This window comes from Coffea eugenioides, chromosome 3 (assembly GCF_003713205.1).
Source record: "Coffea eugenioides isolate CCC68of chromosome 3, Ceug_1.0, whole genome shotgun sequence".
Classification (NCBI taxonomy): domain Eukaryota; kingdom Viridiplantae; phylum Streptophyta; class Magnoliopsida; order Gentianales; family Rubiaceae; genus Coffea; species Coffea eugenioides.
In genome coordinates this window covers 21,392,099-21,464,187 of record NC_040037.1, presented here as the reverse complement: position 1 = coordinate 21,464,187, position 72,089 = coordinate 21,392,099, and the positions used below count along the sequence as shown (strand labels likewise).

Below are 72,089 nucleotides of genomic sequence, written 5' to 3'. Positions count from 1 at the left end.
AACAGTTTTTCTCTGTCTTCTTCCGCCATCAGAATCTGATGATACCCAGCGAAACAATCACCAAAAGATTTGATTTCATGTCCAGAAGAATGTGACTGTTTGGCAGAGGAATATCATCCTTTGAACTGGCTTTATTGAGATCCCTATAGTCGACACAAACCTGCACTTCCCCACTCTTCTTTGAAACAGGTACAGGATTTGAAAGCCAAATAGAATAATGAGACACCATGATAATTCCGGCATTAAGCTGCTTCATGATTTGTTCCTTGATTTTAAGACTTATATCTGACTTAAATTTGCACGATTTTTGCTTTATTGGTGAAAAATTTGGATTCGTTGGCAGTTTGTAAACCACTATATCTATTGAAATTCCGGGCATATCATCATATGACCATACAAATACATCTTGAAACATGGTTAGGAATTCAATCATCTTTTTTTCTCTGCTTCTTATTCAAGTCCACACTGATTTTGATTTTTTTTAATATCCATCTTAGTGCTAATGTTAATAATTTCTATCTCTTCTAAATTGGATTTGGGTTTCTCTTCATATTGTTCAAAAATTTTTGAAATAGACTCAGGTTCTTTCTCGTTATCACTATCATTTTGAATTTCAGATTCCATAATTTTAAATTCATGAGAGATATCGAGTTTGTAATCATTGAATTCTAGAATGGTGATATCCGAATAGCCAAATAATTTTATTTCTGGACATCTGAAATAAAACAAACATGTATAATAAATAAGTAGCAAAAGAATATAGAGATGAACAAAGATCATTCATTTCATTGAATTTTGATAAAGCAAATAAATATTTGAATTAGGACAAGTTCTTTGCAAAATGAAATGTCAATTAAAACAAACGCATTCCCATTGAAACTATGCAGTGGGAACGGGACTTTCATTTAAATAAAACACATATTAACATAACGCCAAAAAGTAACAAAAAATAGATAATTTTTGTCATGGATTCCAACCAAGGACAATCCCCTAAATTTATCGAAATTTTCTTCGAGAGGGAAGGTAATCAATAGTCCAATTCTATATGGCTCCTTCAGGGATGGTTGAAAACTCCACGTCTTCTAGCGGCTCGTCCTCATAAGTGACTCCAATGAATAGTTGGGACAGACTTTCCCTGATCTCTTTAATATGGTGTTCTTTATCTAATTCAGACAGGATTATCCTAGATGGACGAGGAAATGTGTAGCACAATGGTGGAATATTCATGGCAATTTGTTTTCCCTCCTTTTCCATTTTTTTACGAGCTTGCATCTCATTTTTGTCTTTAGCGGTCGGTTGAAATCCCATTCCAAATGTATCTTTCTTCTCCAAAAGCTCTATAGGCTCTAAAATGCCTTCCAGATTTCGTCCCAAATCCTCACCTATTTCATAAACCTCCTCGAATCAATTTCTTAGCCATCATGACACTGGTTTCAAGTGCATCTATTCTTTCTTTGGAAGGTCATTCGACTGACACGATATCAGCCACACGATGAGGAGAATTGAGACCTTTTTTACTACTTTCTCCACTCGAACGAGAGTTGACAATCATAGTGTAGTCATCTTAGGTGAACACAGTGATAAATTGGTCATTCACAATGAATTTCACCTTTTGATGGAGAGAAGATAGAACGACATTAAAAGTATGGATCCAAAATCGTCCAAGTAGAACAATATAAACACTCGAAAAGTCCATAATTTGGCAAATCACTTGAAATTAGGCGGGTTTTATTTCCAGTACCAAATCAATTTCACCCATTGATTCCCTTCTCGCACCGTCAAATCCTCTTATTATCGTTGCAAATGGCCGCAGTCTAGTATCAAGAAGTCCAAGTTTCGTAAGAGTATTCCATGGGCAGATGTTTAGAACGGATCCATTATCTATCAAAACTCTTGGTAGCAACTTTTTATTACACCTTACTGAGATATACAATGCCTTATTATGTCTAATTCCTTCAAAAGTCAAATTTTCATAAAAAAAAAGGTTATGTGATTGGCAGCCAGAATATTCTCCACAACGTGAGTGAACTTGTCAATTGGAATATTTTTCAGTAGTCGAGCCTCACCCAAGACCTTGAGCAGTGCCTTTCTATGTAATTCGAATGTTAAAAACAAATCTAGAATAGAGATTTGGACAGGTATTTTGTCTAGCTATTCCATAACCTTGAACTCATTCCTTTTCAGCAATTTAAGAAAATTTATTGCCTGCTTTTCAGTCACAGATGGTTTCGATGGTAAAACATTCTCTTTCGCCTTTGATTGGGCCAAAATTTCAGACTGACTCACAATCTTTTTAGATTTAGTGACAGTAACCACCTTCTCTTTTGGCACATTTATATCCCCGATCAGTAGGGCTAGTTCACTATAATTTCATGGTACTTCTTGCAAGTTATGCACAGGTGATTGATCAAAAAATTCGAGCACACGGGTTCCGACAAGTCCAAGATGAAAGGATTTTCATTAGTTTCCAAGAGTTGTTCTTCCAATATAAATGGCTTCTCGACTATCTCAACTACTTTAGTTTCATCCACAATATATTGGAAAGACTCCTCAAACTCCTCATCAGTGGTAATAGCCCCCACAGTACTCTTGTATTCAAGAAGAGGGTTTTTGCTGACATTCAACCCTGCTTCACCTCTTCTTCTCAAAACTATGTCCCTGACGTCAATCATGTCTTGGATTTTCTGTTTCAATGCCCAACAATTGACAGTAGAGTGACCAGGATTCCCAGAATGATAGGCACAAATAGCTTGAGGATCATATCCGACAGGAACACCTCTAGGGTAGATCTTAGGAGGCACAACGCCAATTTTATCAATAGCCTTAAGTTGCTCGTATAATTGGTCAAGAAGTCGATCCAAATTGGTGAAGGTTCGATATTGATTTTGATTTTGGATTTCATTGGTTTGAGTATGGTTGTAGGTTTTGTTACTTGGTGAAACGGTTTTTGGGTTATAAGGGAGTCGAGGTCAAATTTGCAAGTTTAGTTGAGAAATCTGAAAAGGTGGTACAGGTATACTTGTATAGTTGGGTTAGGAGGTGAGGATGGTTGACAGTAGCATGATAAACAGAATGGGAGTTTAGGTAGTATGAGTAGGGAGATGAGTAGGTGGAGCGATTTTGAAATCTATGTCTAGTTGAGGGGCCTTAATCCCATACAAAGGCGGGTTTTCTTTTCTTCTTCTTGAATTAGGATTTCTTTTCACTGTTATTCTGACTTTGCAGGGTTTCTAATTGTATTTTCAATGTTCACACGTTAACTATTTTTTTCGCCTTGACGAACTCATCAAATTCTTTCAACTTGTTAATAATAGCCACGAATGAACACCCAGTCATATGAAAAATCTCCTCAAAGTATGATGGGTCATTAGCTCTAATGAACGTGCAGACAATTTCTTCCTCAGTCATGAGGAGTTCCACCTTAGCGACCAACTTCCTCCAATATTTAGTATATGTCTTATGGTCTTCTGATGGTTTCCTCTTAATCCCTTTAAGTGTGGTTCTTGTTGGTGCAAACTCGTAGTTGTATTCATATTGCCTCACAAAAGTTATAGATAAATCCAACCAAGTTTTTATCTCTTTCGATTTCATATTAGAATACCAGTCCAGAGCATCATTATCTCTTTCGATTTCAATAGCACCGATAGGTTCTCGTCATCCACTAGCTTTCCTAACTTTTTTGAGAACATTTGGCCTAAAGGCAATTGCATATCTAGAAAGAGGCACAGCTCATCATAGTCTAATCCTCCATGCTATTCAATCCCTGACTTTTCTTTATGAACTCATCAAATCGATCCAACCTTTTCAGTAGATTTTTGTCAATCGGAGCAGAGGACTCTATCTATTTCTGCCTTTTCTTGAAAGACGGTGTCCAACATAAATGGTTCTGTGGTGGGGTGATGTGGTTCTTGGGGGTTAGATAAAATGTTCAGATTGATTTGTGGGCAATTTTGAAGAATTTGGTTACTAGTCGGGTTAACGAAAATATTGCTCGAATATATATATATGTGATAAACTAGGGATGAAATAAGTAAAAGTGCCTTCAGGTGGACTTATAAAAGACGGGACAAAAGCGGTTTGATTATGTGACATGTGAGATGGCAAATTTTCTAACTTCTGTTGGTTATCGTCAATAGGTACATGGTCGTTTTGGACATCGCCAATGTTGTTCGAAACCAGTTGGTCGATCATGCATCTCTGTACTGCCATTTCTGCATTTATTTCATTGAATCTGTTCAGCATCTCACTTAATTGGGTCCTTAGATTCGCAGCGTCTGACGATTAAATTATTGTGAGTCTCTCCCACGGCTCCGAATAAGAACTCATATTTTCATGATTTCTCAAGTTTGCCTGCGCGACCGCGTAATGATGGGGTTTCTACGGGTAGCTATGTTTAAAAATACCTAAAGATGAGGAAAAGAAATCGGCTCAAGAGTATGTTTTTCTATCAAATTGTTGTAGTTTATTCAAAAAAAAAAGACATGAGTTAGTAAGTGTCTGAATAATTTTGAATACATGTCCTATGGGGGAACCTTTTTATGTCAAGGATTGACTTAATATGATGCAACTTCTTTGAGGCAAAATTTCAATATCAAACCTATAAGTGAATGTAGAAGCCAAAATAGAAATTATCATTAAACACTTATATGTTCAATCATTTTTTACAGTTTCATTGATGGTTCGGCTAATCATTTTTATACAATTCTCATGCTTTGCTAAACTAGTATGTTGAGACTCTCTAGAGTTTCCTACACTAAGTTTTCAATTTTTTTTTTAAATTTTGTCAAATGCATCCAATGCTCTCTTCAACTTTTCAATTTTTCTTGTCTCTTTCTCTAATTGCGATCTAACATCTTCTAAAACATGGTCGGCCACTATAAGTTGCAATTAATAATCCTCTAACTCTTTCTTTAACTTCTCTATCTGCTCTTCAGGATTGGTGGGAGTAGACTGCGATTTCTCTCTTTCTTGTTCTACTATTAGTTTGATCCATTCATCATATTTGGAAATGACCTTAGATTTCAATTTGTTTACTTGATCCAAGTGTAGGTTCTCTAAACTACGAAGATTCCCCTAAACCTCTAGTACCATGCTCCCACTCTCAGCAATTGTGTTGAATCTAATATTCTTAATTTTTTGTATCATCGAAACTCTTTATGGATACTCAAATTGCCTCATGACTCGTTGTGAAATATATGCGATCAATCTGTTGGTACCTGCTAGAGGGATAAAACTGTGCTAAGTAGTTTTGAAAGTCGGATCCCTAACTTTTGTCCAATCCAGAACCCATTGTATTTTATCCGGTGTCAAACTATCGAACTCTTGAACAAATTGACTCAGAGATGCTATTCGGCAATACTTATTGACCCTTTCTTGGTGTGATTCGATCCAATTTTCTGTTGCGAGACAAGATCCCAAAGGTTTGAACTCCTCTTCGCTAAATGCTCCAGTGCCCACATTTGAAGTATTAAATTTGATGTATAGAAGTTTTTCTTTTGACATTTAGTAACGATTGTGGAGATGACGGCAATGATAATAGGTACCAAAGTGGGTGTTTTTCATTGACTCCTAAAAAGAGACTCTGAATCATATTTATAGTTAAAAAAGTCACTTTTCATACTTTGTGGGAACAATAACAAATTGATCAAAACTAATTCAAATGCTTGCACTCGATTCTCTTTCCATTGTTCCTTACTTATGAAGGAATCGGCGTGGCATTGCTTATATGATTCCCTTTTCACAAATCATTTATACAGAAACTCTGATAGGCATGACTTTGTATTTGGATGTTGGTCCATGCTATTTCGCCTCAATCCCAAAATCTACAAAATTATTTTCTAGTTTCACTAGTTGGGTACACCATATGATAACCTTTCCCTGGTACTTGTAACAGTCCTTCTTTTCTTCCATAGTCAGTATTAGCTCACATTCATCAAACCGAAAAATCGAATCCTCTGGATCCCAATACTCAAGTAAAGATTGGATGATTGCAACAGTAGGTGTCACGTTCAGAAGATTTGGTAAGTGCGCCACATATTTGAACAAATTTTTCGTCTCGTGCGATATATTATTTTTTCAGTCGATTAGTTCTCAAGGTATCTGATTTAGTACTCTGCAAGGAGTCATCTAGGAAAAAATTCACTTTTTAATACCTTATCTTGGGATTTTACCCCTTAGAAAGTGTAAATTATAAACATGCAAGTTTCATTGGATTAAATATCCGAGACACAGAGTGGCTTATCTCTAATATGGAATTTTCTATGCAGCATTCCCTCTATAGTTGATGCATGATGACTGTTTATTAAAATGAGTAAATATATAATACGTTAATTGAAATGTAACCTAAAAGTGGCCCATTTAAACACTGGGGTGAGTCTAAAATGATGTGCAATATATAAGTATTATTAATGCAATAACTAAAATTTAAACGTGATTTTTAAAAAAAGTGGTCTGTCCCAAACGAATACTATGTTAGGACTCTTATTTTCAAGGTTTGTGACTGCAAGAGAAGAGAAAACAAAGAAAGATTAGTTCAATTGATAAATAATACATTAACATGTTGGAACAATAAAATGATACAAGAATATAAGAGAAAAAGGGGTACAATCCCTCCCCTCATGATACAAGAATAGAAGAATCCCTCCCCTCATGATACAATCCTTCCCCTCATGATAAAATGATACAAGAATAGAAGAGAAAAAGGGGTACAATCCCTCCCCTCATGTCTAGTGTACCTAATAGGGTAAAGTTGATTCTATCTTAGATGATTTTTAACATGGATGCATGAGGTTGGACTCACTAATACATCTAGATTCGATAAGATTTCAGATTTCCAAACCTTTAGATCAAGAGGCGAAAGGTCATTAGTTCCAAAACCTTCAGTTGGTGGCTTGAGTGATCCCTTAGGTATCGTTATGACCGCAGAGCACACCATCTGCATACCTAAGAAAATCAGTCCTAATCCTACAAGGAAATATAGGATGGCGGCCACGAAAAAATAAAATAGAATAAAAGTAATGCATGCACGTATAAAGTGTTTCCTTTGAATGGAGGGATTAAATATCATTAGATATGTATGGAGGCTTTATGGTAACTATATCCCCCCCTAAGATGCAAAGTACGATATAAGTACATAAGTAAATAAATGAAAGTAAATAAACAAATCATTCATCGCATGCACAGAGAACGAGAGACGATTATGTGTGTGAAATGCAAAAAATCCTAAAAAGTCAAAGAAAAAGAAAATTGCAGCCTAAAACATCCCATTGTGATATGTAAAAAGATTAGAAAAAGAAAAAAGATCAACTAAACTAAATGCTCGAACTCACTAGAAACTCCCCAGTGGAGTCATCAGCTGTCGTGCCCCGTTTCTTGAAAAAATAAATATAGCATTGAAAAGATGAGTTTTTTATTTTAGAAAATAAATAAAGAAAAAGGGTTTAAAATACGATTTAAAATATGCAACGATTTTGATCCAGAATAATAGTCTAAAAGGGGTTTTTAGAAAAAAAAATAGGAGTCGTTATTTGGTATTGAGTTTAGGTGTACCAAATCATCCAAAATATATTTTTAAATAAATAAATAAAACCTCTTTTAAACGACTCCAGATCTTTGAAAACAAGATAAAATGGTTGGAAATTCATGGTTAAAGAAATGGAAGGCAAAGATTTGATAAACTCAAACCTAAAGTACCCTTTCAACCTATCCAAGATTAGTTGCGAGATTTAGTCAAAAATTTTTCTAATCTGACCTATAAAACTTATCACATTAGGATGTTTCTATATGGATACGAATCTAGATCTAGGGGGATATCGGGATGGTCAGAATGTCTCTTCAAAATTTAATTGAAACAAATCACATTAATTGCAATGTCCAAGAGTGATTCCTTGATGAGGTTACTAATATGCAAATGATGAGATTTGAAAAAAAGGAAAAATTATAATATTAGATAAATACATATGATCTAAAAGAGAGGAATGTAACATAACAGGTACGGGACAGAACCAACCCAGGTATAAATTAAAGCTAATAAAATAAATTTGATAAGCATAATAAATAACTTACGAAAAATCAGAGTAGCCTTTGAAACGGAAGCTTTTATGTGTAGAGCCTTTGAGATGAATATCAAACTTCAAATCTTTATTGAAATATTAAAATGTAAGTACAGAGGATTTTCGAAACTGGAAGTAAGAGGTTTTCAGAGAGTTTCATACAACAGCTAAAATACTCGATGCCCCTATATTTGGTTTTTGAATGCTATTTATAGAGCTTTTTGCCTTTGAATTTCATCTTCAATTGATTGCCGACACTTTCATTTGAATTTCATTTGCTTTTTTCTGCCGACACCTTATCTTCTTCTGATTGGTTGCTTTCGAGATTTTCTTTTGAAATTTGGTCGACAACTTTATCAAAAGTCTACCGGGTCTTGAGTACAAGGACCACCAAAAGGATCAAAAGTAGATTCCGACGATGAACCAGCTGACTCATTCTTTTTGTCTTCTTCTTTTTTGTCTTGCTTCTGCAAATAATTCAAATATTCTTTAAGCATCTCCGAATTTTGCATTATCTTCTGCATTAAGAAATCATTTGCAATTGTCTCTGAGGCTGAGCTGCTTGATTTTTCTTTTTCTTTCTTTTGCGGAGTTGTTGGGGTATTAACTCCTTTTACAGTCTGCTGATTTGGTGTAAGCCCCGATGCAACCAAATACAACCAAAATACTCAACCAGACAAGTAGTCAAGTAAATACAATGACAAAGAATATAAGCAATTTTAAAGCACAAAAATAGAGTAACAATAAAGTAAAAGAAATTCAAACCAATCAAACTCCCAAACTTCTTCCAAACTTGGAGTTGAATCCACCAAATAGCTTCTTCAATTGATGGTAGTGCTAACCAACTTGTACAAGTGAAGGCTCACTCCTTCCTCACCCCAAACATACTTTGGTTGAGCAAAGGAATTTTACTACTCTCCAAGTAAACCCTCATCTAGCTACAATTGAAAGCTTACCCACTCAATTAAGAACTACTTTATACAAGTGAGGCAACCTTTATCAAGGTTTTACCACTCCAAGTGATAGGTTCACCTTCACCAAGGTTTTACTCCTCCAAGAGAGTAACCTTCACTTGAGCAACCTCACAACCCAACTTTCCCAACCCCTTATACAACCAACAAAGAATATTTCTACTCAAAGATCTCACTTGTAAGCTTGTATTTAGTGTTGGCAAAAGTCTGTGTCTTCTTGTGTTTTGGGGTATTTATAGAAGGTGAGAAATGGCTCCAAAAGGCTCTCCAACGGTCAAATATTAAATGCTGTCGAAACTAGCCGTTGGCCTGTCGGACGTCCGAACCATTTGCTCTGCGTCCGAACCATGCGTCCGAACCACCTATCGGACGTCCGAACCATTTGTTCTGCGTCCGAACCCTGCGTCCGATAGAAGTCAGAATGTTCAACTTTCATTCTTTTTGTGTCGGACGGCCGAACCAATGAATGAGCGTCCGATCCAAGCGTCTGAAGAGTATCGTCGTCTGTCGGACGTCCGATCCTCTATCGAGCGTCCGATCCTCTACGTCCGAACCTTCATATTTCTTAACTTCTCTTTGATTCAAATCTTTTCGATTCTCTTTTGGATCAATGACCTGTTCTAACAAATTTCTCACATAAAAACATTAGTCCAAATCTACATTTTGGTTTGTTAATCATCAAAACCAAGGACTGATCAACCAAGGTCAACATTTGGATTTATCCATTTGAGCTTTTCTCCTGTTTTTAAAAATCTCAAAACATTCTTTTGATCACAGAATTCTTGATTGAATCCTATCCACCATTTGATCTTGAATTCTCTGACTAGTGACATTGGAAGTGGTTTTTCTAGTTCTTGATGAATTTTAAAACTCCAGCAAAAAATCCATGGAACTTTGAACTCCATGTGGAATAAAATTGGCCTTGTATACTCTTCCCCTTTTTGAGATAAGTCTGAAATCCCATTAAAACGTTTGGAGGTAGAATTTCTTTTTGAGGCCCAAACCATTGCCACCAATGATTAAACCAAATTGGGAATTCTCTGTTACAAGTTTCTTTGAATGTGAAGAACCATGAATGATTGAAAGGTTTATACAAAAAAGCACAATATCATGTCATTTTGTAATCTTAATAAGTGAATCCATCTGGAATAAATCTAACTGAGAAGGATTTCTTTGAATAAAGAGAAGTCCATTCATTAAGAGAACAAACTTTCTTTATAATGCATTTTGAATGGCTGATTATTTCTGGGTTCTTTTTATCTGGAATAGGAAAAATTTCCACAGATTGAGTATCTGTGAGAATTAATTCATAATAATCTAAATTTTTGGATGGGTCATCTGGTTGCCAAAAGCATTTTGAAGGGAAAAGTCTTTGAGTAAAGGAATTAAGTGTATTATAAAGAGGTACTTCTTGAAATCTAGTTAAAGTAATGTATTGAGTAAAGGGCTTGGTGAAATAGGGATTTTCATTGGTTTTCTCAGGGGTTCTTGGAATTTGTTAAATTGGTCTTATTTCAGAAGAAATTGGAGTACGAGCAGCTTAACTATAAGTCAATGCTGGAAAATCTTGCAATAATTGAAATCTATTTTGAGTTACAAGAATAAGACTCATCTCATAATTTTGAGGTGTATTTTGGGTTTGTAATTACATTTATAGAGGGAAAAGAGCGTGCTAAGGTTAAAAAACCACACTTGTTCATTTCCATATTTGAAGGGTAATTCTTCTAACCTGATCAAATAAATGAACTAATCTATTTCTAATTTCCTAAAATGAGATGCAATTCTAAATGATATGGTTCAAACATATAGAGGGTAAGGGAATAATAGTAGGAAAAATTTCATGCAAAAGAAAATAACCTAAAAATAGAAAAAATACATGAAATGCAATAAATGTCACACAAACATGTGATTCTAGCGCGTAGGGTCTAGTACTGGACTAACCCATGTCTATAAGTTCTCACTAGTGTAGTGACGTCATGCATTTATTGTAAATAAATAGAGCATATATAAAACATGATTAAAACAAGTAAACACATAAAGCACGCATGGCACATAACACATAAGCATAATATTTAGATGCAAAACTCTAGAGAAAGCGGATAAACACATAAGCATGCAAACACACAAGCAAATGAGCGCATATAAGAGTCTAACTATTACATTTGGAAAACCTAACTACAATCTAAAGGGGAGGATTTTAAAAATAATAACCTAATTATTACGTTCATCTAACTAATTATATTTTTTGATAAAAATAAAATTTATCTATTATATAAGCTAAATACATTTCTTGAGTATCTATCTATTACAATTTGACATTTAAATGCCCTCCAAATAATCATCAAAAATTAAATATAATAAATAAAAATTGAAAATGATTAAAAATGAGTAAATACAAGAAAAAAGCACTTAAAACATGCAATCACACATAAAACACACATAGTAGCACATAAAAGAATTTAAAATGATAGTAGAAGATACCTTCCTTGAAGTAGTGGTTAAATGAGGTGAAATTTACCCTATTTATACACCAAAATCAACAAAATAGTCAAGACACCAATTTAATTAACAATTAAAAATAAAAATGTAAACATATATCAAATTCATCTTATTACTATAAAGAAATATAAATAAACATAGAATCCCTAAAATTTACTAATTAAATGCATTTAAATGAGGCATAATTAACAATTAAAAGAGATAAACCAATTATACTTAAGAAATCAAAACAGTCAGGGACCCAATTGCAAAAATTGAAAAGTTTTTGGGGTCAAATTAAATTATTACAAAGATCAGGGGTCAAAATAAAAAAGCATTAAGGATCAAATTGCAATTAAATTAGGGATCTAATTGAAAGAAATTTAAAATTTTTAGGGTCACAATAAAATTACTCAAAAAGTCAGGGGCTGAACTTTCATATCAATTTACTCAAGGCCATTGGGCCATTTTATTTCTTTTATGGACCGAAAATAATCTTAACCCAACGAAAGTCCAAAGGAAAAGAACGGGCTATCCCATCCTTTTGACCAAGCAAAACCAACCAAAAATGTATGGGCTTTATCCCCCAAACCCATGTCATAACCCAAAAAAATAAAATCAAACCCTTTACTAAAAACCTAATCAAAATAACATTACTCAAATCCTAACTTATTTTTACTAAACCCAACAAAACATTAAATCAACCAAAATTATAAAGCCTAAATTATGCCCTAAAATTTGAAAATAATTTGCTCAAAAACATACTTAAAATATGCAAAAGAGGATCAAAACTTGAAAAAGAGAGATTTGATTTATTTTTTTCCAGGTTTTGGGCGACAGTATGATTATGTGAAAGTTGAGGGATCAAATTACAATTTTCTAAATTATTCATGCAAACTTCAAAGCTTTCTGCAATTTTTCCTTGCAGTTCATCAAACATGGCAAATAATCCAAACGATTGTTGCACCATGAAAAGGGAAGAAGCCTAGACATTATTTTAAGGGAACAACCCAAGTCAAAATCATTTCCAATGTCCTAGCAAAATCACCAAATATCAACTAGGTTCCCCAACTTTTAGATACAAGCAGATTCTGGGACCAAAAAAATGAAAAGAAAGGAAGGAAAAAGGCAACGAGGGAAAGAAAAAGGAAACAAACATGCGTAACCAAAAGAAACATAACTGTAATCAGATTCATTCGCACACCTTATCCTCTTTCTTTACAACAAAGACAACGATTAAACCAGATTCATCAAACCCCAGCCGTGGTCAACTAGTGAAATGCAAAGCCAGGCCAAGAAATAACAATCCAAAAAGCACAGGTGTTGTGAATTCCATTTTGTACATGAATTAGAATGAACAAGGAGAGGAGTCATGGTTACCTGAGAATGAATCTTGGACAAGATTGAAACAAAAAAAAAACGACTAGAAGCTGCTTTTTATGGACTTTCCACAAATTGCAGGCGCACCAGTGGGACGAAGTCACGAGTTTGGGGGCGAATTCGGAGACCTTCTCGACATTTTTTGCAAGAAATTCCTGAATAAAACTTACTCTCCTAACTCTCTAGTTTGCGCAGAAATCAATAGCTTCTTTAATGAAGCTAAATCGAAAGAGAAAAATCCCTCGCAAGAAGGATGGAAAGTCAGGCTTATCTCAAAAAAATGCAGTCAGAAACTCTTCCTTTTCTCCTTTTGTTTTTCTTTCCTTTCTCTCTTTTCTTTTCTTTTCTGTTGTTTCGCTGTTCCTTTCTTCCTTCCTTAGCCTAATGGCTGCGTTTTGTTGGTATTTAAATGGAGTCAAAACCCCCAAACCCTAAGAACAAAGGTGGAGATGGGCTGGTTTTTTGTAGCTCATTTGGAGCCATTTGATCTTCTTGTTTTTCTAGATATTTCTTAATAAGGATTGAGGGTTGTTGAAAATATGTGATCTGATATTATGGAAAGATTTGATATTGTAAATATTAGGAAATATATGATTATAGTATCATGTATTAATTAGGTATCATATGATTATAGTATCATGTATTAATTAGGTATCATATGATTATAGTATCATATATTAATTAGGTAGTAGATTGATTTAGATTAGTATGATTTTAGGATCTAAATTAGGTTACACTTGTATATATATATATATGTGTATATTGTGTAGTCCAAATATATGAAAAAAGTATTTTCTCTCTCTTTTTCTTAGTTTTCATGGTATCAAAGCTCTACCATCAAGGTTAGGGTTTCTGTCCATTGCCAGAAAATTCATTAGTCATCATTCGGTTCATCTGGTTCTGTATAGAACACATCTGTGTTTTATTTTTCACTCTTGTTTTAAAGAGTTCAAATCTGTCCTTTTTTGTTTTTCTCTGTTAATTCTGAACCCATGGCAGAAACGAAATCTGTCGTTACGTCTGATGTGGTTCCTGTGATGTCTAAGATCATGGACCACAAACTCAACAATTCTAACTATCTTGATTGGAGCAAAACGGTTCGCCTTTATCTGCGAAGCATTGATAAAGACAATCATCTAACTGATGATCCTCCCAAAGATGGTTCAAGACAGACATGGCTAAGGGAAGATGCTAGATTGCTCCTACAAATACGGAATTCAATTGACAGTGAGGTAATTAGCTTAATTAATCACTGTGAATTTGTTAAGGAGTTAATGGAGTATTTAGAATTTTTGTATTCTGGTAAAGGGAATATTTCTCGCATAGATGAGGTGTGTCAAGCCTTTTATCGTGCAGAGAAACAAGATAAGTCCATCATGACTTATTTTATGGATTTTAAGAAAACTTATGAGGAGCTTAATCTGTTATTACCGTTTAGTTCTGATATGAAAGTTCAGCAAACTCAACGGGAACAGATGGCAATTATGAGTTTTTTGGCTGGTCTTTCACCTGAATTTGAAGCTGCTAAATCTCAGATTCTTTCCAGTCCTGAGATCTCATCCTTGCAAGATGTGTTTAGTAGGGTGCTTCGCACAGAGAATACCCAGTCTGTTCAGTCCAGTAGTGCTCTTGTTGGTCTTGAAAAACAGTAATACAAAGGTGGTGGTAAAGGAATTGACACTCGGGGACAGAATGCAGAAGTGGTTGTGTGTCACTATTATCATAAGTCGGGTCATATGAAGTGTGATTGTAAGAAATTGCAGTACAGGAACCAGAGAACTCAATCCGCACATATTGCTTCTACCAATGATGCTATTAACCATGAAAAGTCTGTTATGATCTCTGCAGATGAATTTGCTAAATTTTCTCAGTATCAAGAATCATTAAAGTCTTCATCTACTCCCGTAACTGCCATCGTTGAGTCAGGTAAACCAAACACATGCCTTGTGTCCTCGTCCTCCAAATGGGTAATTGATTCTGGTGCCACAGATCATATGACAGGTAATTCTAGTCTATTTTCTACCTTTCAGCCACATACATCTGCACCTACAGTTACCTTAGTTGATGGGTCAAAATCTCGTGTTCTTAGATCAGGCTCAGTTAACCCCACTCTATTAATCTCATTGTCATCTATCTTAAATTTGCCTGAGTTGTCTTTTAATCTAATTTCTGTGAGTAAATTTACTCGTGCCCTCAATTGTTCTGCCCAATTCTTTCCTAACTATTGCTTGTTTAAGGATTTTACGATGAAGCAGATTATTGGTAAAAGGCATGAATCTGGAGGTCTTTACATTCTTGACACACAGATACCAAAGTCCATAGCTTGTTCTGGAATTGTAACTCCATTTGAAGCACATTGTAGGCTGGATCATCCTTCTCTCCCGTTGTTAAAGATACTTTGTCCACAATTTCAGGGTTTGTCTCTATTAGATTGTGAGTCTTGTCAGTTTGCCAAACATCATCGTGTTAATCTGAGTCCTAGAGTCAATAAACGAGCAGATGCTCCTTTTGCATTAGTTCATTCAGATGTCTGGGGATCTAGTCCAGTCATTTCTAAAACTGGATTCAAGTATTTTGTTACTTTTGTCGATGACCACTCTCGTATGACTTGGTTATATTTAATAAAAAATCGGTCAGAGTTGTTTTCTCATTTTTTGTGGTTTTTGTGCTGAGGTTAAGACTCAATTTAAGCGTTCTGTACAAATATTGTGAGTGACAATGCCAAAGAATATTTATTCGCACCTTTTCAATCTTATATGGTGCAAAATGGCATTATTCATCAAACCTCTTGTGTGGATACACCATCCTAAAATGGGGTCGCAGAACGAAAGAATAGACATTTGCTCGAAACTGCAAGAGCCTTAGCATTTCAAATGCATGTTCCTAAACATTTTTGGGCGATGCAGTGTCCACAGCTTGCTTTCTAATTAATCGTCTGCCTTCATCTGTTCTGAATGGTGGGACTCCTTATAATACTCTTTTTTCAAATAGATCTTTGTTTCCCATCGAACCTAAAATCTTTGGGTATACATGTTTTGTCCGCGACTCTCGTCCCCAAGTCACTAAATTAGACCCCAAATCATTGAAATGTATTTTTCTTGGTTATTCCCGTGTCCAAAAAGGGTATAGATGTTATTGTCCTAGTCTCGGCAGGTACATTGTGTCAGTTGATATTACTTTTCTTGAAAATACACCTTTTACCCCATTCTCATCTCATTCATGTCAGGAGGAGGATGATGATTTGTTAATCTATACTGTCACATCTTCAAGTTCTTCCCCTGCTAAACCTCCAATTACTCAGGTATATTCTCGACGACAAAAGTCTCCTGATGCATGCCCTGAACCAATTCCTTCGTTACTAGATCCTGTCTCAAGTGATGATCTTCCTATTGCCCTTCGCAAAGGTAAGCGTCAATGCACTTATCCTGTGTCTTCGTGTGTATCTTATAATCATTTACCCACCTCTTCTTGTTCCTTTATTACATCTATTGATTCTATCTCCCTTCCTAAAACTGTTCATGAAGCCCTATCCTATCCCGGATGGCGCAATGCTATGATAGAGGAGATGAATGCTCTAGATGGTAATGATACTTGGAACTTAGTAAATTTACTTGCAGGAAAGAAGGCCATTGGGAGTAAGTGGGTTTTTGCAGTTAAATTCAATCCCGATGGGTCGGTTGCTCTGTTAAAAGCTCACCTTGTTGCCAAAGGCTATGCCCAAATCTATGGAGAGGATTATTCTGACACTTTTTCCTCTGTTGCTAAGTTAACATCTGTCAGGTTATTCATTTTTATGGCAATCACTCATAATTGCCCTTTGCATCAACTAGATATCAAGAATGCCTTTCTTCCTGGAGACCTCCAAGAGGAAGTTTATATGGAGCAACCACCGGGGTTTGTTGCTCAGGGGGAGTCTGGGAAGTTTTGTCATCTTCGGAAGTTCTTGTATGGACTGAAACAAAGTTCTCGTGCTTGGTTTGAAAAATTTAGTCTAGCAGTTGAAAGGTTTGGGATGCAGAAAAGCAAATCTGATCATTCTGTTTTCTACAAACAATCTGAAGCTGGTATTATTTTGCTGGTAGTATATGTGGATGATATTGTTATCACTGAGAATGATGCTGCAGGTATTTCATCTCTTAAAACTTTTCTCCATAGTCAATTTCAAACAAAGGATTTGGGACTGTTAAAGTATTTTTTGGGTATTGAGGTAGCAAAGAGTAGGAAGGGGATATTCCTGTCCCAAAGAAAATATGTTCTTGACTTACTATCTGAAACGGGAAAATTGGAGGTTAAACCAGCTAGTACCCGAATGATTCCTAACTTGCAGCTCACAAAAGAAGGTGAATTGTTAGAAAATCTTGGGAGGTATAGAAGATTGGTTGGAAAGTTGAATTATCTTACAGTGACTCGTCCAGATATCACGTATTCAGTTAGTGTTGTTAGTCAATATATGTCTAATCCTGCTGTTAATCATTGGGCAGCTGTAGAACAAATTTTGTGTTGTTTAAAAGGAGCTCCTGGACGTGGTATTCTATATGTACGCGATAAAAATTTCAAGTCTGCAAAACGACAAGAAAAATGCACGACAAATATATGATATATAAATTTAGAAAAGTATGTAGGTACAATCTCTGGGGTTTTCTCGAACTTGTGGAGAGTTTCCATCGATTCTTCTCTTCGAACGCCAATCCAAGGGCTTCGCAGCTTGTTCTTGGATCCACCACCGATTCCTTCAAATCTTGATATAGAAGATTTGAAGAACTTTAGAAGATATTTGAAGACTCAAGTCTTGATATCTGGGAGACTTGGAGAGCTTGAAGAGCCGAACCTTTGTAGCTTGGAGCTTCAATGCTTTGAGCTTATATGATGCTCTTTGAAGTCCCTCTGTGTATTTTTTTGTGTGTCCTTGATTTGGTTGAGAGACCCCTATTTATAGCTGTAGCAAGAGGTAGAGGTTGAAGACCTGTGTACCACTTTACTTGCAAGACGTGCAGTCATATTAGGACTGTGCCGGTTAAATATTATCTCTTCATTTTATATTTATTAATAAAGAGATAAGTAATTTCTCGATTGGCCAAACTCGTGGGGACACGTGACGTGGCACCGTTTGACTGGCCAGGCTGTTGCAGTATATAAGAAATATACTTGGACTGAACAACTCTAAATATTATCCATTTAATAAGAAATAAATATTTAGATATTTATCCAATAAACATGATATGATTTGGTTGGTGGAGATATCCCTGCAATTTGAATTAATCTGGGACACCTCAGCTTAACACATGGTGAAATATAATTGGTTATTTAACAACCAAATTTTCCAAGTGTACATGACATATGGCAATATCCAATTGGATAAAAATAAGCCATGAAAATAATTTATAGACCAATGGTATTTTTTAGAATTTAATTAAAATTCCATTGTCTACAAATGCCCCCTCGAAACTTGTGCGTGAATGCTGGATATCGGAGCAAATTTTTTAACGGACAAGTTTTGACGTATATTTTTTGCTTTAATTTGAACACCGTTGACATATTAGTTTTCAAGTAAAACCCATAAACGGGCTAAACTTCAAACTTTGCAAACTTCATATCAATTACTTGTATCACATATGATAGTTACGTGGAATACCACCAATTAATCCCGAGGCCGGATTAATTCATGCCAAAGCCTTGTGTCTATTGTTGGAATAAAGCCCACGGATGGATTTACTTAAAGCTTTGCATGCCATGGCTTTTGAACCAATATAAGATTGTCATGTAAGGCATTTTAAGTCCCACGGCTATAGTATTAAATGCATGCATCATCTGGTAGGGCCAACACTTTAAATTTCCAAGACCAAGTGATATCTTTATATTAACCTGCCAGGTTCTCCTTTGCTCCTGAGGATACACGCATGACAGCTCAAGGCTTGACCAGGATTCTCATCTCCGATAAGGTGCAAACTTTCAATTATAAAAGGAATTTGTATTCCTTCATCCCTCAAAAATATGAGCTATATCAGTACTCGATTTTCCATGCAAGTGTCCACCTCATACTGTAGTTGACCCGGAGGACTACATGCTGGACTTGAATTCTATTCACTGGAGTTCTAATAAGCCTGTGTAATTCCCATAGCCACATCTTCCTGTGCGACCTAAAAGAATTATCTGACCTGCCCGCGACAAACTCTTATTAGTAGAGGAGTCGGGATTGAAGAAAACCCATGAACAGACCATAACTCTACTTGCGTTTGGACTTGAATTTCTGTCAGCCTTCAGTGAGACCCCTACTATAAAATACGCAAGACTAAGGCCAAAATTGTGAAGCTTCGGTTATTGCTTGTCTCCGGTACTTTGTAGTTTACTCAGCAAAGGTTGCCGCCGCTTTCTTTCTTCACTGTTGTCGCTATTCGTTGTCTGCTAATTTGCCCCAATTTGTTGTCTTCCCGCAACAACTAGTCACCATTGTTGACTTGGAGGTACTTGCACTGCACTTTCTATGCTTTCCCTTTTGCCTTTTTTTTTTTTTTTCCTTCTGTCTTCATGCCAGATACTAAGCATCACATGCATCTCTTTTTATTGCTCTTGCATGAAGCTTCAACCTTACGCATGTTGCATGTTGAACCCGTAGGATTAACATAAGCTTCCAGTCATCTCGCGGCATGGTTTCAATTTGTTTCAGATCCAATACTTAGCATCATATTTGATCTGCTTGCTCCTCCTACCAGCTAAAACATCACATTCAAGAATTTGATCTCCACGACTCGTAAATAGCCTCCCCTGCATTGACCAGAAGTTGCTGTGCAAGCCATTGCCGCGAAGTTGATTGTGCTCCAAAAAATATTTTCCTTGCTTACCAGGTACCTGAAGCTCATTTTCTTCTCTTTTTTTTTTTTTTTCTTTGAGAATGAAGATTGGCTCAAAATATTAGTTTTGAACTATTCCCCAGGGCTGAAAATTTAATCTCAATTTTCGTACCATTTTTTTTTTTGTTTTGTTTTTTTTTTTTTTTTTTGTTGTTTTGTTTTGAGTCATTTTTTTTTGTTTTTTTGTTTTTGTTTTTTTTTTTTTTTTTTGCTAATCTATTAGGACAATACCAAATATGATATTTGAATCCCCCTTTTTTTCTTAACACTAAATACGATATTTTGAGCAAAAGTTTTTTTTTTTTTTTTTTTTCACCAGCCCATGCCAATATCCCAACTTTACCAACTTGCTCCCTTGTAGACAACCCACCTCGTGCCTGAAAAGGAGCTTGGAACCATTTCGGAGATTTGAAGAAAGCAACCAATTAGGTAATTTAATTACCAAAGTCTTGTAAGGATTTCCTTTCGTCACCTAATATTTTCTCTTACACTATTTCAGCAAGCATGGAAATCAAGGACTACGCCGTGCCAGTGCCGCATATTTCACTGACGGATGAACGGGGAGGAACTCAATCAAAGAGCTTGTCACTACATGTTTACAAACCAGCAATCGGCCCGCTTGCTGAATCCTTCATTCCCCTTGAAGGATGCTTTCATCTCGAAGATTGGACTAGCAAGTGGACCAAGGAAGTGGTGGCACCGTCGACTTTCTCCACTACATCGAGGGAAGATGAAGTGGTCGTATTAAACTCGTCACTTTACAATGGAGATCCAGAAATAGCTAAATTCACGCTTCCGTTCGTGGGCTTCAATGTTGACAAAACTACATGAAAAACCCCTTCGTCATTCTTCGGTGAGGCGTGTTTCACCTCCCATTATTGGGAGTGGGTTGAGGACATGCTTGGAAGGTATAAAGACATACTCACACGCGCTGGCATATTTGAAGCCGTCTACGCGTCGAGATACTCCTACGACCGCTGTGAAAATATCTTGCGAGCCTTCTTCAAATATTGGTGTCCCTTGACGAACACACTTCATACGCCCGTTGGGGAGTTGTCCATCACACTTTGGGACCTTTATCGACTTGGTGGCCTTTCAATCGATGGCACGTTTTTCGATGAAGTCGTTCCTTCGGCGCGGGAGCTCCTCACTCGTGACAAAGAAGGGAAACCACTTCTCCCTGAGAGTTGCAGGCATCTTTTTTCGGCTTACTACCACCTCTGGACGAATGACCAAGGGGTATGGATGAAGGACTGGATTCGCTTCTGGTTCAAAGGAGAGGCTAGGTATAGGGCTCCTCCGAGTAGAGCAAATAGAAGAAAGACACATCTAAACCAAAAATGACTTACAACCCTTCTGGAAGCGTGGAGCCTTACGACCTCGCCGATACGAATGACTTCAATGTCCCTTTTGACACCCTGGGTATCCCAGGGTCTCTAAGAAAGGAAACCTATATTGCGGCATTCATAGCGTGTTGGATTTGCAAGTTCCTTTTGCCAAGCAAAAAGGTCGACCGTATTCGCCCAAGTGTTTTCAAGGTTGCATGCTTAATGGCTACAGGAAAAAAGATTTTGTCTTGCAATTCCCGTCCTTGCGAGCATATATCATGGGTTGAGGGAGATCGTCCACGCCCCTAACCTTGGAGAATGTGGGGTAACTTTTCCAATCCATTACGTCTATGCTTGGATTGGCCAATACTTCGATGTATACTACGAAAATCATCAAGTGAGTAGCCACCACGCGCGCATGACAAGATTTAGTGGTGAGAAAATGGCAATATTTTATGGCCAATTGGAAGCTGAGGAAATCTTCAAAGAAACGAATCCTTTGATGCTTCCTAAATTGTGCTGGACTGAGAATGAAGAAAAGGCGTTGATCGATGACGGATCCTTATCATCAAGACTCACGAGCTACTTCATTAGTCAACGCTCTTGCCATTTAACTCTACGTAAGGACAATACTTTCATTACTGAAAAATATAATCCTTGCAGGTTCAGCAGGCAATTCGATTTTTGTCAGGACATCCCCAACAACTTGAAAGAGATCACTCACACTTATACCTTAGGTGAAGCTATTCAACTATGGGATTCCTCAGTTCGCACTCAGACGCGGTCTCGGATGACTATACCCATGCACAGGAAGCATCCATTGATCACAAAAGACTATGATGCCTGGTGGTCGACTCGGTCAAATAGTGTCTCTTCAACTCCCTTAAAATTCACCGTTAAGATCCCTCAGCAATCATCGAAGAAGGGTAAGATTACCTCCGCCAACGAGTCAGTGCATCCTAATGGAGTTATAGAGATTGTAACGGGTCTTACCTCATCTACCTTGCGGAAGAACAAAACCATTAGTAGCTCCTTGGAAAACGTTGTTACAAGAAATAAGTCTTCCAAGGACTCTCGACAGGCCATCAAAGAGGCGCAACCAGTGATTCCAGCAAAGAAGATGCCGCCCATGGTTTCAAAATCTTTATCAGTGACTCACACAGAAGAAGATGTCGAAATTGAAACGATGGACGATCGTGGTTCTCTCGAGGCTATAGAACAAGAAGGGACTCAAGCTCAGGGCATCGAATCTACCCAAAGAGGAAGCCCATTCGTTGGCAAGTGGCAGTAGTAGCCAAGACCGTCATTGGAACCGATCGAAGAAGAGGACATCTTCTGATTTGGAGGAAATTTCCTTTTCACCACCGTCGGTTGGAGTGTCGCCACTTAAGGTAATCATATTTTCCTTTTCTTTTTTTTTAAAAAAAAAAGACCCTCAAAACATTTTTTTTTTCAGCCCCCACTTCTTGAATTCCACCAAGAAGATGTTGATACCAATTCACCACTTGAACTTGAGACTGATGCTATAATTTCAAACAAGAAAGGTGACGAAGTCGTTATCAGCATCCCAAAGCAACTTGCCCCCAGTGGAGGCGCTTTGTCAAAGAAGGAGCTGTCTAATTTGCACGAAATCCGGAAAAAACCTAAGGTAGCATTGGTTTCAGAATTTCATGGTCAAAAATTGATCCAGGCGCATCGAAGGAAGTACTTGCAGAGTTTGTTGATGGATTTTCGCGGACAGATTCTTGACACTCCAACTGAACAGATCTCTTCTTTAAAAGAGTGTGCAGAGGAAATCATTGCGGAAATCACAAGAACGGATTCTACCAATGGTCTCCCTTTAAAAGATCACTTGATGGAATTGTTTGCCAAGGCGGAGGCATATGATGTTCTGGCATCCTCATCGTGGGAAAGGATGAGCAAAGAAACACATGCAGAACTCCTTTCCAACGCGACCGTCCAACTCGAGAAAGTTAAGGCAAAGGAAGAAGGACTAACTTGTCACTTGCAAAGTCTTGAAGAAAAGTTGCAGTCCATTGAAGACAGGAAGAAGGTTCTGCAACAGGAACTCATCAGTTTGGAGAAACAAGGCCTGGAAATCAGTTCGACTATCGATCAAAAGCATGAGACCTTCAAGGAGATCCAGGCTGAAATAACCCAAGCGCATGATGAGCTATCTTCCATTGAAAATACTAGCATCATGACTGATGACGCAATGAAGGAACTTGAAGACATGAAATCTGCACTTGAATCATATAAAGTAGCTGTAGTGGAATACAAATTTGATATTTAGACTTTCCACCATGTTCTTCTTTTCCTTGAATTATTTTATCACTCATTTTTTTCCATGTAATGAGTTTTTCTTTTGAATAATAAAATGCTTTTCATTTCTTATCTCTCAAATGGAGCATTTTTTATTTTTTTTTATACTTTTAAATTTAGCATTTTTTCAAAGAGAAAATTCTTTTTTTTTTTTTTTGCAAGGAACAAGGATTTGATTTGGAGTGGTGTAACTGAACTTAGAAGTTGCCCTCTAAGCTGCCTACGTATCCCAACAAGGGAATCAAGTCACACGTAGTTCCTGCCGTTCACATTTTAACCTCATGCGGGCCAGGAGTATCTATTTGTTTACCACCTTAGATTTGGTGGAGTGTTTCAGCAGTTTTACCACATACTACACCATTGGTGGTTGCCATCCACAGTTTTAGCTCATGCGGGCCAGGAGCATCGCGCGGTTCCGATTATGCATAGTACCTTTTTAGGTACTTGCCATTGATGGGGCCAACCATTAATCCATCTTCAGCAACCAACTTGTATGAGCCATTTGTATATACTTCTCGAATGACATATGGACCATCCCACTTAGGAGTAAACTTTCTTTGTCCCCCATGAGTGAGAATGATTGGTCTCCGAACGGCGAGCACTAACTCTCCAATTTGAAAAGAGCGGGGTCGAACGTGCTTATTGAATGCCTTTGAAAGGCGAGCCTGATAACACTCAATCCGTTGCTGAGCTTCCAATCTCTTTTCGTCGAGTGCTTCTAATTCCTCAAGGCGAAGACGAACATTATCTTCTCCACTGAGCCCTTCTTGAATTGCAATTCTTAGCGAAGGTATTTGACACTCAAGTGGAAGAACAGCTTCAACACCATAAACAAGCGCATATGGGGTTGCTTGTGTGGGAGTTCGAAAAGTGGTTCGGTATGCCCAAAGCGCTTCTCCAATCCGAAGATGCCAATCCCTTTTCGATTTATCCACGATTTTCTTCAACAGATTACATAAGGTCTTGTTGAATGCTTCAGCGAGTCCGTTTGCAGCAGCGTAGTACATGGACGAATTGTATTGTTTGAAATGAAACTTTTCGCAAAGTTTGTTCATTGCTACATTGCAAAAAGGCTTACCATTATCGGTGATGATATACCGCGGGACTCCATACCGATAAATGATGTGCAAGCGAATGAAATCTACTACATTCTCCTTTTTGACCTCTCTTAGAGGAACCGCTTCAGCCCATTTTGAAAAGTAATCTGTCGCCGCCAAAATGAAAATGTGTCCGCCAGAAGATTTTGGAAGTGGTCCAACTATATCCAAACCCCAGGCATCGAATGGCCAAGACGCCACAGTTGGATGCAATGGTTCAGGAGGTTGACGGATGAAATTGCCATGGAATTGACAAGCTTGACATTTTCTAGCAAAATCGATACAGTCCTTCACCATTGTTGGCCAGTAGTATCCCATTCTTTTAATGCGGAAGTGTAATTTCGGGCTAGATGGTGAGCACCACATATCCCAGAGTGAGCCTCTTCCATTGCTTGCATGGCCTCATCTTCCCCAAGACATCGTAGAAATACCCCATCGAATGATCTTCGGTAAAGTGTCCCTTTGTAGTAAATGAAACGTGGCGCTCGACGACGTATATCAACCCTTTTCTTGGAATCTTCTGGTAACTTCCCATGATTAAGGTAATCTACTATGAGATGACGCCAATCCTCCTTTTCGATCTCATGGACAAAAATATGATAAGTATTTTCTTCTTCACCATCATCATCTTCATCAAACATCGGGGGTATGACCCAATTTTGACATATTGAAATCTGATTTCGATGAGAAGGTAGAGTGATCATGGACGCCACCCTTGCCAAAGAATCAGCTTGTTGGTTGAAGTTTCTGGGGATATGTTCTATAGTGACATCACCCAGATATCCCATGAGCTGTCTTGCATACTTATAATATGGGATTAATTCAGGTTTCTTGACATCATAAATGCCAAGAAGTTGATTTACCACCAATTTTGAATCGCCATAAACTCTAAGATGCAATTGCTTCATGTCTACGGCCGTTTCCAGACCGAGAATCAATGCTTGATATTCGGCCACATTATTTGAACACCGGCGTGTTAAAGTGAAAGAGTATGGCAATATATCTGCTTCAGGAGTATAAAAGACAACTCCCGCACCAGCTCCATCGCGGTGAGCAGCTCCATCAAAATACATTGACCACGGCGAATCGACCATAAACACTTCTTCATCGGAAAGTTCATTAGTCAATTCCCACTCGGCAGGTACGGGATGATCGGCTAAAAAGTCTGCCAATATTTGTCCTTTGACAGCTTTCGCAGGTACATAAATGATTTCGAATTGTTGAAACTGGAGGTACCATCTCGCGAGCCGATCAGACAGTACAGGTTTTGCCATGACATATTTAATGGGATTAGACTTAGATATGAGTCGAATAGTATGTGCATGAAAATAATGTTTCAACTTTTGAATGACAAATATAAGTGCCAAACACAACTTCTCGATGGGTGAGTAGTTCAACTCATTAGATGTCATCATCCGGCTCAAGTAATACAGTGCATTCTCCTTACCTTCATCGTTTTCTTGAGCAAGTAAGGCCCCAACCGACTGTTCTTGAGCGGAAATGTAGAGAATCAATGGTTTTCCTGGAATGGGCGCAGCCAGCACTGGGGGATTCATGAGGTACGCTTTGATGCTTGTAAAAGCATTCCTACACGATTCATCCCACCCGAAGGGTACCCCTTTCTTCATCAGTCGACTAAAGGGTTGGCATCGTCCGGCCAAATTAGAGATAAACCTCCGGATATATGCCAACTTCCCTTGAAGGCTCTTCAATTCATGAATATTTCGCGGTTCAGGCATGTTCACAATGGCATCAATTTTAGATCGATTGACTTCTATTCCCCGTTGATGAACGATGAAACCAAGAAATTTGCCAGAAGTGACTCCGAATGCGCACTTCAAAGGATTCATCTTTAATTGGTACCTCCGAAGGCGTTGGAAAACTCTTCGAAGGTCTTGAATATGATCATCTCGCTTCTTTGATTTCACCACAAGGTCGTCAACGTAGAACTCCACATTTCTATGAAGCATATCATCAAATATTCTTTGCATTGCCCTTTGATATGTCGCTCCAGCATTTTTCAATCCAAATGGCATTACTTTATAGCAATAAATTCCCTTGGGGGTGCGGAAGGCAGTTAGCTCCTCATCCTCGGGCGCCATGCGTATTTGATTGTAGCCAGACGATCCATCGAGAAAAGATAGTGCTTCATGCCCGGTTGTAGCATCTACCGTCAATTCTGTGATGGGGAGAGGAAAATCATCTTTGGGGCAAGCCTCGTTTAAGTCTCGAAAGTCAACACAAACTCGGATTTGCCCATTCTTTTTCCTTACAGGGACGATGCTCGAAATCCATGTTGGATATTTTACTTCTCGTATGAATCCGGCTTCAATCAATCGATTTATCTCATTTTCTATCAGAGGAATCAATTCGGGCCGAAAGCGCCTTTGCGTCTGCTTGACAGGTTTTGTTCCTCGCTTGACAGACAAATTATGAACGGCGACCCTTGGATCCAAACCAGACATTTCTGAGTAATTCCAGGCAAAGACGTCCCTGAACTCGAGCAGCAAATCAACATACTCTTTTTCTTCTTCAGGAGTCATACAAGAGCTTATGTAAATTGGGCGAGGATCGTCGCTTGTGCCAAGGTTAATCTCTTTTAGCTCATCGACTGTATTTTTTACCCCTTGTTCAAGTTCAGGGGGAGCGTCATCTGCATCTTCTTCTTCTTCTTCGGGATCACTGATCGTAATATGGTGACAGGAAGCCATACTTTCTTGACCCTGTTCTTCAAAAATGGTTTCAATTCTTACATTGAATAAGTCTCCATAGTGCATGAAGAAATTGGAGACTCGCTTTCTTGGTCCGTTCTTCTTTATTGGAGTAAGACTTTCTTCCCTGGCAACTTGGTACTCTTGTTTTTTACTGCCTAATCTCTCATAGACAGGCGACTTCAAATTTTTCGGCTGCGGACCAAGTCTGTCGAACACAGAAGTACGTTTTGACTTATTTCCCAATCGGTCGAACACAGATCTCTTTCGGCTTGTGACCTCCATTTCTTCGTTCACATAGTTACAACTCGCTCTTTTGATCATTATACGAACAGGAGAGGGCGGTTGATAACCAAGACCCATCGATGAACTTTCAACATTATAACCCCTTTCTTTCAACATTTTCTGCGTAGGTGTCAATCCGTGAGTCTTCTCGCCAGTCACTTCAGGAGGGAGTTTGCCCAATGTATTCTTCTCATTTGGGTTATAACCCGCCTTAGCAAGAAGTCTATAGGCGTTTGGATCAAAACCTTCTTGAGTCCGATTAGTTGGTAGCGAGTAATGTTCCACTGCCGGTTCTTCTTTGGGACGGACAAACCCTTGCAAGCTCACCTTCTCAATTTTGACAGGCTCTATCTTGGTGAGCGGAACATTTAATGTGTCATTTCTGATAAAAGAAGACTGACATTCTTCTCTCTTTGATTTTGGAGTATACCGCAAAATGGGTACTTTGGAATCTTGACTTTCTTCCCTCACCGATTCCTTTCTTTTTGCTTCTTTGTGAAGATAAAATTTGGCGTCGGCAAAGTGAGTTTCGGCTTCCGTGAACGGTTTGTCGTCGGCAGTGACTTTCTTAACAATACCGTCTCGACAATACTTGAAACATTGATGCAGAGTAGATGGTATAATTTCATTCTCGTGAATCCAGGGCCTTCCCAAGAGCATGTTATAAGAGGTTTTGGCTTCAATGATATGAAATAACGCACTTGAAGACAGCTCACCAATGAGCAATTCAAGCCTTATGAGGCCTATTGCTCTTTGCCCCCCTTGGTTAAATCCTTGGATCATGAGGCGGATCTGGGAGAGTTCATCACTTGAGATTCCTAACTCTTTCATAGCACGTACGAACATGATATTGACAGCAGATCCCCCATCAATGAGTATCCGATTCATCTTTTGTTCCCGAACATATGCACTAACAAACAAAGGTCGATTGTGGGTCTTGAACTCAACAGTTAAATCGTCATCATCAAATATGATGGTCGTTGCACAATCCACCGGTGGTTTATCATCGATTTTGAGTTTTTTCTCAAATTCAGTGCCAATTTGTGTGACTTGAGGATTTTCAACTTTGACGACATTACAAGAAGTGAAATCATCGGTATCGTCACTTAAATACCCCTTGGGTATAAATTCTCTCAGTGTCACAGGCTGCCGAACCTCTTGAAGGCGCTGAAAATCTGAAGGAATTGGTCTTATGGCCACTCTCTTTTGTTTCTTTGTTACATTTCGTCGTTTCATCGTTACTTTCGGCTTTGTCGAATGAATGCTTTTCGAAAAGATGTACTTCTTTATTTTTGGCTTGCAAGTCCTCTTTCGAGTGACTAAAGTTCATCCTTCATTATCATCTTCGACAACATTTTCAATTGATGATTTTTCAAACTCCGTTTGTACAGACAGAGCACTGCTTGATGTGGGTAGAACTTCTATCGGGCAACACACAGATCCAAACATTATTGTTGTTTAGTTTGCCGATGCTTTATCCTCCTCAAGAAGGATTTTTCCTTGGCGGGCTAATTCCATAATTTTGTCCTTAAAGACAAAGCATTTAGTGAGAGGGTGACCAATCAAGCGGTGATAACAGCAATAATTCGGATCATTGACTTGACCGGCATCCTCCGGACGCTTCATTTCAGGAAGTTCAAGGAGTTTCTCATTGAAAAGGTCATCAAACATCCCTTGTAAATCAGATTCAAGAAATGGGTATTCCTTTTCTTGCATCTCTTTTAAAGTAGGTCTTCTTGCCGACCTATTTTGAAAAGAGTCTACTTTTTCGGTGATTTTTCGACTCACCTTGGTAGCAATTTTCATAGGGGCTGTGTTTATTGCCATGGACTCCTTATTACTGAATTTTGAAGAAGGCTTGCCCCCTTTTTTATTTTCTTGCCTTTCATTGCCTTGACGAGGCGGCTGCACTCGCGGAGCTTGAATAGGAAGCCCATCAGTTGCATTGACCGTGATGCTTAACTCCATATCATGAGCGCGAGTAGCTAATTCTTCAAATGTATTTGGGCGTATACCTTGTAGAATATAGCTCAGGCTCCAATGCATTCCTCGGATGCACATCTCTATGGCAGAGGGCTCAGACAGTCTATCCTTGCAGTTGAGACTCAGACTTCTCCACCTATCGATGTAGTTGACCATAGGTTCATCCTTCCATTGACGAGTGTTAGTCAACTCCAGCATACTAACAGTTCTTCTAGTGCTGTAGAAGCGATTTAAAAACTCTTGTTCCAGTTGTTCCCAACTGTCGATGGACCCCGGAGTGAGATCAGTGTACCAGTCAAATGCGTTGCCCTTCAAGGATCGGACGAACTGTTTGACTAACAGGTCACCATAGGTTCCAGCGTTATTGCAAGTTTCGACAAAATGGGCCACATGTTGTTTTGGACTGCCTTTTCCATCGAACTGTTGAAATTTAGGCGGTTGATATCCAGCGGGCATTGCTAGGTTGTCAATTCTAGCAGTGTAAGGCTTGCAGTAGGTAAAGCTTGACTTTGAACCACCCTCCTTTTTATCTTTGATCACGCCTTCAACAAGCTCCTTCAGTTGTTCCACGGGAATAGCTCCATCGGCGGTCACATATACTTCCTTCACCTTGTCTTTACCTTTTTCACGCTCTTGGTGCTCCTTACGATTCGCATGGCTTCCTTCAGGAGCATGATCTTTCTGGGTGAGCAGTTGAGCAATGAGAGCATCTTGGTCCTTAACGTGTTTCATCATGGTTTCCATCATCTTGGACATGTTCGAAACTTGTTCTTCGAGACTCAAAGTATTTGTCATCATGGCGGGCATTGCAGCAGAAGAAGCAGCAGAATCTTCAATACAAAATCTTGAATGAAGAGTTTCATGTGAAGAGGCTGATCCAGTGCTTGATGAATCATCGTCATGCTTATAAAATTTGGGTTCGGATCCAAATTCGAGCATGGCAAGAGCCTTCTCAATCGAGGTGGAAACGTCTTGGACCCCCATCGTGGAGGAATAGCTCATTTGTGATGTTGACCCGAAGACGGGAGTTGGCGCCGAGGGTTCCATGCTACTTTGGGTGGAGGCTCTCGTCATACTCCTTGTCACGGGGCCAATAACGCGGGTATTGGTGGCAACGTGTGCAGCTTCCTGAACAGGCTTAGCATCAGTAGCCTTGGAACGTGCAATCACGATTTTGTTGCTCTTTAGTGTCATTGGTGATAGACGTAGTTGAATATTCGAGGAGAAGAGATGGAAGACAGAGATGGTCCCACCGGGCGTGCCAAAAATTTGTACGCGATAAAAATTTCAAGTCTGCAAAACGACAAGAAAAATGCACGACAAATATATGATATATAAATTTAGAAAAGTATGTAGGTACAATCTCTGGGATTTTCTCGAACTTGTGGAGAGTTTCCCTCGATTCTTCTCTTCGAACGCCAATCCAAGGGCTTCGCAGCTTGTTCTTGGATCCACCACCGATTCCTTCAAATCTTGATATAGAAGATTTGAAGAACTTTAGAAGATATTTGAAGACTCAAGTCTTGATATCTGGGAGACTTGGAGAGCTTGAAGAGCCGAACCTTTGTAGCTTGGAGCTTCAATGCTTTGAGCGTATATGATGCTCTTTGAAGTCCCTCTGTGTATTTTTTTGTGTGTCCTTGATTTGGTTGAGAGACCCCTATTTATAGCTGTAGCAAGGGGTAGAGGTTGAAGACCTGTGTACCACTTTACTTGCAAGACGTGCAGTCATATTAGGACTGTGCCGGTTAAATATTATCTCTTCATTTTATATTTATTAATAAAGAGATAAGTAATTTCTCGATTGGCCAAACTCGTGGGGACACGTGACGTGGCACCGTTTGACTGGCCAGGCTGTTGCAGTATATAAGAAATATACTTGGACTGAACAACTCTAAATATTATCCCTTTAATAAGAAATAAATATTTAGATATTTATCCAATAAACATGATATGATTTGGTTGGTGGAGATATCCCTGCAATTTGAATTAATCTGGGACACCTCAGCTTAACACATGGTGAAATATAATTGGTTATTTAACAACCAAATTTTCCAAGTGTACATGACATATGGTAATATCCAATTGGATAAAAATAAGCCATGAAAATAATTTATAGACCAATGGTATTTTTTAGAATTTAATTAAAATTCCATTGTCTACACTGTATAAAAATCATGGTCATACTAGGATTGAGTGTTTTTCAGATGCTGATTGGGTAGGATCCAAGGCAGATCGAAGATCCACAACTGGATTTTGTATCTTTGTTGGAGGAAACCTGGTCTCATGGAAGAGTAAGAAGCAGAATGTTATCTCGCAATCGAGTGCAGAGTCAAAATATAGAGTTATGACACAATCGATATGTGAAATCATATGGATAAATCAACTTCTAACTGAAGTAGGTCTCAAAACCTCAATGCCTGCAAAATTGTGGTGTGATAACCAAGCGGCTCTTCATATTGCATCCAATCCCGTATTTCATGAGCGAACAAAACACATCGAAATAGATTGTCATTTTGTTCGTAAGAAAATACAGCAGGGCTAGATTTCTACGGGATTTGTAAGGACTGGAGAACAATTGGGAGATCTCTTTACGAAGACTCTACATGGGGTTCCAGTTGATTACCTTTGTAACAAGTTGGGCATGAGCAACATCTATGCTCTAGCTTGAGGGGGAGTGTTGAAGATATATGATATGATATTATGGAAAGATTTGATATTGTCAATATTAGGAAAGATATGATTATAGTATCATGTATTAATTAGGTATCATATGATTATAGTATCATATATTAATTAGGTAATAGATTGATTTAGATTAGCATGATTTTAGGATCTAAATATCAATTGGCACCATTTTGTAATTATAGGTTGCTATTCATCATTAAAAATTTTTCTAGTGGTTATTTTCATTAATTAGTTATAAACGGTTAATTAGTGCTCTAATTACTTAATTCTCAGATGTTAAATTTCAATAAGACATAATATCTTAAAGTATATGAGTAATTTTCTCCTATATGGTATAAGCAATTGGACTCACAATACTTCTAGGGGAGGTTATGTTATTTTGTAAATTTCAGGGTGGCAAAGGACATTGTTAGAAACCTCAGCGGAGGTTTCTGATATTATCCCAATATTTAATTATCTGTAGCCTGTCAATTCTACCAATTATAACAATAGAAAGAGGTGTAGAAATTTCGCAATGTTTCTTCGCGCCTTCTCCGTGAAAGCGCGAAATATTTCCATCGCACCTTTACCCATCAGCAAATCACAATGAAATTTCCAGATTATTCTTTCCTTTTTCTTGTAAAATATTTGATGCGATTGAATCAGTATATTGTCAAATTTACTCCGGCATTGATTTTTTTTTTTCATCTTTTCACGGAGGGCATGGAGGAGAGAAAACTCGAACCAGTTGAGGAAGTGGTGGAAGCATTATTGGAGTAATTGGTGGCGCCATTGTTGCTTCTAAAACCCCAGCTTACTGAACCTCCTTGGCTCTGTCAACAGCAATCCGTTGCCGAGCAGGTTGATTCTCTTTTCTCTCTCTTTTTTGCCGATATAATCCATTTAATTTTAGCATAACTATGGCAATTTTGCATTAGATTATTATTTGCTCATATTCTTGTTAATCTCTGCTGCTTTTTGTTTCTGGTTGAATCTCTTGTTATTTATTTGCAATTTTAGCAAGATTATGGCTATTTTGTGCTGTTTAATTGCAATTTTATTACCAAATTTTCCTTCTAAATGTGCATTATCTTGGTTATTTATTTATTTTTTATAACTTGCCTGAATTATCATGGAGGTCATTGCACTTGACATAGCCACCGTCACACTACGGAAATTTGTTATTTGTCAGAAAACCCTGGTAACCAACAATCTAAAAGTGGCATTTCACACACAGCACTTTTTTTTTTCTTTTTGGGTTTTTTGCGTGTGCGTACGTGTTTGTGTGTGCGCGTGTCCACTGTTTCACCCATTGAACTCCACACGTGCAAAAGCGATTCATTTGACATGACAAGAATGCCCTTGGGTTGTGGCATGCACGTGATGTTATGGTGTATAAATTAGCTTAATGATGAAAGAAATGCACATTTGACGTTCAATGGGTGATTTGACAATGCAAGTAAACAATAGTTTGGGCACAAATGGTGCACTTTACCTTCTGCGTGCAACATATGAGGTTTTGTTGGGATGGAATTTCTGGCGTTTTCTTTTAATGTAGTCAATTGAGAACTGAATATGATTTTTGTGAGGTTTTCATCTCTGTTTACTAAACCTGTTCTGTTTATTGCTTATGTATATAACTTATCTCTCTTTTTAATTCGTTACAGATGCATGCTGTTGTGTTATTGTACAACTACTCCCATAGGAAGCGTCAGCCAAGAGTTTAAAGTTCTCTGTTTTGCTTTCTTTTGAAAGTTAGTTGTAGTTCGTAAACCAGCTGTAATGGCATAAGTGAAGCTCATGCATCTAGCAGATTATTCTGAGGATGATTGGAAAGTCGACTTTCACTAACAGAAAAGGCAATTATGGATGCTTGTGATATATCTATAACATTGGATGCATCAAAGGATAATCCAGGCCCAAAGGAGTGGCCTATTACCAAAGTGGCTGCTTTACTGGTTGGCTCCAAGATGGAAAACTGCTTGCTACTACATGGTGCTGCAAATGGTCAGTCAGTGAAATGGAGTTGGGATGTCTGCAAAATCTCTCCTAAAGGTACGAGGGAGGGATTCCTTACAACTAAAAGAAAAAGAATCTCTAAGAAACCTTTAAATGATGATCAAAGTATGTATGCTACCAGGCTTCAGCAACTTGATATTTTGGCTGTGAAGGAGGTGGCAGGTATATGTCTTGTAAACCGGCAGGTGGTTGTTTTGGAGGAGTCCTGAAATTTTGACCCTTACAATGGATATGCTTTTATCTATCAGTTGCATCTTGACACATTTTGTGTTCCTTATTAATCAAGTTTGTATTTTTCTTGTCATTTTTGCTGATTTTCTTCTCCCCTGAATAAATTAGTTTAGCTTGTTATTAGAGAGATATGGAATGAGAAAAAAAGCACTGCCCAACAGAACCTGAAATCTAGTCCACTTCTTGAAATGGGTAAGTTAATGGACATGCTGACTGATATGCGGATATATTGCTTCGTGACATAGATAGCATTGGTGGTACTAATGCATTACAAGCTGCTTCTATAATGTAGATTAGAGGGGAGGGGACTCAAGAAAGGCCTGTATTGGACGTGTAACATGAATTGTGAAGGTGAGAAGAAATTTCTGGAAAGTTTACTAGTTTCCTTCTTAAGGTCTTTCATTAGGAAAAGAAGCCAGGATATGTAGGCAATTTAATTGACTGAAATCTTCATTAATCAAATTACAAAAAGCTTTGGTACTCGCGTAGTACAGAGATTTCTTAGGAGGAATGATTAATATGAAACATTTTTAAAGAAATATAAAACATTTTGGGAACCTTCAAGCTAGACTAGATCAAAAAAGTTCTTGCAATTCCTAAAATTTATAGACATTGCACCATATTCTTGACCATGTGAAAGAAGAAAATCAAACTGAAGACCAGCGAACTAATTCACACTCATAGCAGACATAAAATATCTATGTGCAAGGTGGATCCTTGGTGTGTTCACAATTCTGTGAACATGTTTGCTTGTCAAAAGTGTTTTTCATTTTGGCTCTGGAAGCAGTTCCCTTTTGTTAAAGGATGTATTTTTCATGTGAAACAGGCATAACCAGACTGTTGTTACTGTTCTGGAGAGCCATGCGGTATATTCTTTAAGCAAAGAAAAAGCAGCCGCTCAGTTTTATGTGATGCAAAGCATTCGGTCAAAGAATGAAGATCATCAAGTTTCTAGTATAGATGCTGGTACAAGGTTGGAATGTTTTATAACTTATGCTTCCAAATAATAGTCAGTGGTATACCTGAATTTCACATCCATGTAGTTGCATTTGAGTGCATTATCCTTTGTATATGCCAAAGTAAAACCCATTTTCTCAACAAGGCTACGTGTATGAAAGCTTAAGTCATGTAAATCTTACCAAATATTGTTATTAGGCCTTTTTGAGTTTTAACAAAGCTTCTCTATTGCCTTTTTCTTTCTCTTTTTCCATATAGAAATTAGTTTAGAATCTAAACTTATGGTACCTGAGATCTTCCATGCTTGCAGTTCAGCAATATGTAGTGCAAGACTTTTTGTATGAATAATTCTAGTGTTATGGCTGGGTGTATGTAAGTTTTGAGAAGGATTCAGCAAGTCTCAGGTTGATGCCCAAAAATTGATGTATTTAAGGTACTTGAACTCCAGTTAAATCAATTAATGTGAGCTTGATGTGATTAGAAAGTGGTCTTAGAATGTTGCGAATGGCCTGACATCATTAGAACCTTTCTTGGTTGGGAAAATGAGCCATGCTAAGTGGTCAACAACCTCAACTTTTTCTTTAATGTGATTTTGTTTTCACATAGTATGATAAAGGATAACGACGGCCTTTTTGGTTTACCTTCTAAACTGAGATCCTGAGGATGCATTTCTGAATGACATGATGTGGTCTTTAAACATTTGGTTACCACAGAGAAAAACTTCCCGTTCTGCTCTAGCTAATTTCTTTATTCTTCTTTTTTCCAGTTTGCAAAGGCCTTTGGTCAAGAGGAGTTCCTGTTGTTGAATACTATCACCTGCTTCCTTATGCTGGAATTTTGTCTAATTGGATTTCTAGGTAAGATGTTGATTCATAAATCCTGAATCTTATTTTTTGCACTGGTGTCAAATTGCTATGTGTGCTTTAACGTATTTAGCATTATATATTTGAATTAGGTTGAAAATGTTATCTCTGTGTTAGTATGCCCCATACGTACTCTTGCGATTCTATATATTGATTTAGTTTCATGGTTTTCCAGTTGATTAGTAAGCAAAATGATGTAACTCGATTAAATGTTCTTGTTTCAGCCCAACTTCTGCTTAGAAGAAAGGGAAAAATATCCTGAATGAATATTGGATCTGTTGCAATCATTGCGATCTCCACTGACTGAAAAGTTTGGGGGTCAAATTTCTGAAATATCCAGCTAGAATAATGGTTGATTTTCTGAAAAGAAATTTCTGGATGTTTCTCATCCTCCTTTCGCCCCTTGCTTTGGTTTTTATGTTATTGGGAAGGGCAAAAGAAATTGCTCCATTCAGTATATTTACAAATCTACAGATTATGATTGTATGTGATCTATACATGCTGCATGTTTGTTGGAAAGTTTTCTTTCCATTTCCATGTTAAAAACACATGTATGCCATTTAAGGACTTTGATTTGGCCTAGTTGACATTGACTTGTCAATTGGCTTAGTTCTGGCATTATTTGTTGTTTAGTAATCTCAACAGAGAAAGAATTGAACATAACAAGTAAGAGCGAGCAATCTTCTATTGCATTGCAATTTCTCTTTCTGATTTTTAACCTTTGTGTGTCTCTCTTGTGGGGATTAGTACTAAATATTAGTGCTGTAGTCAATTTTCATGGGAAGTGGATTAGTTCTTTCAATTTTACACTTTGAGCTGTGACTTTTTCCTGCAGGCTTTCTTTGAAATGCCAAACTTTGTTTGTTTCTGTTTTGCATGTCTTGCACTAAATACATTCATTATGCTTTGTTTATGGCAGTTACATCAATTGAGCATTGCACAGCAGAACATTGCTTTGTATGATAAAATTATCCAAACAATACTAAAAGGTAAGAGTTCCCTTTTTCTTGTACTGTGTTGAGTTCCTTATTTACTGCTCCTACCTAATTCTCATTTTGTTTAGTATTTATATTACTTATCCTTTACAAAATTTGGCTCATTTTAAGTTTCATATATAGTATATTATTTTTTTCCATTCTCAAACTACTATTGAATAGTTAATCAAAACAGTAGTTTATCTATATAAATAAATTTTTAAATTTTTAAAATTTGTATTGCAATATTTAATTCTGTTGTTGAATGCAAAATGACCCATGCAAATGCACGAGAAAGAAACTAGTTATTTTACTAATATAAAATCTTAACTTAAGGAGAAGATAGCTAAACTTTCCAAAAATTTCATCTCATCTTCACCATTCATGTTACATCTCCAAGATGGACCTTCTCTTGAGTCTCCATTAGGACTATTAATGGGTAGAATCAGCCTAAACTTAGCCCTCTCAACTCAGGAAAAAGCCCAATGAGCCTAACTTTTTATTGAGTTGGGCTGAGTTGGATCTAAATATTAGGCTGAATTAAATGTGGGTCGAATTTGACACATATTAGGTTCAAATCCGATATAGGCCCAGTCCTTTAATTTGGATCTATATATAAATTTTTATATAATATATTCATATTTTCATATTATATACAATTATATATGTACATATTTATATATCTAGACATAAAATACTATATATTTATGAGTTGTGTCAAACTATATTAATATATGTAAGAAATATTAAGTAAACAAAATTAGGTCAAAAGATTTGGAAGGATAAATCTTAGTATGAGAAAATGTAAGACCTTTGAAGATGTATTAATTGTTGATCATGATTTATTACCATTTTTCATGTATTTTGAACTAATTGGATATATTACTATTGGAAATTTCTTGATTTATATGCTTTTTAATGAACTATTAAATTAGTGTTGTGATCCTGTGGATGTTACATTAGTTTTAGAACTTAACAGTTACAGTAATTATATTAAGTAAATTAAGGAGCAATAAATGAGTTTGGGCTAAATTCGAATTAGATTCACAGTTGTGAGTCAAGTATGAGATTTACATTTATTAGCCTGAAACTCATAACGCAAAATCCAAAAGTGATACATGAATCGAGTCTGGGCTTATTAAATCAAGATATCCCCATATAAGTTAGCATGTCCATTAGCTTGCCCATTTCAAGAAGTGTGCTAGATTTCGGATTCTGTTTGGTAGTCTTTTTGTCCTCATGCCCTACCTGTCTAGTAATAATGAGCTAAAGTGGTATATGCACAGGAGAAGAAAATTAGTAAAAATGACAAGGAAAATGTAAACTTGATTAATTATGAGCACATATTGTAACAAAGCGCAAGAAAAGTGAAAATGTAGACTTAGTCTTTCTTTTTTGGCACAAGAAAAGTGAAATGTTGGGTATTTGATATGAGTACTGTTTGGGATTGCGGTGACTTATAAACAAACACTTTTTACACAAGTGCTGTTAAAAAGAAAACCTTTTAAATTACCAAAAACTGTTCATAAAAAAAAATTACCAAAATTGAGCTCCTTAAGTTACAGAAATTAGTTATGAAACACCTTAAAAGTACTTTTAGCACTTAACCCTTTCTTTTTATTGTAAATGCACTGCAATCCCTAATGGAGCTTTAAAGGTGGTTCCATGCCATCCACATTTCAAGATCAAGTCGTGAAGGCAATTGAACAATTACAGAAGTGCACATGCAGTTAATCCATGCTGAGTCACACAAATAGGAAAGTACCATCAACAATCACACAAGTAATTACACGATACAATAAATTGTACAAACATTATCTGCCTTAAATTACATAAATCAAATTTATTTTAAAGTACAACTTTTTAAAAATATTTATTGTATTTATTTACATTGTCTTACCATTTATATTTGTTATACTAACTAGTACTTTTGTTACACCCTAGGTGTGTCCTATTCAAGAAAATATGTGATTATTTTTCATATTAAATTACATATCACATATATGTATTTATCTGAAAAATCCATAGTTACTACTTTAGAGGAAATTATTGTATTTAAAACCTTGGTAGAGAAAAAATTGGGGATGTGAGGAAATTAGTGTGACAAAGTTGTAATTAGATCTCAACGGGATAATTATTTGGTTATTATGGGAAGTCTTTTTTTCCTAGAATATATTGGACCAATTTGCCTCTATAATTAAGGGTAGATCAGAAATTTCAAAAACTAACACTGTGTGTTTACACCGCACAATATTGCTTTCCATTTATATGTTTTATAAATGGACATCTACTTCGATTTGTCCATTAATCCTCGTTCTCTTACAAATAATGTGTCCTTTGACCAGACTCGTGTTGTCTTAGTGTCTACATTTGTTTTCTCCAACTAGGCCCACGAGTGATGCATCTAAACATAGCAGATTACATTTAAATTTCAGTTACACTCCCTTTATATATTTGCATAAATAGATATCTACCTACATTTGTCCATTAATCCACGTTCTCTTGCACATTACATCTGTCCTTTAACCGGACACGTGTTGTCTTAGTGTCTACATACATCTATCCTTTAGCCAGACACGTGTTGTCTTAGTGTATACATTTGTCCTCTCCAATTAGTCCCATGAGTGATGCATCTAACCATAGCGGATTACATTTAAATCTCAGTTACTCTTCTTTTATATATAGTATAAATAGATATCTATCTACATTTGTCCATTAATCCACATTCTCTTGCACATTACATCTGTTCTTCAACCGGACACGTGTTGTCTTAGAGTCTACATTTGTCCTCTCCAACTAGGCCCACGAGTGATGCATCTAACCATAGCAGATTACATTTAAATCTCAGTTATTCTCCTTTTATATATTGTATAGATATACATTTGTCCATTACTCAACGTTCTCTTGCACATTACATCTGTCCTTCAACCGGAAACATGTCGTCTTAGAGTCTACATACATCTGTCCGTTAACTAGACGTGTTGTCTTAGTGTATGCATTTGTCCTCTCCAACTGGTCCCATGAGGGATGCATCTAATGATATTGGATTACATTTAAATCTCAGTTACTCTCCCTTTATTTATTTCATAGATAGATATCTACCTACATTTGTCCATTAATTCACATTCTCTTGCAAATTATCTGTGTCCTTCAATCAGACACGTGTTGTCTTAGTGTCTACATTTGTCCTCTCCAACTAGAATGCATCTAAGTATAGCGGATTATATTTAAATCTCATTTAGTAATGGAAGCTCTTCTTCTTTACCGTACGCCACATCAGCAAAGTGCACGCCTTTTCAAGCAAACCACCACCCCGTGCGGCACATTGTTATGGTGAGTGATTCGTAACGCATTCACTTCCCCAATTTCACTCACCCGCTTTTCTGTCTTTTTCTTTCAATTCTTCTTCTTCTTCTTGTCATTCCCAAGTTGCTTCTTCCAATCCTCTCTACTCCGGTCCACTGTTCTTTGCTAGCATTTTCGAAGGCACCGTTTTAGCCTCCGGTTCTCTCCTTAGTCCATAAAAAGCTTTGGTCGCCGTGGATTTCGTCATGGACAGCAGTGAGTAGTGATTGTTAGCTGGGTCGAACGGTGTGAAGGAATCTTGTCAGTAAAATTCTTTCTATGCTTTTTTGTTTTAATTTTTAGCTTTTGTTCTCGTTCTTGTGTTTGTGTTTGCATTTGTTTTTTGTTTTTCAAGGAATACCAAAGTTCAAGTCCTATATGAAGTTTTTGATTTGGTAATTTTCTATGTTTTTCAGGAACCCTAAGTTAGCGGTTGAATTTGTGGAAACTTTAGTTAGTTTTTTTGCATGCATGCTGATATTTTGGTGGTGATGAAGATTTTTTGTGAAATGTTTTTAAGGAAATGTTGATCATGCGGCTTTTAGTTTGTATTTTTATTTTTTTAAGTTTTTGGTTGTTTTCTGTGCACCCAATGTGTTTTAATATTCAAAAAAAATCTTGATAGCTAAAATAATTGGTTGCAAAATCCCAACCATTCGATACCCCTGTTATACGAAACAAGTATTGTTCCAGCGAAATTTATGTTGTAATGGAACTATATTTTGCAATATACTGAAATTCCAGTTCCATGGTTGTGGGGACTAATAAATGATAGGAATATTTTGCAATATACAAGAAATTCAAGTTCCCTGGTTGTGGGGTCAAATAGATATTAAGAATTATGCTAGTTGGTTGGGAAATTGTTTTCCATGTTTTTTTAGGGAATATTAATTTGTTTTTTCATATGTATGCAAACCTACACAACTAAATTTAAGCAAGTGACACATTGAAATGATATATTCATCTCACACTGCAATCCTAGAGCACAAACTGCAATGTTGTGGATATCTTTTAATCTTATAATTCTTGGATTAATTGTTGAGTTTTTGTCATTTTGTTTAGTTAAGGATAGCTTATTCCATGTCGGACGTGGCACCCATTGAGGAGGCAGTGAGCGCATTGTTGGAGTGGTTGGTTGATCCACTGTTACCTTCAAAGCTATATGGAAAGGATCCTCCATCACTTGATAATCAGCATTCTGTTGCTAGACAGGTGTTCTTTCTTTGTTCCCTAGTTGATTTTTTTGTAAGTTTTCTTTTATGCTTATTTTAGAACTAATTCTGCTCTGTTAGTACTTGTATTGATATCATTTATATTTTAATTTGTGGTAGAATCTTATAGATTATGGTATGAACACATTTGTGAAACATTTGGCAGTAATGCATTTTGTGCATTACAGTCTACAGTGGTTTTTGGTTTTTGTTTTAGACATTCTCATTTCATAATAAATAAGAAAAAGAAAATTACTACGTGTAGACATAGAAACCTCTAAAAAAATTGTCATTTTGGTTCTCAAATTTGAAAATGATTCATTGGCCTGAGCATGTGCATTTCACATAATTAGACTGCTGTCCTGGAAGATTGGCAACAAGTCTGTCCATTTTGTTGGTGACTTAAAAAGGAGAATCCACACACCCATACGATGAAGAAGGGTACTGAAAGAACAGCCAAGTGTGAAAATGGTTTGGAGATCAATGATAGTGGTTCTAGGCACATTATGAGGAACATATATGTGGGAGTAGCACTTGTAACTGGATCCAAAGGTCAAGAAGGGTGCCCTTTATTGAAAGATTAAGGGCTGCCATGGCCATGCAAGGAAAAGTCACTAGGACTAGAATATAAGGGAGAGAGTGAGGGAGGGAGAGGAGGGAGATTCCAACTGCAGAAGTGTTCAAGGAAATTACTTACATCTGTAGTTTTCTGTTTAAAAGTTGCCTTTGTATTGTAAAGAGAGTGCAGATTACTGAGAATCAAATTGCACATTGTGGATAAGGTATGATTAGTTATCTATTCTAGAAAAGCTGCTTGTATTAACTAAATCTTGTAATTCAAAATTCTTTTTAACTATTTACAATGATGCAAGTACATTTGTCCTCGGCTATCCAATTATATTGTACTTCAATGACCAAGGATTTGAAGAAAAAAAATAAAAACTGGTCTGTAAATCATTGTAGAGATTGGAAGTGATTTCCATGGTTATCAGTATTGCTAACTTCATATTCGTTTATCTATTACTGCTGGAAGCATTTCTCTGAGAAGGAAGGATTTCTATTTCATTTTTAGGGTGGTGCTTACTTTTCTTGAGAGCATAGAAAACCATTCTTGTTCATTTCTAGGCTTCTATCATCAAAAGAGGATGTTAAAGTAGCATCGGGCAAAGCCAAAAGATAATGTGGAAGTTTGTTGCCAAAGTATTTTCACAGGACCTTAGCCCATCAATCATGCTTTTTTTTTTGTCCCTCTAAATAACATCTTAACCATGGAAAAAGACAGGGATGCTTCTATTAAGTATGCTCAATTCTAATCATATCTTGTAGTTGTGTTTAAATCTCACAAATAGAAAGAATTGCGGTATGCAAAATCAATGGTGTGTCCTTTGCTCCTTTGTGGCAGTATGCATTTACTTACCTTGGCCAAATGTAGGATCTTATGGTTTTTCATTTTTTCCTTCTACTGGGGTTAGACAAAATTTTGTTTTTGAATTGAAGCATTTGGTACAGAATTTATGATTCTTATGGATTTTGTTGATTTAATAACTGATGTTTCTTACCCGTTTCTGCTTTGCTACAGATGCATGCTGTTGTGCTACTCTACAACTACTACCATAGGAAGCAAGATCCAGAGTTGTGCTTTTTGGAATTTGTGCCATTTTGCAAGTTGGCTTTAACTTTAAAGCCAACTCTAATGCCTCATATGAAGTTTACACTTCAAACCGATCCTGTTGGGTTGAATGATCTGGAAAACCAACTTTCAGTGACAGAGAAAGCAGTCATGGATGCCTGCAATATCTCATTGTCTTTAGATGCACTGAAAGACGTTCCAAGCATAGAAGGATGGCCGATTTCAAATGTTTCAGTGCTGTTGGTCGACTCAGAAAAGGAGAATTGTGTGCTGCTATTTGGTTCTGTTACTAAAGGTGTCTGGTCTGTTATTGAAAAATCTATCAATGACTTCAACATAGATTTGGAAAATACATCAGAGGGAAAAAGAATAAGTCAAACAACGACAGGTGAACAACTCACAGAGTCATACTTTGAGCAGCTTGCCTCGATAGCTGTCAAGGAAGCTACAGGTATGCCACTGTTCCAGAATCTGTTCCAGAATATGGACTATTGAGCCCCCATTCGTGTAAATTTTTTTTCCTGTAATTAAATGGACAAAATTATTTATGGAGCTTCTCTCTTCAGTAAATAGACATGTTTTCTTCTTCCTGTTCCATTTGTGCCTAACATCTTAAAATACCTTATGAAAATTGAAAATTGCGATGCATTCTTCTCTGGTACTTAAAGAGTTATGGAGGCTAATGAATCGCTGGTGTTTCTTTGATAGTTTTACAACTCTTCTGTCTTCAAATTTAATTTAAGAGCAGGCTCGATGGACTATAAAGCTACTTTAAGACTTGAATTCTTAATTTCTCCTTGAGCTGTTGCATTTGTAGTTCTTTTCTTCGTCATGATATTGAAGTCAAACTTATAGCAACAGTTTATCTGGTCAATGCCTGAATTGTATTTAGATTGTTGTCTGTCATGTTATTTCCTACTCATATGAATTAGGTCTCAAAACTCTAACCAATTTGCTTGAGTGTCTTTTTCCATCCTCCTCCCCCCTGTCCGCTCCAAGTAAAGTTTCTTCTTTCAAACATTGCTTATGGTGCTTGAATGTTTTGGTAACTGTAAATAGGCATTAATCACTCTGATCTCATGGTTTTGGAGAGGTATGTGGTGTATTCTTTAAGTAAAGAAAAGACAGCTGCTTATTTCTACATTATGCAATGCACAAGTGGTGGAGACATTCAAATTCCTATTAAAGATACTATTGAGAGGTTAGTTCTATTCATTATTTCCTGATGTTAGTTGTTTCTGGAAGTTGAAATTCATATTATGAGGTTTTATTGAAGAACTATTAATTTGTTTGTTACAAATTTGAATTTAACTCACTCATTAACGACTTTGATTCTGAGCTCTATTTCCAGCTCAGAATCTAGTTGTTACTCTGATTCAACTTAGGTATTATGTTAAGAGCATTTGGTGTCAGTTCATTAAGAGCATTTGATGTCAGTTCATATTATTAGGCTAATAACAGGCTCTTATCTTGGCATATAGCTTTGGAGCAGCCTCTTAGCTTTATTTAGCTTTCAGATTTGTTCAGAACTACTTGAGGAAAGTTGATACTAGAAGCCATCTTCCCTCCTGTCAATTATTTTTAACTCCTCTAATTGTTACTCTGATTCAACTGTTCATAGCTCTATATTTTGTAATCCTATATGACTTTTGCTGTAACCTTAATTTTATACTTGATTGTATCTTTTTTTAGGCAGAGGAATACGCATTCTCAGTCAAAGCTACACTAATGTAATTCAGAAATGATGTTGATTGGTCTTTAAAGCAGAAGAGATTTTCAAATATTGTTTATGCTTGTTGCATTTTGCCTTGATTTTGAATGGGTGTGTGTGTGTGTGTTTTTTTTTTAAAAGAAACTTACATCTAAGCTCTCCGTTGTTTTTTCAAACCAATAGAGACGTTTCATTTCCAGAATCAAACTGACATTTTTTAGGTTCTTTGGATTAAGTGTATCTTTTCAAAGAGCAAAGGACATTTTACTGATAGAAAATGATACCCAATGGAATGCATCTGAACAGCCAGAATAAATGCATATGTAACGCAAAAGGTATATTAATGCATTCCCTCTAGATTTATACTAGGTTACAGTAAATGTGCTAATGAAACACTGCTCAGTATCTGCTAAAATGCAAAGTACCTCTTTGGTCGTTCAAACACTTCTGGGGGAGTTGCTTTCGTCGCGGACAATTGTACTCCTAGAGAATTGGTTTCTAAATTGGATGCCCAGTTTCTTTCATATGATATCTGAACTAGGCATTAGACATAGTTAATATTTCAGTTTTTTCCTTTAGGTTTTTCCTAGGCAGTATCTATCCATAAATCCAGCTGATTCCTCTGGAGGGTTCTGGCGCTAAGTTCACCCACGTGTACATGAAGGAGGTTTATATCAGTTTCGTCGGCTCTCACCAAGTCTCTTTCAATTTTGTAGGTTCCTGCCAATCCCTTTTTTAGTTTCATGGCTTCTGTCAATCTCAAGGGGGTGTCAAATCAGTTCTCATCTGTAAGCTAAATTGACCTAAAAGGATGATATAAAAATCCACCATGGTTTGCGAGGGGGTATAAAATCAGTTCTCAGATTTAAAGTAAATTGACCTAAGGATGACCTAAAAACTCTCCAATGTTTGAATTGCCTGCAAGCCCAAAATTGCCTGCAAAGTCACTCATAAAAAAGTCAAAATGTTCTGGATTGTTAGAGGAGACAGCTGCCACCAGTTGTGTTGGTACACAATTTTTGAAGTTCCCATTCAGTCATTTCTTTAACCCTCAAACTACTCTCTTACGTCTTCTTCTGATCATTCATTTTCATTTCCCATCCTTATCAATAAAATGATAGACTCTGTAGCTGCTACTGTGGCTGCAAAGCGTTGTTTTGTTGCTACTGGAATCTGGCTGCTGGCAGTGAGGAAAGAAATGAAGAAAGTTTATAGGTTAGAGAAGCAAGAGTTGAAGAGAAGAGCCAGCAGTGGTGACTGCTTTGTTGCCAAATAGGGGAACTTGCTGTTGCAGGAACTATTGTGCTACTTTGCAGCTCAGCAAGTAAAGCATTAAAAGATAAAGCGAAAGCAAGAAGAATAGGAATTGTGATATTTTAAGTAGATGGCTATCCAGTTGATTGAAAAGTGATGAGAAGAAACTAGTACTTGGTTGGGATAAAAGAAACAGATGGAAGGACTCAGTGAAGCTGGACTGTGTAAACACTGACTGCCCACAGAATTATACGACAGAGTGTTGCTGCTTAATTTCATCTAGGAAAATGTGAAAGTTATAGATAGATAATTAGTCACATGGGATTTGCGTTGAGTACTAATGTGGCCATATGGAACATTCTTAGGAAGACAATCAGATACTTTTGTCCTTTCCTTGTAGATTCTTCAGAATTTGCCCAGTTGGTGTAGGAGTAAGAAGACAACCAGATATCTTACTGGACCAAATTAGCCCATATGTAAAACACCTTTGATTATATGTCTATAACTACAACATTTTAAAATCTTTTTGCACTTAGTTATTACCATAATAGATTGTTCAGAAATTGCAAGGTAGGCCATAGAAGTTAAATAAGTTTTTCAAGTTATCTTGTATCAGATCTTTGAGTGAATTTTCAGTCATTTGTTGTCTTTTAAAAACTCAGGAGATGCTTGAAAATTAAAGGATGTCACTTAAGATTTGAAAACGCTTTAAATTATCATTTTTCTTCCTGGGTAACAATGATGGTACCATAAACATGCTTCTGCATCTGAATTAGTTTGCAGGGCCCCCTGTTTGAATGGATGTCTTATAGCTGGATGCCTACTGCAGTGGTTGAGCATTATAATGTGCTTCCTTATGCCATGATTCTGTCAAGATGGTATTCAAGGTACAAGGGGCATCATTCATCTAGCGATTTCTTTTCTTAGTAGTTTTCTTTTGTAAATACTTGGGTCCTTTCTTTTCTCCATTCTGCTAGATCTTCCAGATCATTACTATTTCAGAGATAGAAGGTCTTTACTTCATTTTTCTTTGTAATCAGTTAGTTCTCATATGTTTATTTTTCCAGTCTATTTGATTTTATAAGGTAAAAGTTTCGATTTCATGCTCAGTTTCTTTATTGTCGTAAGTGGATAGGTTACGAAGAGTAACTGACATAATGGATAATATGTATAAATTGCACATATCTTTCTTATGCAAAGCAGGCATCAAGAGGAGTAGTGTCTTGATTTCAACGAGGATGCTCATGACCGGAAGCGAACTTGAGTTGTAGAGAATTTTCTGAGCAGCCAATCCTCTTTTACTCTGATGAGAGCATGTTACATTTTTTCTGAGGACATTGGATCAGCTTGCTTGCTTTCAACTTTAAGACAATATTATTAATATCCTGAGAAAAGATAACTTGTCATTAGTGAGATGTATGGATGCACAGTTATAAGACCCATTATGCTATAGATGATTACATTATTTGACCCATTGAGCCTAACTTGAGATTGAATGAAGAGAAGGATGATAGCACAGTAGATAAGGGAAGATATCAGCGGTTGGTTGGGAAACTGATATACTTGTCCCATACAAGGCCGGACATAGCATTTGCCGTAAGTGTAGTAAGCCAATTTGTGCATGATCCAAGAGAGAAACACTTGCAGGCTGTCAACAGAATTCTATCCTACCTCAAAGGGACACCGGATAAAGGAATTTTGTTCAAGAAAAATGAAGGATTGCTCATAGAGGCATAGATTGATGCTGATTATGCAGGTTCTGTAGTAGATCGTAGATCAATTTCAGGATATTGTATATTTCTTGGTGGGAACCTAGTGACATGGAGGAGTAAGAAGCAATCGGTTGTTTTAAGATCAAGTGCTGAAGCAAAGTTTAGAGCTATGCCTCATGGAGTTTGTGAATTGCTATGGCTCAAAATAATACTTAATGACCTTAAAATCAAGTGGGAAGGACCTATGAAACTCTATTGCGACAACAAGTCTGTCATCAACATTGCACACAATCCAGTGCAACATGATCGCACAAAGCACATCGAAGTAGATAGACATTTTATTAAAGAAAAGCTGGACAGCAGCATGAGTTAGCATCAAAATCAATTGGCAGATGTCTTAACTAAGGGAATGCCAACTTCCAACTTTGAAGACATTACATGCAAGATGGGAATGGAAAATATCTATTCACCATCTTGAGGGGGAGTGTTGAAAATTTAGAATATCTTTTCTGTACAGCTATAATTCTATGTATATCCCATGATTTCTGCTCTATTTTAGGATAGAATAATTTACTCCTAATGTATATTAGGATAGAATAAATTGGCTCCTAATTTTTAGGAGATTACAGATTTCATGGAATTGACAAAAGTCAAATTCCATTTGTATAAATGTTGTACAGAGCCTAGAACAAGATAGATAACAGATTTTCTTTTGTTCAGTTTGAATTAGCATCTTGCATCTGGCTTTTACTTGCTGACAAGCTTTATGAAGTAAAGCATGGACATTTCCATTATGCTGAGAAGTGCACAACTACTCCTGGAGTGAATAGATGCAGATTTATATGCTGATTCAATACTTTTAATGGTGGCATTTGTAATACAGTTTAGCACCTTAGTAATTACCTTATCCTGGTTTTTCTTTACCTGGATTAAATTTAGAAAAGAAGATTGATTACAAGGACGCTAGAGGAACTTCTTATGCTTAACAATTGCCTGTGGCAGGGTCGGTTCTTTTGTGGGCTAGGGTAATTGGTTTTGGTGTCTGAGAATATGTTTATCTGTATGAAGGTTTAGCTACACAATCACCTATATACACATGCACATAAAGCAGTGTGAAGAGATGCTTGTTCAACATGATAAGTGAACTTGATTATTGGAAATTTATCAATTGCATGTGCAAACTGGGGAGATATACCTAGTAGTTGCAACAGGAACCAGAAGTGTGATTGTGAAACCATGATGCTGCACCATGACATCTCGACCTTCTCTTGTTCATACACTATGATTGCTGCATGACCAAAATTAACTTGGTGCCAAAAGAAGTACAGTATACAACTACAAGTAAGTATCTTGTCCATTCAGAAGATGCATTGCTTAAATAAACGTACCTTAGAGATATGTAGTCCGTGCAGACAATTATTTTGAAAGATGATCTCAGTTATTAGTGAGTAGTGACTGTATCATAAACAGTGCTCCACATTGAAGATTAACTGTGTTGTGAAAGCAGCATGGTGAACTTTATTTGCAGTGGTACTGAATGATGAACAGTTGGTTTTCTTCTTTTTTGTTTTTGTTTTTCTGGTTAAATTCTTTTAAGTGAAGGTCATGCCAAAATGCTTAGGAAGGAGGAACAGTCATCATCTTGTAGACTACCCATACCATTTTCAACACTAGGTACATGTAATATAGGACAATTCCCATATGGTACAAGCCCCACCTTCTTTATATTCTTCTGGTATCCTAATCATCTCTTTATATGCTATGACATGAGTGTCCATCTTTTTGGTCCACCATTGAGTCTGGCTGAAGTTTTTTTCATCTTCTTTTGTCTCCTTGAAAATTTGAAAATAGAAGATCCAACTCTAGGATGTATTTTTGGCCTTTGCAAGAGTGATTCCAACCACTCGAGTAATTTACGGTACTTCAGGATATAAATCGAATTGTGTAGTTCCTCTAGGTTAAAGGTTTTACAAAAGAAAGTTACCCTTTTCATTTTTTCTTGTTGTCTTTCAGATTACGTGATAGATTGTTTTACTGTTTCACTTTCTAAATTGTTAGCTGAGGCTTCTTGATCTTAACTTCTCTGATAGTCTAGAGAAAATTATGTTGAAAATAGAAAGCATATTTAGGAGCAGCCTTGTTCTTTCAACTGCACAAGTATAATGTCGAATTTCTCTGAACATGCACACTGAATTTATTCTCTATAACCTGAAGGTAACTCTTTCCATTGAGCTTCTACCAACTATTTGTAATTGCTGATTGCGGATATCAAAAGCTCAAAGTATTTCCTTTTAGAGATGAGGTTAATCATTCAGTGCTCATATTTCCAGCTTTTGTGTGATGATGAAGATGCATTGCCGGCAATGCTATTTTAAGTTGTTACGAAAAATATGCAGGACGCAAAAGTAATCGTTTGGTGTGGTTTTCTTTATTAGTCAATCAACTTACTTTTCTTCCAACAGTTCTAAGGCATCATTTTCAGTGGACCAATGTTTAACTGCCTCATTGCAGCTTTTGATACTGCTTGCTTAACTAGTGTCCTTTTTCTATGAGAATTTGTTAGTGATCTACTTTTTGTGACACTTAATTGTCTGCAGGTGGATTCGGCTGGTAGCCCAAAATCAAATAGATGTATAGTAGAGAAGGAAAGGATTCTGGAATTGGCATCAATTGGACTCTCCCATACGATCTATATTGGACTCAAGGGGAAGATTCTGCACCAGTTTGTCTTGAGCCAAATGCCAGAAGTGTTGAAACTCAGCAGGCTACACTTGTAATGAAAGGCATAGCACTGGCAGAGACTGCTTTGGGTCATTTATTCAGTAAAAGAACAAAAATGGTAAGGTTTTGGTAGTCTAACCTGTACCTTGTGCTTGTCTCTGATAGATAAATATTTTCATGCCAAATATTGTTTTAAGTAACTTTATTTCGAAAAGATAGTGATGTACTTCATTGCTAACATCACTTGGATAGACTTGGTTAGGGTAAAAGTACAGTTGCTTTAGTTGAAAAGGATAAGTTATTTCCTAGAAGAGGGTTATTTCGAAAAGATAGTGACGGACTTCATTGTCTAACCAGCAGCATGAGGAAGTCAATCATTTTCATCTTTTCTTTCTCCAATTTTTATTTGTGTGAATGCTAATCTGAGAAGTGTGATGGAGTGGATGATGTTGACTACTGAATGCTCCTTGAATGAACCTTAATCTTTTCTTTCTTTCCTTTTTTTAAGGAAATGCCAGAAAGTTAAAAGTAGATTGAAGGGAAAAGTACAGCAAAATAATGTATGTTCCATCAAGAAGCAAGAGATCAGTTAATATTTCTGTTTACTGATACTATTGGTAGCTGAAAGAAATGGAAGTATTTCTAACAAGTGGGGCTTTCTATGATGTATATGCATCAGTTTGAGTGGAGCATAAGTCTTATGAAGTTAGCTATAACGTGTATTGCAGAAAATAGTGCTAAAACTTGTGAGACAGAAAGATTGTCCTGGATACTAAAAAACTCTCTCTCTAATATTATCTGGTACAGTTTTTGGAAAGTCAATCTTCTGAATGCCGCAAATATTTGGTTTGTCATAGTATTCCAAGCTTGATTTCCTTGCTGTGAATATTCCAACTATGACCCAATTACATAGTGACTTCATCTTCTTAAATGTTCCATTTGCACATTTTATTCAGTCCTAACATCTGCTTGCCATTCCTAAACTGGTATAGAACATTCATTGACTTATCTCTTCGTCTTGGCAGTGTCATCAAGCTCGCCTCATGCATGATGAGATTGCAGCTTGTGATCAAAACATCCAGAAGATCTTAGAGGGTATAGTGCTTATCTTGACTTGTTTAGTTTCTTTATCGCTGCACTTACCTGATACCTTGTGCAAGAATTGAATGGAATAGAAAATATATCTTCCATTCAGTAAATGAAGGTCCTAAGTTGGTATCTGAAAACTAAGAAAAAGGGAGAGAAAATACTTTTCTTCATATATTTGGACTACACAATATACATATATATATACACAAGTGTAACCTAATTTAGATCCTAAAATCATGCTAATCTAAATCAATCTACTACCTAATTAATACATGATACTATAATCATATGATACCTAATTAATACATGATGCTATAATCATATCTTTCCTAATATTTACAATATCAAATCTTTCCATAATATCAGATCACATATCTTCAACACTCCCCCTCAAACTGGAGCATAGATGTTGCTCATGCCCGGCTTGTTACAAACGTAATCAACTTGAACTCCATGTAGAGCCTTCGTAAAGAGATCTCCCAATTGTTCTCCAGTCCTTACAAATCCTGTAGAAATCAAGCCCTGCTGTATTTCTCACGAACAAAATGACAATCTATTTCGATGTGTTTTGTTCGCTCATGAAATACGGGATTGGATGCAATATGAAGAGCCGCTTGGTTATCACACCACAATTTTGCAGGCATTGAGGTTTTGAGACCTACTTCAGTTAGAAGTTGATTTATCCACATGATTTCACATATCGATTGTGCCATAGCTCTATATTCTGACTCTGCACTCGATCGCGAGACAACATTCTGCTTCTTACTCTTCCATGAGACCAGGTTTCCTCCAAGAAAGACACAAAATTCAGTTGTGGATCTTCGATCTGCCTTGGATCCTGCCCAATCAGCATCTGAAAAACACTCAATCCTAGTATGACCATGATTTTTATACAGAATACCACGTCCAGGAGCTCCTTTTAAATAACACAAAATTTGTTCTACAGCTGCCCAATGATTAACAGTAGGAGTAGACATATATTGACTAACAACACTAACTGAATACGCGATTTTTGGACGAGTCACTGTAAGATAATTCAACTTTCCAACCAATCTTCTATACCTCCCAAGATCTTCTAACAATTTACCTTCTTTTGTGAGCTGCAAGTTAGGAATCATTGGGGTACTAGCTAGTTTAGCTCCCAATTTTCCCGTTTCAGATAGTAAGTCAAGAACATATTTTCTTTGGGACAGGAATATCCCCTTCCTACTCTTTGCTACCTCAATACCCAAAAAATACTTTAACAGTCCCAAATCCTTTGTCTGAAATTGACTATGGAGAAAAGTTTTAAGAGATGAAATACCTGCAGCATCATTCCCAGTGATAACAATATCATCCACATATACTATCAGCAAAATAATACCAGCTTCAGACTGTTTGTAGAAGACAGAATGATCAGATTTGCTTTTCTGCATCCCAAACCTTTCAATTGCTAGACTAAATTTTCCAAACCAAGCATGAGGACTTTGTTTCAGTCCATACAAGGACTTCCGAAGATGACAAATCTTCCCAGACTCCCCCTGAGCAACAAACTCTGGTGGTTGCTCCATATAAACTTCCTCTTGGAGGTCTCCATGAAAAAAGGCATTCTTGATATCTAGTTGATGCAAAGGCCAATTATGAGTGGCTGCCATAGAAATGAATAACCTGACAGATGTTAACTTAGCAACAGGGAAAAAGTGTCAGAATAATCCTCTCCATAGATTTGGGCATAGCCTTTGGCAACAAGGCGAGCTTTTAACCGAGCAACCGATCCATCAGGAATGAATTTAACTGCAAAAATCCACTTACTCCCAATGGCCTTCTTCCCTGCAGGTAAATTTACTAAGTTCCAAGTATCATTACCATCTAGAGCATTCATCTCCTCTATCATAGCATTGCGCCATCCGGGATGGGATAGGACTTCATGAACAGTTTTAGGAAGGGAGATAGAATCAATAGATGTAATAAAGGAACAAGAAGAGGTGGGTAAATGATTATAAGATACACACGAAGACACAAGATAAGTGCATTGACGCTTACCTTTGCGAAGAGCAATAGGAAGATCATCACTTGAGACAGGATCTAGAAACGAAGGAACTGGTTCAGGGCATGCATCAGGAGACTTTTGTCGTCGAGAATATACCTGAGTAATTGGAGGTTTAGCAGGGGAAGAACTTGAAGATGTGACAGTATAGATCAACAAATCATCATCCTCCTCCTGACATGAATGAGATGAGGATGGGGTAAAAGGTGTATTTTCAAGAAAAGTAACATCAACTGACACAATGTACCTGCCGAGACTAGGACAATAACATCTATATCCTTTTTGGATACGGGAATAACCAAGAAAAATACATTTCAATGATTTGGGGTCTAATTTAGTGACTTGGGGACGAGAGTCGTGGACAAAACATGTACACCCAAAGATTTTAGGTTCGATGGGAAACAAAGGTCTATTTGAAAAAAGAGTATTATAAGGAGTCCCACCATTCAGAACAGATAAAGGCAGACGATTAATTAGAAAGCAAGCTGTGGACACTGCATCAGCCCAAAAATGTTTAGGAACATGCATTTGAAATGATAAGGCTCTTGCAGTTTCGAGCAAATGTCTATTCTTTCGTTTTGCGACCCCGTTTTGGGATGGTGTATCCACACAAGAGGTTTGATGAATAATGTCATTTTGCATCATATAAGATTGAAAAGGTGCGAATAAATATTCTTTGACATTGTCACTTCGCAATATTTGTACAGAACGCTTAAATTGAGTCTTAATCTCAGCATAAAAAGCACAAAAATGAGAAAACAACTCTGACCGATTTTTCATTAAATATAACCAAGTCATACGAGAATGGTCATCGACAAAAGTAACAAAATACTTGAATCCAGTTTTAGAAATGACTGGACTAAGTCCCCAGATATCTGAATGAACTAATGCAAAAGGAGCATCCGCTCGTTTATTGACTCTAGGATTCAGATTAACACGATGATGTTTGGCAAACTGACAAGACTCACAATCTAATAGAGACAAGCCCTGAAATTGTGGACAAAGTATCTTTAACAACGGGAGAGAAGGATGATCCAGCCTACAATGTGCTTCAAATGGAGTTACAATTCCAGAACAAGCTATGGACTTTGGTATCTGTGTGTCAAGAATGTAAAGACCTCCAGATTCATGCCTTTTACCAATAATCTGCTTCATTGTAAAATCCTGAAACAAGCAATAGTTAGGAAAGAATTGGGCAGAACAATTGAGGGCACGAGTAAGTTTACTCACAGAAATTAGATTAAAAGACAACTCAAGCAAATTTAAGATAGATGACAATGAGATTAATAGAGTGGAGTTAACTGAGCCTGATCTAAGAACACGAGATTTTGACCCATCAGCTAAGGTAACTATAGGTGCAGATGTATGTGGCTGAAAGGTAGAAAATAGACTAGAATTACCTGTCATATGATCTGTGGCACCAGAATCAATTACCCATTTGGAGGACGAGGACACAAGGCATGTGTTTGGTTTACCTGACTCAGCGATGGCAGTTACGGGAGTAGATGAAGACTTTAATGATTCTTGATACTAAGAAAATTTAGCAAATTCATCTGCAGAGATCGTAACAGACTTTTCATGGTTAATAGCATCATTGGTAGAAGCAATATGTGCGGATTGAGTTCTCTGGTTCCTGTACTGCAATTTCTTACAATCACGCTTCATATGACCCGACTTATGACAATAGTGACACACAACCACTTCTGCATTCTGTCCCCGAGTGTCAATACCTTTACCACCATCTTTGTATTGCTATTTTCCAAGACCAACAAGAGCACTGCTGGACTGAACAGACTGGGTATTCTCTGTGCGAAACACCCTACTAAACACATCTTGCAAGGATGAGATCTCAGGACTGGAAAGAATCTGAGATTTAGCAGCTTCAAATTCAGGTGAAGGACCAGCCAAAAAACTCATAATTGACATCTGTTCCCGTTGAGTTTGCTGAACTTTCACATCAGAACTAAACGGTAATAACAGATTAAGCTCCTCATAAGTTTTCTTAAAATTCATAAAATAAGTCATGAGCACGATAAAAGGCTTGACACACCTCATATATGCGAGAAATATTCCCTTTACCAGAATACAAAAATTCTAAATACTCCATTAACTTCTTAACAAATTCACAGTGATTAATTAAGCTAATTACCTCACTGTCAATAGAATTCCGTATTTGTAGGAACAATCTAGCATCTTCCCTTAGCCATGTCTGTCTTGAACCATCTTTTGGAGGATCATCAGTCAAATGATTGTCTTTATCAATGCTTCGCAGATAAAGACGAATCGTTTTGCTCTAATCAAGATAGTTAGAATTGTTGAGTTTGTGGTCCGTGATCTTAGACATCACAGGAACCACATCAGATGTAACGATAGATTTCGTTTCTGCCATGGGTTCAGAATTAACAGAGAAAAACAAAAAAGGACAGATCTGAACTCTTTAAAACAAGAGTGAAGAATAGAACACAGATGTGTCCTATACAGAGCCAGATGAACTGAATGATGACTAATGAATTTTCTGGTAGCGGACAGAGACCCTAACCTTGATGGTAGGGCTCTGATACCATGAAAACTAAGAAAAAGAGAGAGAAAATACTTTTCTTCATATATTTGGACTACGCAATATACATATATATATACACAAGTGTAACCTAATTTAGATCCTAAAATCATGCTAATCTAAATCAATCTACTACCTAATTAATATATGATACTATAATCATATGATACCTAATTAATACATGATACTATAATCATATGATACCTAATTAATACATGATACTATAATCATATCTTTCCTAATATTTACAATATCAAATCTTTCCATAATATCAGATCACATATCTTCAACAGTATCATACTTAATAGATTTAAGCTTTTCCTCTGCTTCACCTTTCCCAAGCTAGGTTCTTGATTCTTCAACAGACCAACTCTACCATAGTTACATTTTCCTCTGTTCTCATAAGAAAAGAATTGAACATGTTACATTCTTCTTTAGAATATGGGCCAGCTTTTCAAGTGAACAAAAGAGCTCTGATACCAAACACACTAGTGGTTGGACTTCTACGGCTCCAATTTTAGACCCAATTTTAAACCTATAAAAACACACAAGCTATAACAGAAGCTATATGGTTGGACTTCTATGGCTATGACTAGAAGCACGGTTCCAATTAAAGACTTACGTGATTAATCAAATGTTCTACAAACTTTATTACAAAAATTCTTTTTATTTTTCTTGTTCTTCTAATTTTTGTCTTTCTATTGATTTTAATTCAGAGTATTTATGCCAAAGTAAATCTATTTTTGCTTGTCTTAAATTTTTTAGAAATGATGCGGGATGGTGGTGTGCTACTTTAGATAATCTAGCGTCTTCTATTTGTATATGTGCTAAACACTGGTCTGTTGTTTCAATTTCCTCTAAAATTTTGTCAAAATAATAATAGGTATCTGGTTGTCTGAGGGTTTGTAATGCTAATCTGTATGCGTTTTCTGGAGTGGATGTAAATTGAAAAGGCGGTTCAAAATTCATATAAAATATCAGGATGATTAACTGGAATTTAAGAAATAAATGACTACTAGATACTTTAAGAAAGATAACTGAGATTTTACCTTCCTTGCTTTAAATCCAAATTTTCCTTCTGATGCTATGAAAATGGGAATCTTGTGATTAGGAGTTTTGCCTCACCGGATCTTCCCCTGGCGCCTGCTTTGTAACTGAAAGGCTTTAATGGGTACTACACCGTCTTTTGGTCTTTTAGGATCCTAAAAACAAGGTATCTTTTTCAGAGTTTCCGGTTGTTTGGATCTAATCTAGGGTTGGCTGCCCAAATCTCTACTTTTCTTATTTCTCTTTCGCCTTATGCTAGCAATATGAGAGAGCTAAAGACTTGTAAAAAACTGCTAAAGAACGTATGAAATTGGAGTTTTTATTGGATGCTTTAATTTACAGGATGTAAGTGCATCGTACCCAACATTGGTTTGGGACGTATGCCTTTATAGACTTCTTGTGCAAACTGTGCGGACTTAAAATTTTTGACTCAAAGTCCGTGGACATGACATGTTAACTTTACGGACTTAAGACCTTCTGAAATCCGTAAAAACATCAAATCAATTTTGCCTAACTATACAATGTGGCCGACAACTAATAAAAGCATTATGACCGACCTATACATAGATTCTAAATAAATTTGGCCAATCTATACAATGTGGCCTGATAACTAATAAAAGCTTTATGACCGATCTATACATTATAGCTTTTGACAAGATGGCCGAAGAATTATCCTTCCATCATATTTTCGATGTTGCTCATTTCTTCTGGTCCCATTGTTTCCCAATAATTATCATTATTATATTCTTCATCTGCTTCGATATCCAAATGCCTTGCTCCTGTGCTCATATAATATCCTTCCAAATATTTTTCAAAGACTTCTGGATAATTGGTACTTATAGTGAAATCTTTTTCTAACTTAAACCTGTATGGGACATATATCTTTTTGTATCTTATTTTCATATACTAACCTAATTCCATTTTCCCATTGATCTATGAAATGTCTGTAAGCTAATTGGATCATTTTAGCATTTATCAATTGTTCTTTTAATTCTAATGGACATTCCACTAGACTGCTGCTGATTTTCTCTAGTTCTTCTGTCGTTCTCCTTGCTGGTGGTATATTGCTGACTGTAATCATCATTCTATGTATTGCTGGTTCTATATCAAAAAGTCCTATCCATTCTGCTGGCGCGGATTTGATATGTACAGTTGCCCACTGTCCATAGTCTAGCATTTTTCTGATGAAGTATCCGAGATGAGTTCCAAGACAATGAGTATCTTCTGGATTTGTAACAATAATTTTTTCCAGGAATCCGGCATCCATAAGAAATTGGGGTGTTAAAATAACTCTTTCCCCATTTACTCTTAGTATCTTTGGGGATGAATATTTTGATAAGATAATAGTGGCTCTGAGGAAAAAATTACTGAGTGTATGTATACAATGGCTATTTATTTTCTGGTGGTCACAGGCTTCTGGATTGTTTGGGCAATGTTTTTCTGGGTCGATGAAGAAAGATGGATGTAGTCTAATGGCTGCTGTATTTCTAATTGGGTCTTTTGCTATTTCATAAAAGTATTGTTGGACTGCCATTAATTTTGAATAATATTGGGCTTGGGCTTTTTGGCTAATAATTTCTTGGATATGTAAAGGGAGGAAACTAAGTAGGTGATATGGTTTAAAGAATATTCTGGGCTTAAGAAATTCAAATGGTCTTTCTGAAATGGGCTTTTCTTTTATAAAAATTGTCTGTTTTATTGGGCCGGATGAAGAACTGGCCATTTGAGATGCTGTATGAGACAGCCTTCCTTTGAGCTCCCCAATCTCAAAAATTTGTGAGAGAATAGTATCTCCTTGTGAGCCTGAGATCTTATACATTTCTTTGAGTTGTTCAGTTAAAGATTTTATCTTTTCTTTTTGAGAAAGATCTTCTTCTTCAAAATTTCTACACTTTAAATTTAAACTTCTAATAGCTTGCTCCATGCTCTTACAATGTCTACAAAATTCTATTCTATTTGTGTTATCTTTTTCTAATGCATATTGATAATTTCTACTGCTACTAGGGACATCTGTATTTTGATATACTGGAGCCCTCATGCTGTCCATGCTAGCCTTAGGATCTACATAAAATATTGTTCCTATATTATGACTAGCGAATTCTAGTGCTTCATGTATGCTATGAAATGCTTTCCATAAAGGATTATGAAAATGATTTATTTGTTCTATAACGGAAATCCATTTGGAATAGATTCCAGGTATTTTTCCTTTTACCACTACATAATATGAAAAACTTTGTTTTGGAAGATTACTAAAATAAAATGCTAAGATATTAAGATTTCGAACTTTATCAGTGCTATTTCTGCTATTCCAGAGGTTATTTAAGATATCCTGCTGGATGTCTTCTAAATTACCTTCCTCTTGGCTATGGAAATGTAGACTTGTACCTTTAGGGTACTTTGTAAGTTCCCACTGGCCAATTTTGACTTTCTGGAAGTTATATGCCATCTGCTGAGAGATCAGAAGAATTGTTAAACAGTCGTGATAAAAAACCTGCTAAATTATTATCTTTACCTTTAATGTGTTCAAAAACTACTTTATATCCATTACCAATATCACTATCTACAAAATTTAACCATTTTCTAGTAGAACTTCTTTTTTCATTATGTTTATCAAAAAACTTTTTTATTGCTTCACAGTCTGTTCTAATAGTTATTTCAGACTTGTTGATTATAAAAAGTCTAAAATTATCTAAACTATATTTTACTGCTAATAATTCATTATCTATACTACTCCTATTGCCTTTTTCCTTATATTTACCATTAGCATATCTACAGATTTGTTCACTATTTTTACTGCTATACTTATTTGGTTTTGCAAAAAGAACTGCTCCCCATCCGGTACTACTGCCATCACATTCTATTATCAAGTAATCTGTGTCTAATGGTAATTTTAGATCATGTAAATTGCCTATTGTTTGTTTAATTTCTTGTATTAGTTTGACGTCTTCTTTATTAAAGAATTTTTGCCCTTTTAAAGAGGTTTTATTATACAATGGTGCTACTAGGTTATTTAAATTTTTAATAAAAGGTCTTGCATAATTTAATAATCCTAAGAATTGTTGAAGTTTCTTTGTTTCTTCTATCTTATCTGGAAATTCTAAAACTTTTTTACAAATATATGGTTGTAATTTTATTTTTCCTTGTCCTATTTCTGTTCCTAAAAATTCTATATTTTTTCTAAAAAATTGTGCTTTTTTATTACTGATTATTATTCCGTGTTTAATAAATTCTGAGAAAACTAATTTTAGATGGCTTACATGTTCTTCTTTGTTTTTTGAAAATACTAATATATCATCTATGTATACTATGACAAAATCTTTATATTTATTAAAAATATTATCCATTTTTCTTTGAAATATGGCTGGTGCATTTTTTAACCCAAAAGGCATTACTAGCCACTCATAGTGTCCTAAAGGACATGTAAAAGCTGTCCATTCTATACTTTCTTTATGCATTTTTACCTGCCAAAATCCTGACTTACAATCAAATTTACTAAAAATATATCTATATTGGATTCTATTTATTAACCCATTTTTATCTGGTATATCATAGCTATCTTCTTTAGTATTGTCATTTAATCTTTTATAATTTATTACCATTCTACTTTTTCCCCTAACTATTTCACTATGTTTTTTAACTATAAATGCTGCAATTCTGTGTGGACTAGTACTTCTTCTAATTATTTTTAATTTATTTAGATCAGCTATATGCATTTCGAATTCTTTTATATCATCATTACTAGCTTCTATTTTTGCTGTGCTAATTTTTAAATTTGGATTTAAAATATCTAACTTACATTCTGTTTTGTCCTTATAATTATTATTTTGACAAAATTTTAGAGGAAATTGAAACAACAGACCAGTGTTTAGCACATATACAAATAGAAGACGCTAGATTATCTAAAGTAGCACACCACCATCCCGCATCATTTCTAAAAAATTTAAGACAAGCAAAAATAGATTTACTTTGGCATAAATACTCTGAATTAAAATCAATAGAAAGACAAAAATTAGAAGAACAAGAACAAGAAAAATATAAAAATAAAAAGAATTTTTGTAATAAAGTTTGTAGAACATTTGATTAATCACGTAAGTCTTTAATTGGAACCGTGCTTCTAGTCATAGCCGTAGAAGTCCAACCATATAGCTTCTGTTATAGCTTGTGTGTTTTTATAGGTTTAAAATTGGATCTAAAATTGGAGCCGTAGAAGTCCAACCACTAGTGTGTTTGGTATCAGAGCTTGCCTTCTTGGTGAGCCTGATTCCTTAAAATCAAAGATAGATAAAAAAATTAGAATATTTAGACTTAGAAATTAAAAATAGATCTAGAAACATAATAACTTTGGATAATCATAAGCATATTTGTTATTTTCAAAACACCTATAAACATATTTTACACAGCAAAGAAGATAAAAATTATAATAGCCTTATTGATCTAGTAATATCTTTAGGGGAGTCTTTAGAGAAACATAAAGAAAATAATTCTCGGATAATAGAAAATTTACTAGAATCAATAAAGAATAAAGTAATAAAGTAATAAAGACGCTAGTAGAAAATCAGGATTACTTAAAGGAACAAAATAATAAAATAATAAAAAGAATAAAATATTTAGAAGAACTAAAACAATTAAAAATAGAACATAAAATTAATACAGAAAAAATAACTAAAGAAGTATTAGAAGAGATAAGACAAAAATCTATAGAATTAAAACAATCTTACAATCAAGTAGAAGTACTATTACATAAAATAGAAAAAATCATTTTAAGTTGATATATGAATAGTAATAGTAATAAGCCACTTCCCTCACATTATGTCTTTTATCCAGATTATCTAAAAACACTAGAAGAATTAAAATATTATCATCCAGATTCGTTAGGATTAACAGATTATTCAGGAGCTAGTGCATCAGATAAAATATATCCTAAACAAAATAACGCTATAATAGCATTATTAATATTCTTACATAAAAAAGTAGATACAATAACAGAAAAGGTCAGAGTCCTACAAATAGATAAGTTTGAAAAAGATTTGGAAGAAATAACGGACCAATTTAAAAGATTACCTGTAACAAAGAAAGAAAGTAAACCACATCTTAGTAATATATTTTCAGTAAATCCTAAACCACAAAAATTTTAAGATGGCTAGTAGAACATCATTTTCAGGACCTAGTAGAACAGTCAACGAAAACACACAAGTAGGAACTAGTGTATTAAATATAGGGAGACAATTAAGAAGGAGTAGGAGCATGCATTTAGAAGAAGCAATAGACGTAGATAGAGACTTGGAAATATACAGGAATAATGAAATAAGTTTATTAAACCCAAGAACCTTGTACTCAGTAGGATTTCTTAGAAGTAATACAGGATTATTTAGACAAAGCAGAGAAGAACCAGTGAGCGCATTAAGTAACCCCGTAAATCTTAGAATGATAACACAACAAAGCATAAACCAAATTAGAAGACAGTATACATATATGTATATAGGATTAATAGTTATAGGAATTAAAGGACTAACAAGAAAAGGATTGGGGAAAAAAGTATTATTAGCAGTATTAGACAAGAGACATAAAAAAGTAGAAGATGCATTAATAGCCAGTATAGAAGTAGATATGAATCAGAATGGAGGAATATTTTATTGCAGCCCAGATTTTATGATAACCTTAGAAGATATAAAAAATTTAGAAATAGGAATACAAACTAAAGGATATGAAAATTTTCAAGGAGATAATTTAACAATAAGTATCGGATTTATAGGAAGATTAACAAATAGTAGTAAAACTAGATATAAGGTAGAAATAAAGCCAATAGTAGAAGCTATGGCAAGTAAAGGAATAAAATTAATAAAACCAATAGAAGTAAGCTCAGAAAATTTAGCAGGAGAAGAATGGGAGATTAGTAAATTTGTAGAAGAAAATAATCCAATAATACCAAAAGATAGTATAATATATAAAAATAGTCAAGGAAGAACAAGCCTTAGATTTTTCAATTATGAACCAACAGCTTTAGGAACAGATAATGAAGAAATAGACAAATCCGACGTAGAATCAGATCTAATAGAAATAAATTTATTAGAAGAAGAATTAATAGAAATAAATCATAGGATTCTTTATCCAAAAGAATTAAAAATGGACTTAACAGAGAAAGAACTATTTGATTTAGAAAGAAAATTAGAAGCAAATGGACAAATAGCATTAAACGAAGTATTATACTATGATAACGTAGGGAATATTAGAGTTAAAGAAGAAGAAGATAATTCTGAAGAAGATAATTTAGAAGTAGCCAGCATAATGTCATATAGAGAATTAATGGATCAACAACAACAAAGTGGTGAAAGTAGTAACAGACCAACAGATATGCAGACTGATCCTAGTCACACAGGAAATGTTAGAACATATGAACCAGGACAACCACCCAGAATAGTCTATAATGAATATAGAGAACCAGAGGAAAAATATAGTTCTAGGGGAAAAAGAAGACCATTAGAATTAGAAATAAAAGAGCATTCAGTAGATGAAGGAAAAACTTTAATGTTAACATCTTACGATCCACAAATGATAGAAGATGTAATAGGAAGCTGGAAAGCTAGAGTAGTAAGAAGTTATATACAAAAAGGATTCGATCATAACGTAATAGAAATGTATACATATTTAGAAACATTTTTAGGACGAGTAGCAAGAGCAGCATGGGAAGCATTTAAACAAAAATTCCCAGATAGGTTACAACAAGATCAGGCACATGGGGTCAATCCAATGAATTTTGTTAATCGAGTAGAAGAAATTCTATTAGCAACAAGTCCAAATAGAGGAGGAGTAATGACACAGATAGAATCGGTAAGAAAACTAGAACAATTATCAATTAGAAACTGGAAATATATTAAACCTTTTTTACAAGACTTTTTATATTATAGTTGTTTAGCAGGATGTTTTTATGATGAAGGAATTATAGAAAAATTATTTGCAAAATTACCAGACGACTTAGGAAAGAAAATATATACCTTATACAAAGCAACGCCCATGGAACCAACATTAAAAAATGTGAGTACGGCAGTAAGATTTATAATCAATAGACTAGTAGAACAATGTACTTTTATAAAAATACAAAGACAATTAAAAGGAGAATATAGTTTTTGCTCAGAAATATACACACCACAAAAATATGGAGAAAAAGATAAAGAAAAAAGAAAATATAGAAAGCCTTATAAAAATTATAAAAGATACCCTAAAAAACAATATTATCTTAGGAAAAGCAAAGCTAGAAAACCATTTCTCAAAAAAGAACATCATGTTAGAAGATATAGACCAGAAAGAACTTATGGAAATAGATTATCTTGTTTTATCTGTAAACAACCAAACCATTTAGCAACAAATTGTCCACAAAAACATAACTCTTTTAATAGAGAAGCCCACTTAATAGAATTATTTTCGGAAGATTTAATAGAAATAGATGATAATATACTAGAGACAGAAAGTATTTATAGTATAGTATCTGAAGACTTAAATTTAACAGATTTTATAGAACAAGAAGACACAAGTTTTATAGATGAAATTTTAGAAAAATCAGAAAACAAAACTATCATGGATAATATATATTTAGAAGAAATGAAAAAAGATTTTAAAATGTTAGAAGACTTAGAACTAGTTGAAGTAGAGTGTATCTATAAATGGGAACATAGAAAAGGAAATTATAGTAAACCATGTTATAACTGTAATAAATATCCGTCAATAGAATTAAGGTTTCAATGTCAGCTATGTTATATAGAAGGATGCAAATTCTGTTTAGAAAAATTTACACAGGAATATGTTTTAATAGAAAATATTAAAAAAGAAAAAACTGAAGAAAATCTGCCTTTAGAACATTATTTAGAAAGAAGGATAAGAATTTTAGAAAATAAGGTTGAACATTTAGAGCAAAAAATAGAAAAATTAAATAAGGGAAAAACAATAGAAAGCGAAGTATCTATTGAAAACATAGATCTAGAAATTTTTCCAGAAATAAAAGAAATAAAACATAATTATGATCTAGAATTATTACAAGCAGGAACATCAAATATAACATCCATAGAAGTAAAAACTCGAATAAAAATAGGAGATTTTGAAATACAATTATTAGCAGTAATAGACACAGGAGCTAGTAATATAGTAATCCAACAAGAGTTAATTCCAGAAAAATATTATGAAAAAGCATACCATATTAGAACAGCTAGACAAATGGATGGAAGTACATATACATATGACACAGCATTACACAATTCTTTATTATTTTTTGAAATAGATAGCATACACTGTACACAACCATATCCTGTAACAGAAATATATATTAGAAGTTTTCCTTATCAAATGATATTAGGACTATCATTTATTTTACAGGCATATCATGGCATGATTCTTACTAGAACAGGATTAACATTTCTTAGAGAACATTTTTTACCATATAATACTTTTTTAACAAGCAATAAATTTAAAATAAATAAAGATAATAAATTTACAAGACTCTTAGGACTAGAAGAAAAAGATAATTGTAAATGTGATATAAAAGGTAGCTGTAAGAATGATTCAACCCAAGAATATAGGGGGAAGAATCAGAAAACTAATTCTTTTGACAATATGGAGATGACTGGAGAAAGGCCTTCATATTCGTCACAAAGAATTCAAAACTGTTTAGAAGACAAAGAATTTGAAGAATATTTAGAGATAGAAAATTATGACACAATAAAAACCATTTTAAATAATGAAAAATTATATGATCGGTTAGAAACAGGACATAGGGATATAGACCAACTAATAAGTGAATTAGAAAAATTAGAAATTTTTGGAGAAAATCCAACTATTCATTGGGATAAGGACAAAACAGAATGTAAGTTAGATATTTTAAATCCAAATTTAAAAATTAGCACAGCAAAAATAGAAGCTAGTAATGATGATATAAAAGAATTCGAAATGCATATAGCTGATCTAAATAAGTTAAAAATAATTAGAAGAAGTACTAGTCCACACAGAAGTGCAGCATTTGTAGTTAAAAAACATAGTGAAATAGTTAGGGGAAAAAGTAGAATGGTAATAAATTATAAAAGATTAAATGACAATACTAAAGAAGATAGCTATGATATACCAGATAAAAATGGGTTAATAAATAGAATCCAATATAGATATATTTTTAGTAAATTTGATTGTAAGTCAGGATTTTGGCAGGTAAAAATGCATAAAGAAAGTATAGAATGGACAGCTTTTACATGTCCTTTAGGACACTATGAGTGGCTAGTAATGTCTTTTGGGTTAAAAAATGCACCAACCATATTTCAAAGAAAAATGGATAATATTTTTAATAAATATAAAGATTTTGTCATAGTATACATAGATGATATATTAGTATTTTCAAAAAACAAAGAAGAACATGTAAGCCATCTAAAATTAGTTTTCTCAGAATTTATTAAACACGGAATAATAATCAGTAATAAAAAAGCACAATTTTTTAGAAAAAATATAGAATTTTTAGGAACAGAAATAGGACAAGGAAAAATAAAATTACAACCATATATTTGTAAAAAAGTTTTAGAATTTCCAGATAAGATAGAAGAAACAAAGAAACTTCAACAATTCTTAGGATTATTAAATTATGCAAGACCTTTTATTAAAAATTTAAATAACCTAGTAGCACCATTGTATAATAAAACCTCTTTAAAAGGGCAAAAATTCTTTAATAAAGAAGACGTCAAACTAATACAAGAAATTAAACAAACAATAGGCAATTTACATGATCTAAAATTACCATTAGACACAGATTACTTGATAATAGAATGTGATGGCAGTAGTACCGGATGGGGAGCAGTTCTTTTTGCAAAACCAAATAAGTATAGCAGTAAAAATAGTGAACAAATCTGTAGATATGCTAATGGTAAATATAAGGAAAAAGGCAATAGGAGTAGTATAGATAATGAATTATTAGCAGTAAAATATAGTTTAGATAATTTTAGACTTTTTATAATCAACAAGTCTGAAATAACTATTAGAACAGACTGTGAAGCAATAAAAAAGTTTTTTGATAAACATAATGAAAAAAGAAGTTCTACTAGAAAATGGTTAAATTTTGTAGATAGTGATATTGGTAATGGATATAAAGTAGTTTTTGAACACATTAAAGGTAAAGATAATAATTTAGCAGGTTTTTTATCACGACTGTTTAACAATTCTTCTGATCTCTCAGCAGATGGCATATAACTTCCAGAAAGTCAAAATTGGCCAGTGGGAACTTACAAAGTACCCTAAAGGTACAAGTCTACATTTCCATAGCCAAGAGGAAGGTAATTTAGAAGACATCCAGCAGGATATCTTAAATAACCTCTGGAATAGCAGAAATAGCACTGATAAAGTTCGAAATCTTAATATCTTAGCATTTTATTTTAGTAATCTTCCAAAACAAAGTTTTTCATATTATGTAGTGGTAAAAGGAAAAATACCTGGAATCTATTCCAAATGGATTTCCGTTATAGAACAAATAAATCATTTTCATAATCCTTTATGGAAAGCATTTCATAACATACATGAAGCACTAGAATTCGCTAGGCATAATATAGGAACAACATTTTATGTAGATCCTAAGGCTAGCATGGACAGCATGAGGGCTCCAGTATATCAAAATACAGATGCCCCTAGTAGCAGTAGAAATTATCAATATGCATTAGAAAAAGATAACACAAATAGAATAGAATTTTGTAGATATTGTAAGAGCATGGAGCAAGCTATTAGAAGTTTAAATTTAAAGTGTAAAAATTTTGAAGAAGAAGATCTTTCTCAAAAAGAAAAGATAAAATCTTTAACTGAACAACTCAAAGAAATGTATAAAATCTCAGGCTCACAAGGAGATACTATTCTCTCACAAATTTCTGAGATTGGGGAGCTCAAAGGAAGGCTGTCTCATACAGCATCTCAAATGGCCAGTTCTTCATCCGGCCCATTAAAACAGACAATTTTTATAAAAGAAAAGCCCATTTCAGAAAGACCATTTGAATTTCTTAAGCCCAGAATATTCTTTAAACCATATCACCTACTTAGTTTCCTCCCTTTACATATCCAAGAAATTATTAGCCAAAAAGCCCAAGCCCAATATTATTCAAAATTAATGGCAGTCCAACAATACTTTTATGAAATAGCAAAAGACCCAATTAGAAATACAGCAGCCATTAGACTACATCCATCTTTCTTCATCGACCCAGAAAAACATTGCCCAAACAATCCAGAAGCCTGTGACCACCAGAAAATAAATAGCCATTGTATACATACACTCAGTAATTTTTTCCTCAGAGCCACTATTATCTTATCAAAATATTCATCCCCAAAGATACTAAGAGTAAATGGGGAAAGAGTTATTTTAACACCCCAATTTCTTATGGATGCCGGATTCCTGGAAAAAATTATTGTTACAAATCCAGAAGATACTCATTGTCTTGGAACTCATCTCGGATACTTCATCAGAAAAATGCTAGACTATGGACAGTGGGCAACTGTACATATCAAATCCGCGCCAGCAGAATGGATAGGATTTTTTGATATAGAACCAGCAATACATAGAATGATGATTACAGTCAGCAATATACCACCAGCAAGGAGAACGACAGAAGAACTAGAGAAAATCAGCAGCAGTCTAGTGGAATGTCCATTAGAATTGAAAGAACAATTGATAAATGCTAAAATGATCCAATTAGCTTACAGACATTTCATAGATCAATGGGAAAATGGAATTAGGTTAGTATATGAAAATAAGATACAAAAGATATATGTCCCATACAGGTTTAAGTTAGAAAAAGATTTCACTATAAGTACCAATTATCCAGAAGTCTTTGAAAAATATTTGGAAGGATATTATATGAGCACAGGAGCAAGGCATTTGGATATCGAAGCAGATGAAGAATATAATAATGATCATTATTGGGAAACAATGGGACCAGAAGAAATGAGCAACATCGAAAATATGATGGAAAGATAATTCTTCGGCCATCTTGTCAAAAGCTATAATGTATAGATCGGTCATAAAGCTTTTATTAGTTATCAGGCCACATTGTATAGATTGGCCAAATTTATTTAGAATCTATGTATAGGTCGGTCATAATGCTTTTATTAGTTGTCGGCCACATTGTATAGTTAGGCAAAATTGATTTGATGTTTTTACGGATTTCAGAAGGTCTTAAGTCCGTAAAGTTAACATGTCATGTCCACGGACTTTGAGTCAAAAATTTTAAGTCCGCACAGTTTGCACAAGAAGTCTATAAAGGCATACGTCCCGAACCAATGTTGGGTACGATGCACTTACATCCTGTAAATTAAAGCATCCAATAAAAACTCCAATTTCATACGTTCTTTAGCAGTTTTTTACAAGTCTTTAGCTCTCTCATATTGCTAGCATAAGACGAAAGAGAAATAATAAAAGTAGAGATTTGGGCAGCCAACCCTAGATTAGATCTAAACAACCGGAAACTCTGAAAAAGATACCTTGTTTTTAGGATCCTAAAAGACCAAAAGACGGTGTAGTACCCATTAAAGCCTTTCAGTTACAAAGCAGGCGCCAGGGGAAGATCCGGTGAGGCAAAACTCCTAATCACAAGATTCCCATTTTCATAGCATCAGAAGGAAAATTTGGATTTAAAGCAAGGAAGGTAAAATCTCAGTTATCTTTCTTAAAGTATCTAGTAGTCATTTATTTCTTAAATTCCAGTTAATCATCCTGATATTTTATATGAATTTTGAACCGCCTTTTCAATTTACATCCACTCCAGAAAACGCATACAGATTAGCATTACAAACCCTCAAACAACCAGATACCTATTATTATTTTGACAAAATTTTAGAGGAAATTGAAACAACAGACCAGTGTTTAGCACATATACAAATAGAAGACGCTAGATTATCTAAAGTAGCACACCACCATCCCGCATCATTTCTAAAAAATTTAAGACAAGCAAAAATAGATTTACTTTGGCATAAATACTCTGAATTAAAATCAATAGAAAGACAAAAATTAGAAGAACAAGAAAAATAAAAAGAATTTTTGTAATAAAGTTTGTAGAACATTTGATTAATCACGTAAGTCTTTAATTGGAACCGTGCTTCTAGAAGTCCAACCATATTCTTCTTTAGAATATGGGCCAGCTTTTCAAGTGAACAAAAGAGGTGAGAAACAAGAATTCAAGCCTCCAAAATGATACAAATTTCCATGGCAATTTGTTGGATTATAAATTCTTGAATTATCAAGGAATATTTTTTATTTCCTTTCTTAGGTGTAGGCTGCATACTAAGACTGAGTTGGCATTAGATTTATGAACAAAGCTACCTATTTAAGATTTACAATGGTTTAAGCTAACCTTGTGATATGGTTTGAAGTTTCTTGAGCTGTTAATTTTTGTTTATGCAATGGATGAAGGGTAAGATGCCCAAAGTTAGTTTCACTCGATTCATGGATAATCCAATTGGTAAGATGGCCTCCTCTCTGTGAGTAAAACTATACATGAAGAATGAGTTTGCTTCTTCTGAAAGGCCCATAAATGCAAGACATGATGGTAACTTTACAAGAAAAAGTTCTTAACAACCTTTTGCTCCTCTGTAGTTTTATCACTTTATTACTAATGTATATGGGGAAATTGAATAGCTATGTCCCATGTTCACATTTCTTGTTCTGTACTAGGCAATGAAGATGCTTTGGCTCTTATGTTAGATGCTATCATGGATGGTTGTAATGATGCATGCTTCAAAGATGGGTATCAGCATGAGAGTTATCAACATGGTGGCCATTGTCGCTTAAATCAACTCAGAAACACAAAGAGGATATCAGATGCCATCTTTAATTTGCAGTCTCCTACTCAGGCAAATGAACATACTAGATTTGTCTGTTTATTTTATGTCTCTCATTCGAGAAGCTCTTTTTGCTTTTCACTCCTGTGCTCTTTGGAAACAATCCTAACTAGACACTAGTGAAGCAGTTGTGGAATGATGTGTTTTTCTATGCTTTTCTTGTTAGGTAAGACAATTGTTTATTTTGTCAGTAGAAGTTGAACGTCTTCTCTGCATCTCTCCTGTAATGGGTTCACTCAAGACAAAGGGGACGCCCTAAAGCGCTCATGGTATCATTATCTAAGCATGTGTTTGAAATTAGTCAAAATAATCTAGGACTGCATGATGCTCCTCCTTGTCAGTCACAGGCTGTCATCTTGCACCCAGAATACAACCATTAATTGTTGACATGTTGTTGTTGCTACTTGTGTCCTTTTTGTTTTCAATTTTTGGTGGCGAGCGGTGCAGGTTTCAAAGAAATTCTCCTGCTGTATTCTTCCTACATGTTTTATGACTGGATTTGTTTTTAAGATAGTGTTAAGCATGAGAACTGTTTGATTGTTAGTTTTCCTTTTTGGATGGTGTGATAAATGTCTAAATTTCTCCTTGCAGGATTTGAATGATATATGTGGTGTGAATGGCTGGATAGTCAATTATTCTGTGACAGCACCAGATGGTAAGACATCTACACTTGAATTTCTATATATTAGGGCTGTCTGAATATATACTCTTAGCATTCTTTACTTTTGATAAGAGCTGCTACCCACTTCATATGGCATAAAAACAATTGATAAGAAGAAGAATCT

The 72,089-nt window shown here is 35.6% G+C and overlaps 1 protein-coding gene across 1 annotated transcript; it reads left to right on the top strand.

Annotated features, from left to right (window-relative positions):
- Nucleotides 1-34,262: 34,262 nt before the first annotated feature.
- LOC113766299 lies at nucleotides 34,263-71,563 on the top strand. The gene is made up of 14 exons (XM_027310506.1): nucleotides 34,263-34,302; nucleotides 35,198-35,344; nucleotides 36,095-36,185; nucleotides 37,111-37,180; nucleotides 41,573-41,722; nucleotides 43,301-43,802; nucleotides 44,411-44,552; nucleotides 47,093-47,242; nucleotides 49,536-49,539; nucleotides 50,087-50,185; nucleotides 50,658-50,867; nucleotides 51,775-51,844; nucleotides 71,138-71,316; nucleotides 71,471-71,563. The coding sequence occupies exons 5-14, from the start codon at nucleotides 41,591-41,593 to the stop codon at nucleotides 71,561-71,563; spliced, it is 1,581 nt and encodes a 526-aa protein (XP_027166307.1). The 5' UTR covers nucleotides 34,263-34,302; nucleotides 35,198-35,344; nucleotides 36,095-36,185; nucleotides 37,111-37,180; nucleotides 41,573-41,590.
- Nucleotides 71,564-72,089: the final 526 nt, after the last annotated feature.

Bases quoted from the DNA above. Each gene is read 5' to 3' on its own strand.
- LOC113766299 (XM_027310506.1), top strand. From the start codon at position 41,591: ATGTCGGACGTGGCACCCATTGAGGAGGCAGTGAGCGCATTGTTGGAG. The intron at 41,723-43,300 runs GTGTTCTTTCTT...GCTTTGCTACAG, and splicing joins AGCATTCTGTTGCTAGACAG to ATGCATGCTGTTGTGCTACT. The intron at 43,803-44,410 runs GTATGCCACTGT...AACTGTAAATAG, and splicing joins AGCTGTCAAGGAAGCTACAG to GCATTAATCACTCTGATCTC.